General features: G+C 39.9%; 1 long non-coding RNA gene across 1 annotated transcript; it reads left to right on the top strand.

The window, feature by feature from the left end:
- The first annotated feature begins 9,137 nt into the window (after positions 1 to 9,137).
- LOC124613166 lies at positions 9,138 to 41,602 on the top strand. Its single transcript, XR_006979615.1, has 7 exons — positions 9,138 to 9,294; positions 33,639 to 33,787; positions 33,874 to 34,030; positions 38,710 to 38,852; positions 38,937 to 39,106; positions 39,193 to 39,318; positions 39,412 to 41,602. It is a non-coding gene; the product is annotated as an uncharacterized LOC124613166 (long non-coding RNA).
- Positions 41,603 to 72,089: the final 30,487 nt, after the last annotated feature.

The following is a 72,089-nucleotide window of genomic DNA, read 5'->3' on the forward strand; positions in this document are numbered from 1 at the left end:
ATCGTCGACCGGAGACGAAATATGAGGGGAAGTAGATTTCTCAATGTAATCTTAACCAAAGGTTAGTGTCTTGACGCATCGAAAGATTTTGGCTGCTGAGTGCTTCTTCTCACCGAGTACGAACAACCGACGCACTTCAGTTGGGTCAGAAGTACATCAATTCCTGCTTGAGATTCACAATAACCACGCAATTGCCCATCGTCATCGATGCTGAACTCTTTCAGATTTTCTCTCATTAGTCTCTCGAATGCTGAACACATAATTAGAGACGAGCAAACGAAAAACAACGCACAGGACACAGACACAGTACAATACACGATTTAAACGCAAGGAACGCAAAACACATTTAAACGAGTGGCGCAGAGCACAGCGCTACCCTGTCACTACCTCTCGAAAGTTCACAAAAGTCGAATAGTCGATATACGGTTTCTATCGTTTTCGATGTAGCGTGTATGCGTCATAATGACGTCACATCGTATCCAAGTCCGGTGAACTTAGCATCCTTCTGTTATACACTAGACAGACTCTAGTGACAGCGAAACAGGGGAAGTAACATAGAAGCGTCTCGCGGGCCCCGAGGAATCATGACGTCACATCATGATATGACGTCATCTCTCACGCTAGCCAATATGGCTGGTAGTTTTCGAGGCACTTATGCAGTTTAGCAGGTACGGAAAAAAATTTTCATTCCAAATGTATCTGGCTTGGAGAGCTTTGTGGGTGAATACGTAAAGTTTGTTGGTGATTGTACTTTGTATTTTCATAAATAAAGTGATCTGTAGCGTAGCCCACTTGAGGTTAGGTTGGGAGTTTTTTTTTTTTTTTTTGGAATGCGGCCGCGGATATTCTTTGAACATGACATGCTAATGCATTGTGAGTGTGTGTGTGTATAATGGCGGGTTTTGTGATTTGTATGCGTTAAAGCTTTTCAATCACGGAAAAAAATTGATAATACTTGCTGCAAAAGCAGATGTTTGCAGAGGAGAAAGGATAGTTTATATTCCAGATAATGGACGGTAAGTAACTTCCGTTAGTAATCTTATAATGCTCAAGAAAAGTAAAGTGTATGGTAAATCTACAGAAATTTCATTCTTTGTGCTTATAGTATTCTTATGCATTATGTTACCCAGTAAAGTTTCTTTAAATGCATCTATGTGGATTATTTGTGGTAATGGCGTATTCTCATAACAAATGGCTTCGGTATTTAAGTTGCAATCATCGTAACTTTTTCCTGATCAAAAAGTGTGTAGTAACTGTATTCTAACGTCAGTAACCTGCACATTTGAAAACTTTTGAATGTTCAAAATTACATCATTCATCATAGTCAGTATTTTTTTACAGTAAAATAGGTATGAATTGCAATGACTGAATCCAGATTTGTGAGTGATGTAATCTGTTTTTGTAATGGATGTTTCAGTTTCTGAAGTGAAGTGAAAATCCAAAGAAGAGAAGGCAGCGAGAAGTAGCTTTTTGTCTGTTTCATGGTTTATAGGCCTACTGGGGAAACTCGCCATGTAAAGAAACGAGTAACGCATCAAGCTTGGTACCTCTATGGTGATGTGGAAATCCGAGCGTTGTTAGTAAAGAAATTAATTCAGTGTGTGTGTGTGTGTTTGTTTCTTCTGATTCCTTTATCATGTTGCTTATAGTAGACCAAGTTTAATTAAAATACCCAGGTGATAATTTCAACATAAATTGGACTATGTGCATAGCTGTTTCTAATGGCTTTGCTGCTTGTCAGAGGCAAAGTATGAATATTTACCATCCTCTGGCATGTGCGTTCACTAGTCATTTATGGCAAAAGAAATCACTGACTGAAAGCATAATTTGCTTGGTAGACATAATTGGAAATGACCTTTTTAGTTATAATTTTACGTTTTTAGATTATAATACTCCCTGAGAGATTATCTTCTGCATTTCTTGACCCTGACATGACTAGTAATGGATGTTTCACCACCAGGTTAGGCATACAGCATTAAGTGTCCTGCTCTGCTGTGAGCAGCATGGTAGTCAATGTGTTAAGCAGGCATTTAGGAACTTTGAATGTGAAGTATATGCATCTGTACAGTTGTGGCTAAAAAGAACAGCTAGAATGCTAATTACTGTTTCAGGAATTATCCTTTACACAGTTAAATATGTATCTAAAAATGAATTCATGAATAACTGTGTAGTCATTTAATTGTTTGGTTTTGTAAGACATTTAAATAAAAATACTGCACACCCAAAAATAGTCTGGAAATGGCAAGGAATATCAAATATAAGTAAATATTTTTCCTCAGTAAGATAAAAGTGTAAAATTGCTGATACCTGGTTGTTACCATATCACTGCTGGCCCCAGCAGAGCAGTCTGCTGTGACCACCGGCACATTCATGCCAGCCAATGGGTTAATACACAAAACAGGGCAGTGCAAGACTTGGTCCATAATTCTCATTGGTTGAAGCAACTAAAATTAAATTTCTGAGGTATGCTGGAACTGTGTTATTGGTATATTCCCCAGCATGATTTAAAATTTTTGCATTGAAATGGCACTGACAGTGCGTAATATATTTTGCAACTGAGAATAGATACTAAAAAATTTATGTGGGAATATATTTCAAGAAACCCTTTCATACAAAACCTGACAATTATATTGACACACAAGTAAACCACCTGAATGGCACACTGTGTTATACAAGCATTAGCTGTACGTGTAGGTGTAGAATAGGTAATTTACACAGAAAACTTTTCATACAAATTTTGTAAAGCAAACTAAAGTTAAGGGAAAGGTGCAATGCTTAGATGAGATAAACTTGGACACGCAAGAACTGGTTTTGCTCAGATATATGGAAAATTAACTGTGGTATTATATGACATACAACACATCTGAGGTGCAAATTTGTGGAGAGGAGAGATTGCATTTAACTTGTTGTGTATGGTGCACATTTTGTTACAGTGCTGGGATGATGTCATCCAGATTTCAAAATTAGTGGTCTAGTAATGAAACTCTCATCAGTTTTAATATTTAAAAATAAACATGCCTGAAAAAGGAAGCTGAATTAGGACTTTCAATTAAATTGCAAAAATTTTCTTCTTTTGCACATTCACTGTGGATGACACTTAAAAGCACGGTGTTAGTAGCTCTTATTGACCTTTGTGGCAGCCACAGTGAACATGTTGAAGGTTTTAAAGTAACAAAGTAGTTGTTGACATTGAGGTATTAATGGATGACAGCAGGAAACAGCAATGAAATAATGTGAATTACTTAAACCAGGAATTAAACAAGTCTACATAGCTTTGAACACAGCCAAAAAATGGTTGGTTCAAATGGCTCTGAGCACTACGGGATTTAACTTCTGAGGTCATTAGTCCTTAGAACTACGCAAACCTAACTAACCGAAGGACATCACACACACCCATGCCCAAGGCGGGATTCGAACCTGCGACCGTAGTGGTCGCGCAGTTCCAGACTGTAGCGCCTAGAACCGCTCGGCCACCGCGGCCGGCGAACAGTCATTTTACACTTCTTATTCACTGCATATTTGTGTGCTATAACTAATACAGCAACCTTTCATTTTCTCATCTTTGATCTGGAACACGTGTCACATCTTACTTGTTTGCCTAGAGCAACTCTAGATTTACAAGATCCACATTTCAGAATTCTGGTAATTGCTAGTCCTACCTCATGGTGAAAGGGTGGGTTGATAGCTGTCTCTTCAGATATGATCTCATCAACTGCCATTTCAGAAACATGAAGCAAAAATGTGATTATTCAGTTTTCTGTCAGTGATGAATATATCACTAATGTATAGGTATATTCATGATGGTATAGAACAGTGCAGGGCCATCTTCTGCTGGGTCGACTAAACTGTGCACTTCACATCCAGTGCATCAATTTCTTCATAGGTAGTATCATAGTACACTACTATATCAGACTTGATTGTTGCGATGCTCAATGAAACAACATTATGCCTTGAAGACACTAAACTAACAGCCTTCTTAAGTTTTTGAATGAAGGATATAAGAAGTAATGTATCCAAAAACAATTAAGTTTTACATTTTGCTGTCAGGAACTCTTTTGGAATATTTCCTTTTATTATTATTTTGTACATGTGTGGTCTTTTTGTTTCCTCTTCCCAGTTTGACAAGAACATCTGATTTGCTTAATGGGGATATTTAAGGTTACAAAAAATAAATAAATATGTGGATACAATGCAACCTGCAAACCAAGATCATCCTCCAAAACTTTACGAGCCTAGGAAATAAGCACAATGATTTGGACATAGTAGCATGTTTTAATAAACCAGATGTTTCAGTTATTACTGAGCATTGGTATACCAAAAAAGAATCTTATTATGCACCCATTAACAAAGAATTTCTGCTCATCTTTCGGTAGGGATATCAAACCTTATGGTGATGTTGCAGAAAGTGGCAATAATTGGTGCTCAAAGATGTAATTCCTACGTGTTGAAGGTGTTACTCAACATTCTGCGATAAGCTATAGATGGGAAAGGAAACATAATTTTAGATATAGACAGACCTCCATCTGAAACTACATATTTGTTTTAGCTAATCTCTATCAGTTGCTTGTAGAGAGAGATAGTAAATACTAAGGGAAAACGGCTGGTAATTATGCTGATAATTGTTCACAGTTTAATAAAACCTTATCTAACACAAATCAGTTTTCACTCTTAAGAATGGCGAGTGGCACACACAGATCTAACATTACTGATATGTAATACAGAGTACCCAGGACTTAGTACTGGGATACTTTCGTCTGTCGATTTATGAAAATGACAAAATACTGCTCCCCAAATTCAAGGATAGTTCTGTATGCTGATGCTACATCCATTGCATGCAAGTGTAAAGGTCATGAGCAACTACAAAAACTATGAAACTGTATTACAAATGAAATAATTCAGTATTTCTATGAAAGTCACCTCATTGTCAGCACAAGATAGCAGCAGTAATAGATTTTCACCCCACAAGACAGATTTTGAAATTCAGTTGTGCACTGGAACTGATATTGTCATCAAAGAAAACTACTGCTTGGTTACAGTTAAACTTTCTATATTTAACATGTTATAACATGGAAACTAGTTACAGTACAAGAACACAACTTGGTAGCATTAATGTCAAGGACATGAGGAAGAGAAATAATGCAGAATCAATTCAATTGAAACACTTTTAATGTTTCCAGAATGAGAAACATCCCGCAGGCTGTGGCTAAGCCATGTGTCTGCTATATCCTTTCTTTCAGGAGTGCTAGTTCTGCAAGGTTCGCAGGAGAGCTTCTGTAAAGTTTGGAAGGTAGGAGACGAGATACTGGCAGACGTAAAGCTGTGAGTACCGAGCGTGAGTCGTGCTTCGATAGCTCAGATGGTAGAGCACTTGCTCGCGAAAGGCAAAGGCCCCGAGTTCGAGTCTCGGTCGGGCACACAGTTTTAATCTGCCAGGAAGTTTCACTTTTAATGTGCTGCTACAGTACACCACACCAGTACCATTACTGGTGACGGTGATGGATGCTGCTATGAAAAGCTTGCGATTTTATTAAAATCTGATGTGGCAAGTTAACAAAACTTTTTATCCATGTGAGTAAAATTATTGTGTAAAATTGATAGCGCAGCTTCTTACAGAAGTCTTTTCAGGGCCCTTTGGATTCTTTCACTTACATATCAACATATTTACTCCCTAATAGTATTTGTTGTTCATAATAGGGGTAATTTTACTCTGTTCAGTGAAATGAACTTGCAAAATACTGGAAGTAAAAACAATGTCCATGTAGACTATACATCCCTGCCTATGATTCAGAATGGAATATCACATTCTGATCGAAAGTCTTTAACAGGTTGCTGCTAGACATCAGGCAGAAAACTGAAAATCCTCAGGTAATAAAAAAATACAAAGTAAAAAAAAATATTTTATTAGCTTCTCCTTCTATAATTATAATTAAACACAATGTTTCGACTCACGAATGCAATTGCTAGTTAATGTTAACACTACGGTTCAAATTAACAGGATGTTAATGTTACCATTATATGTACAGCTGACAGTAGTCATTGTAAAATTATGAAATGACTTATACAAAGTATGAGAGAAAAACAGCACTTAAAAAAAAAAAAAATAAAACCAACCTTTCTAGCTTTCAGGGTTGTTACTTCCTTCCTCTGGGAAGATGAATATAGTTTGTGACTGGAAATGAGGGGAAGATCACTTACACCACCCGTATAGAACAATTATGTGACACATTCATGAGTACTGCTCCAATGTTTGAGATCCAGGTCAGATTTAAGCAACACATTGAAGCAACTCAGAGTCTGGATGCTATATAGGTTACCAGTAGTTTCAAACTGTGTGTGAGTATAATGAAGATGCTTGGCAAACATACGTGAGAATCCCTGGAGGGAAAATAATGTTCTTTTTGTACAACACTATTGAGAAAATTTAGAAGGCATGAGAAATCTGGGCTCGGATGGTAGATAGCCTTTCTTCCCTCTCTCTGTTTGCGAGTGGAACAGGAAAGAAAATGATTTGTAGTGGTACAAGGTACCCTCCACCAGGTACCATTTGGTTGCTTGTGTAGTATGTATGTACATCAAAATACCGAAGAAAATTGTGACTGCCTACTACATTAAGAAGTAATAGTTTAACTAACCTAAGCTTTGTGATTTACTTCAAATGTTTTGTCCCACTGATACACTCTGACAATCAGTAACTTCCATCTATAGCAGTCTTACAATTTGGAGATGTCAGTAGGCTTACTGCTTGGATCTATTAATATTCCCTCATTGAGCTCTTTTTGACTTAAGATCACATAAACTGGATTTTTGAGAAACTACATACAGGGAGATGTGATTGGCATATAGCTGTTTGTTTACAGAAAAACAGCGATCAAAATTTAAGCATATCGGTAACACACACTGGGCAAGAGCACATACCTGGGCTAGAGCACTATACTGGATTTCGCCCCCTTCCCCCTTTTTTCCTAGAAACCTTGGCTGGAGTAATAACTTTATTTGTAGCATAGTCTGAGGTCTACATTAGGTTGAAAAGCGATAATTTCGTCGACAGTTGTGGAACACAGCGAATGAGAAATAACTGTTGTGATAACTGACAGACGTGCGGCTTTGCCTAATATTTGTTTGCGGCGTATTTAAATGCACTTTCCCACATTTAATGCATTTCTCATAATAAAAAAATAAAACTACTGGGTCATCCCCAAAAAACATATATTAGAAAATGAACAATCATCCGACGTGTTTTGATGCATATTACTTACAGATATCGTACACAAACTGGAAAAATGCAATGGGCGTTCCACTACGTATCCTTTACCATATTTGATTTGTTTTTCCGCATTTGCTACTGCTGGTATGGGTTCAAAGACAAATTTTCGTGCTGCAAACGTCTCAGTGGTAGTTAGCCTACATTGGTAAGCTGCAGTTAATGCGTTAAAAACATTTATACACATTGTCCTCAATGCGTAATATGTGTTATGCTATAAATCACTCTGCCTTTCGACCAATAATTTGTTATCAGTTGGCTTCAATCAATCACGTAAGACTCTAATGTGTAACTTTGACTACGCTGCGGATTATTATGTCACCATAATCCAGATTATTCGCATTCAAACCTTCTTTCTACATTTAAATCTGTTAATGGAAGCTTCATTCAAACAATCTGGATTGATTTGACGTTCCAAAACAATAGCTGATGGCAAGTCTGTACAAACGCTCAAACCATGGAGGTAAAAATAAGAGGAGTTGTCATGACGTCACAAACTTGAAGCCGACCTAAGAGAAGGTCCGCCATGTTAGCTACCCCAAAACATTCGCTTCTGGTGGTTTGATTCCGTGTAGTCGTGAAGTGTTTTGATAAAAAATGCCGGGCTTGCGTCGCTCACGGGTGTACTAATCGTTCTGATTGTAGTCTAAAGTTTAAACAAATCACATTTCATTCGTAAGTGGACTTATTTAAGCGCTATTTTCTTAAATATACTTGAAATTCGGATGCACTGTAAAGTTTTACAGTATGGTTTTATTTCTGTGATTTAACTTTAGATTTCTATCAATCCAAGGCGAAGAGCTGTCTGGAAGTGAGCATTACACTTGGTTTTCACTGTGTGGTTATTCTGGAGTAACTGAAAAGTCCTGGCAAGAAATATCCTGGAAATGGGGACTAATGTTTTAAAATGCAATAATTTAATATAAAACTAATGTAACTACATGTAGTTAATTAAATCTTCAGTAAAATGTGTGGAACACCTGTTACAGTGGTTAAATTATAAGTACTTAAATGATTACATATTTGTTAAAGCAAAGTTCCCTATCGAAGTACAGGCTTAGATCATTACATTAATCACTGTGTTGTCGTGTTACCCTGTAAATTTCTGTTCTTTGCCACGCTGAATGTCATTTGGTAGGTACAATTTAAAAAGAAAGCAGATGTGGAAATTGCAATGGGCCTGACAATCTTAAATTCAGTTCTGTTCCTTCGTAATTTAACGTATTTTTCACTTTGTTGACACGACAGCTGGCTTGTTTATATCATCCCTGCATACATCTATGGGACACCAAAGGAAATAAGGTAAGTTTCTTGCAAACGTGAACATTTAAATTTTGCATTTGACTTGAAAATGCAACGAATACAAATCGGTGCCTCTAAACTATCAATCATTGTTTTTGGAGTTATGGCTTTATCAATTATCGACACAAACACAATGAAAGTGAATAGAAATGGATTACAAAAGCACGCTTTTCATAGCACATACGTCTCTTCTCGGTTATTCTAAGTGTATAAACAAAAAGGAATTACAGTACTGAGGCAAGAAGCGTAATATTTTTACGTATTACTATATCGAATACGCATTTAAGACCAGAAAAACGTTTGAAGTTGCGTTCCTTATGCTGTGTTGTTCACTAAAACCGAGTAACATTTACTATATAAAACAAATATCACGTGCACACGACATAAATAACGAACAAGAAGCAATTGTAAACACTCGTCTGCTAATGTTTTGGGGGATCCAAGATGACGGCAAGCCCCGCCCACTGGCTTCAAAACAACGTACAGCGCAAGTCTGTAGCGCCATCTCCCCTTATTCTACCTCCATGACTAAAACGCTGTGGCCAACATGTGACGTCACTTACGTCAACATAGTTCTTTACATGTCTAGTCACCAGGCAGCGCTGTCACGCTTTCAGCCTTACTGATGACGTCATGAAGCGATTCCTCGGGGCCCGCGAGACCAACACCTTCTAACATACAGAAGGTGTTGGCGAGACGCACGTATATCCACTTATCCAGTTGAAGGGGTTGTGAGTATTATCTATGAAGACGACATTTTTTGGCTGGCAGAAAGATCTGTGTTTGTTACTGTTTTCGTCAACGTGCTAGATGCCGCGTGGAACTTTCGTAGTAACTAACGTAATAGGCTTTTTGGTATTGTGATTTCTAAGAGACGAAAAGCGAAATGCAAAATTGTTGGACAGGAAACAGGAAACGTAATATACATTCGCATTCTGGGAGGCAAACAAGCTGATCGGTTACAATGATTGTGGTTAGAATATCGTATTTTCCCATCGAATATAAATGTATAGGATTTATTTAATACTGTGGCGTATGTACTCAAGCTGCACGTTTAGTGTTGTACTCATGAACATTATAAACTGCAGATTTAGTTTCATAGCTGCGTTGTATGCAACTTAGTACTGTTGTGGTGGTTGTTGGAAGGCTTCTTCAAATGTAACTCTCGTTTAAACATGTTGAGATGTTAATTAATGGAATTGTTGGACTTTATTTTTAGTCACTGAAGTATACAGCGCTGAAACTCGCCAAAAACAGGAAGAGAAATGCAGCAAAACTGGAGATACTGTGGGAAATTCGCATTTGCAAAATAAGATGCTGAAGTAGCAGGCAAGGGTTCATATGCATGTCTCGCCTGACATTCAGAAAATTCGTAGATCAAATTAGTGTCCAGTAATTCACTCTTCATTATTAATCATTAGGACCATTAGTGAGTAAATGGTTTAGGATGTAGGTATTATAATTTCAATGTTAGAATGGACAATTTTTAGATATAGCTGCACTGCTTAGAAAGAAAGTACTGTAGGACAGATTGAATAAAAGAATTCTATATGTGAGCCAGTACAGTGAGAAACATCTCCTAAGTGCAAAGCAGGCAGTACTGGCCTGTTTGGGTTGTACCAAAAAGATGCAAACTCTGAACAAATGTTCCAACAGTAATTAAGTTTCATTCTTGATAATTTAGGCCTGTTTTCTTGTCAATTGGCAGTCATTACCTCATCACTATTTCCTACCTGAGGCTAACTTGAGGTTATTCGCACAAGGTCAGGTGCTGATGCTACACCCATCTGCTTTGACCCATAATGTCATGGTGTGCCTTGACGTTTTTGAGTCTTTGTATTTGTAGATTGTGTGTTGTAGTATTTGGTGGCTCCTGTTGTGCTGTATGTTTTTTAGTAAGTAGTTTGACATGAATTGAATGTTTCATGTTGGTATTGAAAGAATTAGTGCTGGCTTTCTGGTGAGCTACTTTGAATTTGCATATTTTGGCTGATGGATTCATTTTTATGTCTGGAAATATTAGTGTGGTGTGTTTCTTGTGGTCGGAGATCTAATATTTTTCTTTTTTATTCTGAGTTGAAGAAGATATAGCTATTTATGAGTAGCTCATTGCTTGTTCCAATGGGTCAAGTTGTTTGTGTATATTGAGATTGATGGTGGTGAAAGTTTTCATGAATTTTCGGGATTTCCTTGTTAATGTTCGGTAACTGTTGGAGTGTTATTGGTAGGTATCGTGGGTACTAATGTACCATCGTTGTTTAGGATACATTTCTGATATTAGTCATATGAGCATGGTTCGGTTTGTTGTACTGAGAACTTTGGTTTAGATAGAGTAAGTGAAAGTGTTGTATCTATGGCTTTGTTTGAGCTATGTGGGTGAAGTGAAATTTGCAACACCATGTTTTAGAGTAGTTGGTTCTTGGTATCGAGGGCTTTGTTGGAGCTGTGTAGCTCAAGTGAAAATTGTGGTGAGCTTTTGAATTCTGTGTGGGTTACTGGTATTGAGGTCTTCATTTGACATATATAGGTCAAGTGAAATTACAACACCAATAGTTTTCATTTTTGTAATTTTTTTTTTTTTTTTAATGTTGAGTATTTTGTGTGGTTGATGTTTAGGTGAATACTTGTTTAGCAGTGATGACATATTGCCGGTGAGTGGAAGAAATCGCTATTCTTTTGACATTGTGACTGTTTATTTATGTCGTGCCACATTAGTAAATTTATATATTGAGAAGGTGCTGTGTGAATGCTTAATGTCTTGAAGATGCACCCACAAAATGACAGTTGTTAAACATTAGTGTCTATCTCAAGCTTCTCACTTACAATTTGATGCAATATGTGATCAGATTAGCTGGATATGTGCTTCAGCATTTGACAACTTAATATTTGATCAGGTGTAGAAGATTTTACTCATAGGTACTTCATTGGATGTTGATTTGTATGTCATTGGTGACAGTGGTGTACTCTACATACAAAATTCATGGGAAGTACGGAAGTGTCCTATCCCGCCCGGCTGCTTTGACCCATGACGTCACAAATATGGCAGAAACGACCATAAACCATGATTCCAATGTGGCGCATATAAAATCGTTACGTACACATTATGAGGACGAAAATACATTGAAAAACAAAGACACACACATTCCACAAAAAGCCTAATGACACTAACGGGCAAGCGTGTGAAATAGGCGGTTTTTGGGTGGGGACAAACTAAATATAAACAAATTTAGACACCCACCCCCATACAAAACCATGCAAAATGACGAAAAAAAATCACAAAACTCCCCAAATACCACTGAACACAATATCATCTGGAATCGGACACTTCACTTGACCTATATAGCTCAACAGCAGCTCCCGATCCCATAAATTGGGATCGAACACTTCCCTTGACCTATATAGCTCAATAGCAGCTCCTGATCCCATAAATTAGGTCCTTACACTTCCCTTGACCTGTTGTTGTTGTTGTTGTTGTTGTTGTTGTGGTCTTCAGTCCTGAGACTGGTTTGATGCAGCTCTCCATGCTACCCTATCCTGTGCAAGTTTCTTCATCTCCCAGTACTTACTGCAACCTACATCCTTCTGAATCTGCTTAGTGTATTCATCTCTTGGCCTCCCTCTACGATTTTTACCCTCCACGCTGCCCTTCAATTCTAAATTTGTGATCCTTTGATGCCTCAGAACATGGCCTACCAACCGGTCCCTTCTTCTTGTCAAGTTGTGCCAAAAACTCCTCTTCTCCCCAATTCTGTTCAATACCTCCTCATTAGTTATGTGATCTACCCATCTTCCCTTGACCTAAATAGCTCAAAAACATCTCCAGATACCAATATCAACAGCCACACATTGGGATCGAACACTTCCCTTGACCTGTTATCCTTACAACATTTCCACATACAGCTGTCCCTGGTCCGAGACACCGAAACTTTAAGTAAGCCACATTTCTTCATGACATACTGAACACTTCATAACTTCATCAAAAAATCCGAATAGTTGAAAAGATTTTATTAGAGACAACGCACTATCCCCCATCATAGCTGACAACCGAAAACTGTTGACCCTGTCATCATATCCATACCTACCAAAGAAATAAAAAAAAAGCAATGTCCCAAAGCCGATGGGTGGGATTGGATGCATCGGTCGACCCAATTCATGTTACTAATAAGTACATACTTAATACTTTCCTAATTTGACATGTAGTGATGATATGTTTGATCTTTTCTATGCTGCCAGGTTCTATCAAAAATTATTTGATAATCCATTCAGTATGCCTTTGATTTATTTTCAGAAACACATCACAAATATAGTACCACGCCAGACCTACAGGATTGTACAACCAAACGTTCTCTGCCACCACCCTATATTTTTTGGGATGGTTACTGAGGATAGGCCACGGTGTATATCGAAGATCATTATTTTATATTTTACCATCTGTGCCAAATTAATGTTTCTGTTAATATATTAATGTTATGGCACTGTCAATGGTAGTATCACAGATACACTTTAAGAAAATGAAACTGTTTACATTGCACTGCGTAAACCCACTGTCATATAATGTTTATCGAAATGGATGACAATTGTATATCTTGTGTTGGAGTTAGTGTTGCAATGAATGTGATTTTTTTGGATGACATGTTAAAAACAACTGCAATAAAATAATTTTGTTTATTGCAAAAGAAGTTATGTCTTTTACATATGCATTTTGTATGTGTGTTGTTCACAATCCCTGCTCCCATCCCCACCCAGAGAAAGTAATTATAGAATCATTGCATAATGTTACATCATGTGTGTATATGTCTTGGAAGTGGGGGAGGGTGCACACACTTTTGAGAAGAGTTTATTGATTCATCCAATAATGATTGTAGGTCCAAGGATAATATTTTTTGACTGAGTTGCTTACATTTCTTCAAAAGTAAAGCTGTGAAAAGTATGAAATTAAAAAATTTTGTGATTGGCTCTACATGGAATGTTAAATGTTTTGTTATAATATATTCAATTACTCAACATTTATTTGCTTACTGTGAACTGTTAGACATCAGCAGTATTAGGCACAAATGTAATACCTATTAGTGACATGAAAATTTATGCCAGACTGCGACTTGAACCTACATTTCTCTCTTGTTGTGAGGAAATATTCCATGAATTTCTGGGTTTGCAGTAAGGTGTTACTGAACCAGTCTTTTGACTGCATAACTTCCAGCAATGTGAATGGGATGCAGAAATACTGAATATTCATCTGTCCTAGAAACCTCATCAAAGATTCACATTCACTGTGCATATGTTTAGAATAAGGTATGATCAGCCAATTGTAACACATTCAGCCAGTGATACAGAACTTCTTATTTGGCGTTTTCAGTTCTTTCCCTCTGATTCTTTCCACACATCACCCCTCCTCTGCCTGTAACTTCAGATTGATCAGCCTGTGAGAGTACATAATGGGCTCTGAAAATGAACACTTAGTTCTTCTGGATATGTTATTTGGTTTGTTATTTTGGATATGACATGATCTTGAAGAAATAGAACAAGGAGAAGTAGCAACCATTATGACCAGTGCTTGATTTGTAAAAAAAGTAGTAGTACCAGTACTGTGATGTACCATGGACTGTTTTTTTTATTAATGTCTTAAAACATTATTTTAATGGTTTTGTATCAGAGGAATCAGTCAAGCACTGGTTATAACAAAAAAAGCAATTGTCTGGTTTAAAATAGTCACACTGATTGTACATGGATTGCTTTGTCATCTCACAGCAATAAGAAAAGGAAAATTGTTTGACAATATTATAAAAGGGATAGGTGCTACTCATTATATAGTGGAGATGCTGATTCACAGTTAGGCACAACAGAAAGATTGTCAAACAAATCTTTCAGCCAAACAGGCATTCATCACAATTAGACAACATATATTCAGTATCTCCGCTATGTGGTGAGTAGAAACTACCCTTTTCATAACATTGTCATTATTACATAATGGATTTTCCATTGTGTGAAGATTAGTATTTAATGTACCATTGACCAAAGTAGTAAGGACATACTATCAGGTTTCTACCAACAGACACAGCTTATCTCTCACTATGTGGTCTCCATCAAGATGGACACAATCTTCCTCAAGGCTTTTCGCATCAGTTCTGTGGCAAAGTATCAGCCAACTGAATGTTGCGTCAAACTGAAATAATGATAAGTAAAGAAAATAAACAGAGAGAAAATTTGTTCAGTGTATAAACTTGAAACTGATATTAAATTGACAGATTCTTTGACCAAAAGTTGGCTTACACTACACAAAGTGTTTTCGCAGTAGAAGTTTTCTTCTTAATTGAAACTCATGACAGTTTGTGTTCATCAGTGTGTTTGAGAATTATTCCCAAACTAAATGTATACAAAAAAGATTTTAGTGGCAACTGAAGTATAGTAAGTTTGATTTCATGGCTATTATTTATTTCCATTTATCTGCTTTCCTTTCCTCATTTTCTTCAGCTGCCATATGTGACACAGCTGTTTCTGCCAGAATGATGGATTTTCATTTCCTTACAATGCAAATGAAGGGGGAAAATATACTGCTTAAGTCAAACAAGGTAAAAAAATGGAAATTCCATGTAACTGCAGAAGAATGAAATACTGCGTAACTGGAGCTTCAGTAGTTATTTGTCTGTATGGAGGCTGAGAAGCTGGAAGACTGCAACAAAGTGCAGGAAGGCTTGCAGAGAATCAACAATTGGTGGAGTGTCTTGCACTGTGAATAACTGTCATAATGTCACTAGGGCTTTATCTCTCTTCCTGCCCTGAAAGAGGGACACCCTATCAAAGATCCTTCACACTCATCCTAAAGTGGTGTTCCATTGCCCATCCAACCTACACTCATCCTAGTGAATCTCTGTGCCACTCCCACTCATCTGCTTATTACAGAGTCATATACATGATACATGTGGCAGACCAAAGTACAAGATCTGCCTAATCCATACACCCAGCATCTACTACTCTTGTCATATCACTGGCTTATCCTACCCCATCAGAGGCTGGGCCACCTGTGAAAGCAGCCATCATACACCAGCTCTGGTGCACTCACTGCACTGCTTTCTGTATTGTATAACTATCAACCAGCTGTCCACCAGGATGAATGGCCACCCCCAAACTATGGCTGAAAGGAAAGTAGACTGTACTTGTGGCACAACATGCAGCTGAACATAAAATGATCGATTTTAATGGCTGGCTCACAACCCAGATTATATAGATCCTCCCCTCCACCACTAGCTCTTCTGAACCACACAGACCAGAGTTATCCTTACAACATATTCTCTATTTCTGAAATTATCCCAGCCTCAACCGAACAATTTCTGTCCCCTCCATCCTGTCATCCCTCCCAAGTTAAATTGCTTTCAGCATGTGCCCCTTCCCACTGGCCGCTACAATTGTGCTAGCTCATATACCTGCCACCCCTCCCTCCCACATTTCTAGCTGGCAAACTGGCCATCTCCATCTGAGGTACTAGCTACCCATTACCAGCTCATCTCCCTACCCTCCCACCTTTCCCTCTGCCCACACTGCTTGACACTACCGCACCACAATCAGCCCACCTGCCACAAAATCAGATACAAAATAATCTTTAATCATTATGGTCTCCAAATTAATTTTCAGGTTGTGTAAACACCTACTTCATCACCCTAAATGAGCACTGACATAACAAGACTGAATAGGCATTTTGTTGTGATGACTGATCTGTAGTGCAACCAGAGGATTAGGTTAGGGTGGCTGGGTGACAGTTCGGTTACTTGTGGCCAAGCTGAATGTGAAAGCAGAGTGTTAAGAGTAAAGTATTGTCCCATACCTGTGCAGATAGTATTGTATGGGTGGGTACAGTGGAAGTTGTGGGGGTTTCGTTGTGTGTGAGCACTATCTGATAGGGGGGATTCAGTTCAATGAATGAGGCTTACTCAAAAGCAGAACTCCTAAGCTACAGTCAGTGAGTATGCAAAAGATCATAAGGACAGCTCATCCCAGTATGACTAATAATATAACTAACTGAAGTGGACAATAGGAAAATCACCCCATTAACACTCAATGCAACTGCTGATAGTGTACTAAGCACACTGCCCTGCAGATTACTGCATACTAAGATGGTCACTCCTTCGTAACAAAAAGGTAGACACACCTGGGGCTGTGTGGCTGCCAAGCTATTTGGAGCTAGATGTAACATATTGATCTGTAGAGCAGCATGATATCTATGTTCATGTCATATTTAGTGCACTTTCTGTTATAAAAATGAACCGTACGGTAAATTCAGAAAGCACATATGGGATAAGAAACAAGTATCTCATGAGTGCAGAACATTCATTGTACGTAATCTAAAAAAAAAAAAAAAAAAAAAAAAAATATGCAGTGGGGGAATGTCATACTGTCTTTTAACCACATACAATAAATAGTTCTAGTTTATTTGATGATAAATAGTTGAGAAGATCTAACTGGTATTATTACATGACTTCAGTATATCACTGTTTGTTTATATTCCATGGAGTGACTAAAAATTTAAATATTACATTCTTTGGTCATGTTTTCATATTTACTGTTACTGCTACAAATGCATAGACGAATCCATGAAAAAGGAAGCAATTACATTTCTTTCATAGGACAGTATTACAAATGTTCAATTATATTAGTAGGACATTGCAAAAAACAAATACACAGAATTTGAATGAAAACAAAGAAGTCATTTTATGAGAGTCTGCCAGAACAAGAAAGGAACAGTGATTTTTTTTTATGGGTGGTTCTGAACATTACTTTGCTGGGAGCATCTGAACAATGCAATCAAGGAGCTATCTGCTATTGTATGTACGCACTGTCTTTATAACAGAAGACTATGTATAAAGTGAAGACAATGATGTGCTGCTGCCTAAGAATCCACCTTTACCCCTTTGTGGTGATGACTCACGATTACTCTTATATATAAATGTCAGGTCATTAAAAAATGAAATTGGTATTCTTAGTATTCTGTTAGGTGTAAACAAGAAGACTACATTATGTGTTAATAAACACTGGCTGAGTGAAGCTAAGCTACAACTGTACATATCATGTGGGATGGTCCTGGCATACTGCTGCATATCGAGCTGGCATCCATCACCTGCTCTAATTACACTCCAACTACTACCAATAATTTTTTCTCTCTTTTCTGTCTCTGAGTGTCTTTTGGTTCTGATTTTCAGTAATATTTGTATGTGATGTAGGCATAAATCTGCCCATTTGTTATTTAGTTCAGGTTTCATTGTTACAGTTGTAGTCTCAGTATCCGACAGCAAAAATATGATTAGTTAATTAAAAGTTATGTCTGATTAAAAATTTTGCTATAGTAAATAGCAGTGAAAATATTTTGAGCTAAAATAGATTTGGTATTTATTTTATTTATTTAGCGTGTGGGTCATAACATCACAGTAAAAATTACAGAAACAACACGATTTAAAAAATAATCACATATGTATAAACAGAGCAATAAATAAATAGTAAACTGCCACAGTATGCCATGCATCTTTAGTAAACCAAAAGGATTTGATTGCCCTCGCAAAGTTTGGTCAACTCTTAATCGCATCAGAACCAACTGTGGTAGATGCGCCGACTCCTTACACAGATGGGGTAAACTTCCTTCGGCCGCTTGCGACTGTGGCGCTGAGAGACAGACGGTCAAACACATCGTGCAGGAATGCCCACTAAGGGCATACGAGGGTGACCCACAGGATTTCCTAATGGTGACCCGAGAGGCAATCGACTATTTATTATCTAAGCTGGACGTCTGGTTGTGATTGCTCTTCTGTGAATGTAAATTTACAATTGGCGGTGTCCTTATATAGATTTGGTAAGGATGACACCACTCACTGTAAAGACTAGCATTTCTAATTTTCATTAACATAGTTAAAATTTTGTAGAAAAAATTAACGTACAAGGTAGTTATCATTAAAGTTCAGATGTAGACACATTTTACATTGCAAATTTTGACTCTGTGCTTATTAGATTTCACCTCTGAGTGCTGTACTTCTATTACTCCAATTTTTATGCACATGGTGGCTTACTTCATTAACTGATTGAGCCATTAGTTGTGAAAATTGTGTAATCTCCCATCATGTTCAGTATTGCACTTCCACCCATAAACGGATTAGTGCCAATGCAGATGCGTAAAATGATTCCATATACTATCACAAAGTCCTATATCACTACCCTTTTTACTAACCAAATTATTATTAATAATTATAGTCTATACTGAGTAGTTTTTTTTTCATATGACATTAAGAAATTGGTCATCACCCAACAACGGGACCTTGAAGACAATATATGAAAACGTGAAACCAAAATTGTGGTGGTGTGTGCATTTTACAGCAAACACCATCCTGATCTCATTAAAGATTTTCCACTTTATGACTTCAGAATGATGTGCTACTGAAGAGGCATCATAGAAGAGACTACATAAATCAGGTTGGTGGGCTTACAGTACTTGTGCAACACAGTGTCCTTAGTGTGGATGATACAAGCCTAAAAAATGCAATGGAAGCAGCTGCACTGTTATAGCCCATGTCAAAAATCATAACTACCGTATTTACTCAAATCTAAGCCGCACTCGAATCTAAGCCACACCTGAAAAATGAGACTCGAATTAAAGGGAAAAAAAATTTCCCGAATCTAAGCCGCACCTGAAATTTGCGACTCGAAATTCAAGGGGAGAGAAAAGTTTTAGGCCCCACCTCCAAATCGAAACAAAGTTGGTCCATTGTAATATGAGACACAATTTAGGTCAAATGAACGACGATACAGCTACAGTAGTTTGGTTCGAGACGTAAGCGTAGCAGTTAAGCTTTACCACGTAGCCATTGCTATGTGTCAGGTGCTCTGTCCGTTTTTATACGGGTACCCTTCCTTTTTCACGTGCTTCGTCTGGTTTGAATCGATTGCTTATTTTGCTTTGATCTGATAAGTGCCGTTTTCTTTGTTATAGGTGTTTGCGTCACTCTTAAGCTGAAAATGCATTACTGCACTGTGTCATGCATTGTTTGTCGCATTCTGATAGTGCGTGTTTACGGCCTGTCGCGGCTCGCGGCATGGCTTGCTTTTGTGCGCACTACCTAAGCGTGCAATTTAAAAAAAAAAAAAAGAAAAAGAGAGGAATCGTCTCATTAGCGAAACAATGGCAAGAGACTGCTATTTGTTGTTACTTACACTGCTGCTTTCTTTGATAATGATCAACAAGAATCAAATAATAGACTGCGTATGATAGAACTTGTTCTGTACGAGAGTTAGGCGAAAATTTTTCTCCGTTTGAAAATCTTTGCGGCCGCTTCTTTATTACATCAAATTCTGCACAGAAATTAGAGTCATCTTAGATTTAAAAATCTAGTCACTTGCCGTGCTTCATTTCTGACTGTATCACTATTAGGCATAAGAATAATACGAATATAAACATGACACGATACGTATATTCTTCCGCGTTTGCTGTTGTCTCACTCTAGTTTCGTAGTTTATTAGGCAGACAGGATTTAAATGAGATAGCAGCAAACACGAAAGAATACATGGCAAAATGTTTATATTCATATTATTCTTATGGTGAAGAGAATACTGTATGTGATTTAAATTTCAGCAGGTTCCTATTAGCAACCATCTCTTCTCACAGATAGGAAAAAATTCAGAATGTAGAGTTGGCCATATTGACAAACATCCCATCCCATGAAAGGCAAGGGCAAATGTGAAAGCAGTCATGTGATCTACCAAGTTATCTGCATCCACTTTCTGTCATATTACATGGTCATGACCACTGCCAAGTTGTGTGTCCACATGAATTGCCAGTGCCAAACTGGCCAAGAGACAGCTGGATCACCCATTTGCTGAGCATGACACCCAATATGATATGCTTGAATTCAATGACTAGATTCTTTCCACCCACAACCACACCCTGATCTCAACCTTCCCTGCTCCCACCCCAGCCCTAAACAATCTTCTACCCCACCGGCACCCTGTCAGAATCCTTTTCCCTTCTCTACTTTCCCCACAGCCCCAGCATAGCCTGCAGATGCTGCAACTAGCAGCTCATTATCTTGTCTCTACTATGTCCCAGCATGCTTCCACCCCCCCCCCCCCCTCTCTCACCTGCTCAGTTTCCTTTTTCCATTTTCTAAATTCGCCAATGACTCTAAATATTGTTGTTCACATTTCACAAGTGGGATTTCAACAAAATGTTTCCGCAAACAATTTTTGTCAGTCTACATGAGTATATAAAATGTACATAATTTCAAAATATCCACGGGTGTGCTGCCAGTCTATAGTGTCCAACGGGCACAATATTTCGGCGATCATACATGTCGCCATCATCAGGTGAACTGACGGACTGAGCTCCTGTGAAGGTGCCGGCACAGAGATCCGTACGCTATGGCTGCTCAGAGGGAACTGGGTTCGGTCGCGGCGGCAGCCAATTTAAATACCCTCCGCCCGCGGCGCGCTACCTCCGTCGTCCGCGCCCCGCGCCACGGTCGCGCGGTGGAACAGATTGCGACGGCGTCTGAGATGACGTCGGTGTCATGGCTCTGCCCGCCGTGGTCGTCACAACTATACGTTTGCTTGATTTACTCTTGATTAACCCAATCGCTGGTTCCCAAGCCTTGCTAAGATTATAGCCACAGTCACGGTTTATGAGGTCTTCATTGGTGCGAATTTAGATGGCCTCTCTAACAACGCTTTCCCAGTATCTCGACGTCTGTACCAGAATCCTCGTGCGGTCATACTCCATGGCGTGATTTTTCGACAAACAATGTTCAGCGACTGCTGACTTGCTCGTATACATCAGTCGAGTGTGCCTCTGGTGTTCACGGCATCGATCCTCGACGGTACGTATCGTCTGACCAATATGCGACTTGCCACATTGACACGGAATCTGGTACACGCCGGCCTTCCTCAAACCGAGGTCATCTTTGGCACTCTCCACCAGGGCACGAGTTTTATTTGGAGGACAAAACACAGTTCCGACCCGGTGTTTCTTCAGAATGCGGGTGATTTTCCCCGAGAGTGCGCCTGTGTATGGAATAAATGCAGTGCCTACCTCCTCCCTCGTGACTTCATCCATCTCAACAGGTTGTGCTGCAGTGGTTGGGCGGAGAGCATGTTGAATCTGCCACTCTGAGTACCCATTTTTTCGAAATACAGTTCTCAGATGTGGGTAAATGCCCTCATCACATCCGTAATTCCGTGGATTTTGTTAAACGCCTTGATAGCTTCAGGTTGGATGAGTCAGATATCACAGTGAGTTTTGACATCGTTTCCTTGTTTACGAGGGTACCCCTGCGAGTGTCACTAGAATTGATTAGTCAGAAGTTTGACGAGAAGACCACTGAACTTTTTAGGCATGTCTTGACTTCCACGTATTTTCTTTTTAATGGAGAATACTACGGACAAATGGAGGGAGTCGCCATGGGTAGCCCACTCTCACCGGTGGTAGCGGATTTGTACATGGAGAACTTCGAGGAGGAAGCCCTGTCGTCATCCGTATGGAAACCTACTTGCTTTTTCCGTTACGTGGACGTTACGTTCGTCATCTGGCCACATGGTATGGATAAACTCCTTGACTTCCTTACACATCTAAACTCCATACACCCCAACATCAAATTCACTATGGAGACTGAAATGGAGGGTAAATTACCTTTCCTTGACGTCTTGGTCAAGAGAAGGGCTGACGGCACCCTAGGTCATGGGGTGTATCGGAAGACAACGCACACTGATCTGTATTAGCACGCAGACAGCTGCCACCACCCTTCACAGAGGAATGGGGTACTTAAAACTCTAGTACATAGGGCGCGCACTATCTCTGACGCAGAGAGTCTACCCCAGGAATTGGAACATCTGAGAACTGTATTTCGAAAAAATGGGTACCCAGAGTGGCAGATTCAACATGCTCTCCGCCCAACCACTGCAGCACAACCTGTTGAGATGGATGAAGTCACGAGGGAGGAGGTAGGCACTGCATTTATTCCATACACAGGCGCACTCTCGGGGAAAATCACCCGCATTCTGAAGAAACACCGGGTCGAAACTGCGTTTTGTCCTCTAAATAAAACTCGTGCCCTGGTGGGGAGCGCCAAAGATGACCTCGGTTTGAGGAAGGCCGGCGTGTACCAGATTCCGTGTCAATGTGGAAGGTCGTATATTGGTCAGACGATGCGTATCATCGAGGATCGATGCCGTGAACACCAGAGGCACACTCGACTGATGTATCCAAGCAAGACGGCGGTCGCTGAACATTGTTTGTCGGAAAATCACGCCATGGAGTATGACCGCACGAGGATTCTGGTACAGACGTCGAGATACTGGGACAGCATTGTTAGAGAGGCCATCGAAATTTGCACCAATGAAGACCTCATAAACCGTGACTGTGGCTATAATCTTAGCAAGGCTTGGGAACCAGCGATTGGGTTAATCAAGAGTAAATCAAGCAAACGTATAGTTGTGATGACCACAGCGGGCAGAGCCATCACACCGACGTCATCTCAGACGCCGTCGCAATCTGTTCCACCACGCGACCGTGGCGCGGGGAGCGGATGACGGAGGGGGCGCGCCGCGGGCGGAGGGTATTTAAATCGGCTGCCGCCGCAACCAAACCCAGTTCCCTCTGAGCAGCCATAGCGTACGGATCTCTGTGCCGGCACGTTCACAGGAGCTCAGTCCGTCAGTTCACCTGATGATGGCGACATGTATGATCGCCGAAATATTGTGCCCGTTGGACACTATAGACTGGCAGCACACCCGTGGATATTTTGATTATCAAATACGCCGCGAGAAACTCAAGAATCACATCATACACCTTTACGGGGAGGAGATGTATTGCAGCATGAAGAAATTTGAAAAGTTGCGCCACCGTAGATGTCGTTTGCTAAGTACTCTTGCCTTCCTAAAGAGATGTCGTTCCGAGAATGTTGTTCCAAATTTTGCTAAGGTTATGCATCACATCGATTCTGCAGCAGCTAAGAGAATCAAGAAACGAGCCAGCCTCGCATTGGTATGTGATAGAGTGCAATTCACCCGCCGGAGCCTTGAGTTTATCTCACAGGAATTACTCAAACTACATTTGCAACTGGCTAGTAAGTTCACTTCTTGTTCCTGGGATTGGATTGATGGTGTCACCTGGGTGTCAGCTGATTCCGCCCGTAAGAAGGCTAAGGGACGTCAAACAGCTAAGTTCTCACGTCTCCTTGACAAACCATCTCTGCAGGTTCCGTGCAAGACTGTCAACAATTTGAGTGGCATGGTGTTGAGTGATGATGCGGTCTCGGTTTTGCAGAAAGGTCTCAACTTCGCTCCCACCCCCAAGTTCACTCCGGTCGCAGAAATTGTTAGTGCTGTTGAACAGGTTGCAGCTCGACTTCCGCCAGAATCAGCTGAGGAAATACGTCGTGAAACTTGTCGTGCGTTGACGAAATCCAAGCCGATGAAGTCAAATATCAGCAGTAAAGAGAGGGCGGCCATTCGGGAGAAACTGAAGAATGTACATAATTTGATTTTCATTGTAAGTGTCAATCACTCGTATGTGAAACTGAGATCATGATTTAATGTATAGTTTACTGCAATAGGTGTGCAACTGGTGCCACTTGCAGAATTGTAAGATTCAGTTTTTGGATTCTGCTATTTCTCAATTGTACAATCACAGTTCTTTTATTTTGGACTATGCCATAAAGTACTGAGAAGTTCACGATCCATGTTACTTATTCACTACCTGTATAAATTCAAGTTATTGCTCATGTTGGCAGGCTGTTCTACCACTTGTGTTTATTCATAAATTTTTGTTTGTCTTTAGTAATAGTATTGTGATCAGGTATCTTATTACACACATTTGATTAATCTTAATGGTACATGGAAAACAAAAAGTAACTGTGAAAGTAAATACCTTTTTTATGTGTTTTCTTGTATCATGTCCTGACATGAGGTCCTTCCTACACAAGATTATACCTACTTAACCCAGAATCCTTTTCTGTAGCTATTTGTCTTAGGTACATATCACAAAATATTTATGCTGGATAGCACCTTCATAGATATAGGTCTGGTGCAAGTGTTACTGCTCTCATTTACAACAGCAATGTCCTGTTAATGTGTGTACTAACACAAAGAAATACTATTATTAGAACATGTTACCATTTTGTCTCAAGGAAGGAATTATTTTTGATCCAAGAGCTATAATGCTTATCCCTGAATTAATTAAAATTTTGGTGATTAACACAAACTGAATTCAGTATCATTCATCTGTGAAAGATAATTTTAATCCAGAAAGTTATGCAAATGCGGTGAAAGGTTTCATGTACTTTTTTATTTATTCTACCTAGCCTTCAGCAGTATAACACTATTTAGCCAAGGTTTCCTGTACTTGGAATGTGTTTATTGTTTATGGATTCATCACCTCAACAAACTCATTGCACTAGTATGTAGACAACTCCATAATTTCATTTGTATAGGTATCTAGCCCCCATTTGTAATTTTAGTTTCCCTAAAGTTGCCTGATGAACTTATAATTGACTTAACAGTAACTCTTACAGGCATATCTTGTATATGGAGAATAGAAATCTTTACAAAATGGTATTGAAGTTTTGGGCAACCTGTTTTTCTAGTTGGAAAAGAAGTTGCTCACAAAATGCTTTTTATAATATGCACTCCTCTCATACTTAGTTGTATGGGTAGCCACATTTTATGATTAGTGCATAATTAGGGAGCTTTTCATCATCATTAGGGATTCTACAGTTGCCCAGTGAAAAGCTAACCACACTATGTAACATTACTGACCTGGTTATATTGCTGATATTCTTTCGTAATGCTAAACTTTTGAAGTCTCATTCTCCGAAATTGGTTGAAGATGCAGTCTAGTTCAGTGATGGACATGACATCACTGATTTAAACTTGAGATTACTTCACATTTCTTAGTGCCAAAACACACAATGATGAAGATTAAGTTCAGCAATAACTATTTTTATAGTTCAAGTAGACCAAGTCAGCTACTACACTTGATGAACTCTTAAACAGTGGCAGGTTCTTTCCATGGCGAAATCATCATCCACGTCTACAAAAAAGCAAATCTTCAGAAAATAGCATTTGAAAGCATTTGAAGCTTTACTAACACTTTAACACAGAGAAGTTATGTAGTTGACTACAGACACATTTTCCAAACAAGTTCATTAAATAATTACACTGAATGACTGTAACGGTAAGATCTACTCATATTAGTGACTTTGACATTAAAATGTGGAATGGATGAGTGCACTCTATGGTTTTTTACATTGAGATATTAAGATGAAAATATCTAATCATGACTCTGCTGTGGAGAAGTTACTGGAACAATTACTAGGACCTAAATTCCTATTTGCTATATAAAGAGAACAATTTTGAAATTAGGGGCAATGGCATTATGGGGAAGCAACTAATAACTTGGTTTATCTATGTGATAGATGATTAGGAAATAAAAAAGTTGGGTGGATTATTTTATTCATACCATGCAAACTGCCGTGGAAATTTACCAAGCCTCTTGCAAATTTAACAGGATAGTTGTTGTCTCCATTTCTTAATTGTCAAATTACTCTGATAACCAAAGCTATTTTCTAGTTCAGAAAAACTACAGAAAGAAAATTATAACTCGCCTATGATTTTATAAACATACTTAAAGGTCCAAACAATAATATTACTTTCTGGACATGGAAACTTTAACAATGAATACCATTTTAGTTAATGACTTTTCATAAATAAAAAATGCTTACTGATAGAGTGAAATGAGGGCTTTCAAATAATTTATGTCATTCTGGAAATAAACAATTGCAAGCTCACAATATGTTCCTGAGCATATGGCTTCTGAATAAAGCAAATTACATATTTCTCTTAAAAGAACACATACAGTGTTGGCATTAGCAGAACTCAGTTGAACTGATAGATAATGAGTTTTACTGAAACATCACCTAACTAGGAATTTTGGTGCTTTATGTAAATGTGGTGCATCTACCACCAGCAAAATATAAAAATGAAATAAGAAAGTTATCTAAGGAGTAGACCTATAGCAAATGGAGTTACTCCAACTTGCTAAGTTTCAAGTTCCTCATCTGTACAAATAGAAGTATGTATTCTACAGTCCCCACCTTAAAAAAGTGAGTGTACACTTCTCAAATCCAAAATGGTGCATGTCAATCAGTGTTTATGAAGCTACTGTTGATTGCTTTAGCACTGCAGATAATGTAGCTGGATTACAAAAAACTACCAAATTTGGGATATCTTTAACCCAGCACACAGCTGCAAGTTTCTGAGGGGAACATGGTATTAAAAAAATAAAATAAAATGCTCTAAAGTAATAATAGAGCACTTGTGTACATAGTACACAGATCTACAAAAGCAAACTTAAGAGAGTGGCATACAAGGGCAGTCAAATTAATATGAAAAAGGTGCAAAAAAGTAAGTAAACTATTCATTAATACTGAGGTACTTGTCATAGTTCTTAACACATTTATTCCACTGTAATTGCCTTAAAATGGTCAAGGCCTTTGTGGAAAAATGTTGACAGGCACACACCTCTTTATCTGAAGGAAAGGGACAGCCATGAATGTCTTTCTTCAGCGCTTTAAAAATATGGAAATCACATGGGGAGAGATTGGGACTTTATGGAGAATATGTTTCCCAGCAACGTACTCTATACAGCCTTGGCAGGCATTTTATTGGCAGGTTGCTTAAACTATGTTGCAGAGTTTTGTCTGGGAAGCCTCACACAACCTCCATACAGTCCCAATCTCTCCTCATGTGATTTCCATATTTCTAGAGCCCTAAAGAAACATTCTTGGCCATTCATTTGGTTCACACCAAGAGGCGCACACATGGGTAGAACACTGCAAACATTTTTCCATGAAGCGATTGACCATTTTGTCTCACAGGGGTATAAATGTATTCACAGCTACGGTGATTACTTTTGAAATACTAAACAGTTAACCTACTTTTTCCATTAGTCTTGTTTTCATGGAGCTTCCATCTTGTGTACTCTTTCCAAAGTTTTGCATTAGTGTAACCAAATATATTACAACGAGGTTCAGATCCCATGCAGAGCCAATCACAAAATATTTTGATTTGATTCATCATTTTCAAATTATTTTTTAATTCTGCTATGTTGGTTCAATGATAAATCTACAATGGCAGATCCATGATTAGGTTGGGATTTATTAATTAACACATACTAAGATAGATTTTTCCATGCTAGCAGTGCAAACCTTCCCCTCTGCCTCCAACACCCCCCCTCCCCCCACACACACAAATTCATAAGATCAATTTTGTTTATTAGTTTCTTTGGGTGGCAGTGGCAGTGTGCGTAAACACAACTCAAATACACATACCTCACCACAGTCTCTGGCTGCCAAGTCCAGAATGTTAGCAGCGGTGCAAGATGCTTAAAGTCTTGCCTTGGCAGCCAGAGACTGTGGCCAAGTCTGCGCATGTTGTGTTTGTGTGTTGTGTTGTGTGCTGTCTAAATCTGCTGAAGACCTGTTTAGCCAAAAGCTGTGTTTGACAGTCTTTTTGTTGTGGCTATCTGCGAATTAGTGACTCCACTATATGGTGGGTAGCAACTATCCTTTTCATAATACTGCCAAACATAAATATTCCTTTTTCATTGCTGTGAGAAGACAAGGCAATCCAGGTCCAGTTACTGGCATCACTATTTTAAACCAAACAACTGCTTTTGTTGTTATAACCAGTGCTCACTTTGTGATGGTATGCCATACCGTTACCTCTGACAAGTCACAGTACTGGTACCTCCTCTTTTTTATAAATCAAGCACTGGACATAACTGTTACTACTTCTACTTTTTTATTTCTTCAAGATCATGTCACATTCAAAAGGTCAAACCAAACTGAACATATCTAGAAGAAACTGTTGTAAATAAGTGTTCATTTTCATAGCCCATTATGTACTCTCACAGACTGGTCAATCTGAAGTTACAAGCAGAGGAGAGGTGATGTGGGGAAAGAACAATAATAATAATAAAGAACTGAACACATGCCAAATAATAAGCTGTGTATCACTGGCTGAATGTGCTACAATTGGCTCATTATACCTTATTCTAAACATATACACAGTGAATCTTTGATGAGGCTCAAGTTGCAGTCTGGCAGAAATTTTCAGATGTCATTAAAATACATAATACAGCTGATGTCTTAATAGTTCACAGTAAGCGAATAAATTTTGAATAATTGAATATATTATAACAAAACATTCAACATTCCATGCAGAACCAATCACAAAATATTTTAATTTCATACTTTTCACAGTTTTACTTTTGAAGAAATGTAAGCAACTCTGCCAAAAAATATTATCCTTGGACCTACAATCATTAAAGGATGGACCATTGAACTCTTCTCAAAAGTGCATGCTTCCCCCCCCTCCCCCCCCCCCCCCCCCCTTTCCAAGACACACACGCACACATTACGCAAAGATTCTTGAGTCTGTAATTACTTTCTCTGGGTGGGGATGGGAGCAGGGATTGTGAACAACACACATATAAAATGGGAAAATACAACATATGTAAAAGACATAACTCCTTTCGCAATAAACAAATTTATTTTACTGCAGTTGTTTTTAACATGTCATACCAAAAAATCACATTCATTGCAACAGAAACTCCAACACAAGAGATACAAGTGTCATCCACATCAATAAACATTTTATGACAGTGGGTTTTCACAGTGGAATGTAAATCATTTCATTTTCTTAATGTGTATCGATGATACTACTACAGACAGTGACATAACATTAATATATTACCAGACACATTAATTTGGTACAGGTGGTAAAATAAAAATAATGATCTTGGGTACTGGCTGTTGCCTATCCCTAGTAACCATCCCAGAAAATATAGGGTGGTGGCAGAGAATGTTTGGTTACGCAATCTTGTAGTCAATCTGTTGTGGTACTGGATTTGCAATGTGCTTCTGAAAATAAATCAAAGATATATTGAATGAATTATTGAATTTTTTTGATAGAACCTAGCAGTAATGGAAAGAACAAACATAAATAGAATAACATCACTAGATGTCAAATTAGAATAATATCATTACATGTCAAATAAGAAAAGAATTAAGTATGTACTGATCAGTAACAAAAATTTTGTATGTAGAATACACCACTCTGTCACCAATGAGGTGCAAATCAATCTCAAATGAAGTACCTAGGAGTAAAAACTCCTACATTTGAGCACATATTAAGTTGTTAAATGGTGGAACATATAATCAGCTAATCTAATTGTGTATTGCATTCACACTGCAACTTGGCAGCTGAAGATAGTGATGCTATGGATTTACAGTCATTATGTAGGTGTGTGTTCAGGGCATTAAGCATTCTAATAGCACCTTCACATTATACACATTTACTAACGTGGCTTGACATAAATAAACCATCACAATTTCAAAAGAATGGAAATTTATTCTACTCATTCATCATATTCTGTACATCCCACCAAGAAGGTGAACAAGAATGGAAATTTCTTCTACTCTACTACCAAGAAGGTGAACCAATAGGGAGCAAGTGAAGGTAAAAATTAACAAAAGACAACCAAACATTGCTTAAGCTGTACACTATATTAACAAGAAACTTACTGCTTAATGCTAGTTCTGTTTATGCCAGTTAAATGTGTTATAGTGAATTAGAAAGAAAGCTGCTGCTGCTTCAATTATATTAGGTAGCTGCAGGATGTCTTATAAGAAAATTAATATTTACTTCATTAATCAAGTATTTTTTCAAAGAAAACAGTAACCTAAATATGTAATTACATAGGACAGTCTACAACACACTACCTCCCATCCATCTAAAGAAGGAGTCAAATCCTTGCACTAAGATAATCAGCGGAAGGAGTCACTAATGATATATGTTTTAAATTTTCCTTTGAATTTGCTGAGATAACTAATTACTTGTTGTATGTTAGATGGGAGCTTCTCAAATATCTTCATACCATAGTACATAACTTTGTTAAATCCTAGATAAGGATCCAAAGTTTACAGAAAAGTTATATTTCTGCCTTGTATTGATAGTGCAGATCAAATTTCAGCTTGATCTGATTTTTTTCACGATCACACTACACCTTGATTAAAATAACTGTGATTGTGGCAGTGACTAAGAGTCAGCCAACGGCCGTTCTTTCTTGACACCTATGTGCCCGCTATAATGACTGAATTTTTAGGCACCACACAGCTTATTCAGCTGTAGTACGATGCATAGGAAGCCGAGAGCCAACTGTTGCCCTATCCACCATCTCCACTGATGTACTTCCCACTGCTGCTGGCAACGACAACAATAAAAGTAATCTGAATGTATGTTTTGCTCTATTTGCATTGTATGTGCAGCTCTTGCTTGTTCTAAGTATGTGGAATGATGTATACAAGGTGTTACAAAAAGGTCCGGCCAAACGTTCAGGAAACATTCCTCACACGCAAAGAAAGAAAATATGTTATGTGGACATGTGTCCGGAAATGCAAGCTTTCCATGTTAGAGCTCATTTTATTACTTCTCTTCAAATCACATTAATCATTGAATGGAAACACACAGCAACAGAACATACCAGCGTGACTTCAAACACTTTGTTACAGGAAATGTTCAAAATGTCCTCCGTTAGCGAGGATACATGCATCCACCCTCCATCGCATGGAATCCCTGATGCGGTGATGCAGCCCTGGAGAATGGCGTATTGTATCACAGCCATCCACAATTGGTACCGGGTTGCATAGACAAGAGCTTTCAAAGGGTTGAGGTCAGGAGAGCGTGGAGGCCATGGAATTGGTCCGCCTCTACCAATCCATCGGTCACCGAATCTGTTGTTGAGAAGCGTACGAACACTTCGACTGAAATGTGCAGGAGCTCCATCGTGCATGAACCACATGTTGTGTCGTACTTGTAAAGGCACATGTTCTAGCAGCACAGGTAGAGTTTCCCATATGAAATCATGGCGGTGAATCGAGGAAGTACAGTACATACTGACGAAACTAAAATTAGCTCTAGCATGGAAATTAAGCGTTTCCGGTCACGTGCCCACATAATATCTTTCAGGAAACATTCCTCACACGCAAAGAAAGAAAATATGTTATGTGGACATGTGTCCGGAAATGCAAACTTTCCATGTTAGAGCTCATTTTATTACTTCTCTTCAAATCACATTAATCATGGAATGGAAACACACAGCAACAGAACATACCAGCATGACTTCAAACACTTTGTTACAGGAAATGTTCAAAATGTCCTCCGTTAGCGAGGATACATGCATCCACCCTCCGTCGCATGGAATCCCTGATGCGGTGATGCAGCCCTGGAGAATGGCGTATTGTATCACAGCCGTCCACATTTGGTACCGGGTTGCATAGACAAGAGCTTTCAAAGGGTTGAGGTCAGGAGAGCGTGGAGGCCATGGAATTGGTCCGCCTCTACCAATCCATCGGTTACCGAATCTGTTGTTGAGAAGCGTACGAACACTTCGACTGAAATGTGCAGGAGCTCCATCGTGCATGAACCACATGTTGTGTCGTACTTGTAAAGGCACATGTTCTAGCAGCACAGGTAGAGTTTCCCATATGAAATCATGGGGGTGAATCGAGGAAGTACAGTACATACTGACGAAACTAAAATTAGCTCTAGCATGGAAATTAAGCATTTCCGGACACGTGCCCACATAATATCTTTTCTTTATTTGTGTGTGAGGAATGTTTCCTGAAAGTTTGGCCGTACCTTTTTGTAACACCCTGTATAATGAACGACCCTGCGCCACCATAGCTGTCTGTCAACCAAGAGGTTATTTTAATCAAAATTTAGAAGAAAACATAATAATTGTTTATCACTAAGTCTGCCAAAGGTTCACAAAAGCGTTCAACAATAGCTACAAAAGCTTTTTATTACTGGGAAATACGGAAGCGTCCGATCCCGCCCGTCTGCTTTGACCCATGACGTCACAAATATGGCGGAAACAAAAACAAACACACACACTTTCCACAAGAAGCCTAATGACACTAACGGGACAAGCGCAGAAAATGGGGTGTTTTGGGTGGGGGGGTAAACTAAATATAAACAAATTTATACGCCTTGCGTAGCTACAACGTGTAAGTGAAGACAGCCATGCATGAATACCCACCCACCTCCCCAGGGGTCGTAACCCCTGCAACCCATAGAAGATAAAGATGCTTCAGTAGCTGATTAGTGTTTTTTGTGTTTTTAAAAAAAAAATCTCACGGGATAGAACGAACAGATCAGAAAGATAAATATAATAAACTAAAACAGAAATTGGAGGAAACAGATAATTAAAATAAGTAAAAAGTGTTTTTAAATTTAAAAAAATCTCACGAGATAGAACGAACAGATCAGAAAAGTAAATAAAGTAAGATAAAACAGAACTGGAGACAGCCACACTCAAACCAAACTCCGCGCCGTCATGACGTCACACACGACAACACCCTTACGTCACGGGTCAAAGCCGACGCGTTGGATCGGACGCTTCTGTCGACTCGTTTTCTCCATATACATCAGAAAAAAACATTTAAGGCATGCAGGGATTAAAATGTAACTCAAGTGTAGGTACTGATACTTTTTTTCAATTGAGCATTTGTAGCAGCATCAACGCACGAAATGCCAATCTTCCTGACTCTACTCTGGCAAGATTTTTTACAGTGTATCCTAAACCTCACTGACCACAGGCGACTCTGTATTGTATATCTATTGATCATTTGAGTCATTGTTCCTGTACAGTTAAAACAGCTTAATTTACAAAACTATCTACCCATTAGTGAGTGAAAATACGGCAACTAAGTACTGACATCACTTCCATGCTGTTTGCTTCAGTGGTCAAAGACAACTACTTGTATCCAGTAGTGAACTATATCCATTCATGTATGAATAAACTGATGTTGATTGTACTAGTTCATGACAAAGTAATTGGTTTTTGCACTAAATTCTGTTGGTTTTTCGTGATGCTATCATACATATTTTACATAGGCCTGCTACATAAGTTTCCATGTACATCAGTGGCCTACCCCATATATGTGCAGTGACATGATTGTAGATTTAATTAAAATTCTGTTTTTACCAGACGAGACAGGCGTCTTCTACAGCCACACAAAAGGCAACATACCAATACAGTTTTTTGGCCCTGTTTTCTGCGTTGAAACCTTAGTGAAAAGAGAATGTACTCTTGGCCCGTTAGATCATAAAAAGGAGACTCCTCTTGCAGATCATCTGGTAAGTAAAATAAAGATCTGAGTAGCAATTATATATATTTTCAATCAAAAATGAATAGTTACAGGGACTTATTAAATTTTGTTTAGTTTATACATAAAGGTGGACCATGTTAACCCAAAGAAGAAGAGAAAAGTTCTCATGGACACACAAAAGAAAGGTTGTCCAGCAACATTGGATGTTAAGTGTGTCAGGGTATTCCCCGATTATGCGATAAACTCCGCAACAGACAGTTCAAAAAAAAGAGTGAGTATCCAACTGAGTAATGTGTGTAGATATATTAGCCTGATAAGTGACATGTATGTCATTTGGCTAGCTCTTGTATATAAATATTTGTATTCATTGATAAATTTGTATTGTTTTAAAGGTTACTGAGAAACTGAAACGAGACTTCGAGTCGACACAGGTACAAAAAAGTTATCTGCGATATTATGTGGCTGCCTCCCACGCAAGCCGCCATAATCATGGCATTGAATGAGTGAAAACGGTTGGACACATACACCCTTTGCTTTCAAAAGAGATCAGGGATATAGTTACAAAGGGGACGAACTCAGTTCGAATAATTAAGTTAGAACTGGAAAGATTTGTGGAAAAAAATTTCACTGGGGAAAACAGACCAAATCGGATGAACATAATGTTTTACCCAACAGATAGTACAATTTATAGCCATATGTATCGGGCTCTGTTTGATTTGAAGAAAACTGTTATTGACCAAGATGCATTAAGGAATCAAATTAATGGGTGGGAAAAGGAATCGAAGGCTGAGAGATTTTTTTTCAGACCGTTTACAGATGACGATGGAAAAGTGCAGCCATTGCTTTTTTGTTACCAGCACAAGTGGCAAAGGGAACTTTTGAAAAAGTATGGTAGGGTATGTTTGCTTGATGCAACATACAAGACAACGAAGTATGACATTCCATTATTTTTCTAGGTAGTGAAAGCTAATGTATGCTATTTGGTAGTTGGGATATTCTTCATTCACTTATAAAACACTGCTTCAATTAAGGAGGCTCTAGAAATTTTCAAGGCATGGAACCCAGACTGGAATCCAGTTTCATGGGTTACAGATTTCTCTGAGCCTGAGATACGGGCAATTGAAGGAACATTTCCAATGTCAAGGGTTTATATTTGTTTATTTCATCGAAAGCAAGCCTGGCAACGGTGGCTTAGCAAAAAGAACAATTTAGACATACCGGGTGATAGTGAGCAAATTCTGAAGCTGTGGGAAGGAATTGCTGAGTCACCATCTGAAGAATAATTCTTAACTGCAAAACAAAACCTTCAATCTCATGAATTGTTAACTAGAAATTCTTGTGCACTTGATTATTTTAATAAGCAATGGCTTTCAGTATCTGAAAGGTGGGTGAAGGCCTATGAGGACAAGGAGAATTTCTTCGCCAATATAACTACTACTAATGGTGTTGAATCACTAAATAAAAGAGTGAAACATTTTTTTCGTAGACATTCAGCAGATAAAACATTGACAGGTGTTGTTAAAGTTTTAATAAATGATTTCCTCCCTAGCCTGTTTAAAAAATATTGTCTGAAGAATTCAGCTGTGAAATCTTACAGCAGAGAGATTCCTCACTTCTTGCATAACAAGTCACACGAATTTGTGAATCACGTAATGAAAAGATATTCTTCAGCGAAAACTGAACTTACCGAAAGCTCAGTGAGAGAAATGGGTGAGGGATTATTTTGTGTAGAAAGTGCCGAGGCCGAGGATTGTTACTATGTGGTGAATTTTGCAAAGCCTAATTGCACATGTGAAGACTTCCAAAGGTGGAAATATCCATGCAAACATTTCTGCGCAATTTTCATTTATTACCCTGGCTGGGACTTTCATAAGTTGAACGACAGTTACAAGAACAGCCCTTTAATTTGTCTCGATGAGACCTTTGGGTTTGGCTCAAGCAGCAGTTGGTCTGAACCTGCCAGCCCTGTATTACAAAGTTCAGAGGATACCAGCAGTGAGGAGGCAGTAAACCAAGGCAGTGACAATCCCAGAACCTCAACTTCATCAGAGGAGCAAGATGCACGGGAATTAGCAAGGCAGGTCATAAACCTGACCTACAACTGTAAAAACAGGAAAGCAGTTGCTAGAACGCTGAAGAGGCTTCGAGAATGTGTGGACGATTTAACATCGTCAAACCCACAAGCTGGTGGTCTTCCATTATCAGGATCATAAAAGCTGTGTGTGGTGTGTGTGTGTGTGTGTATGTGTGTGTGTGTATGTGTGTGTGTGTGTGTGTGTGTGCCAATATACTTCTAGCGCTGAAATTGTAAAGCATTGTTATGTTTTCTGTTTTTCATTGTATTCATGAGTTTTGAGAAATATTCTGTGATAAGGGGCGCAAGCTATAAATTACTGATTTCAGTGATTGTTCTGCATGATGATGTCATCTGCTTGTGTATATCTCATGGATTAATTGCAGAGACATGAAAATGTCAGATGTGATGGTGAAATGACTCTTAAAGAGTAAGTGGGTGGAATCGTCTGTAAGTGCAGCATAAGCCTCCACTTTGAGTAACAAGATCGATGTTTTTTTTTTTTAATTCCATTGTGGAAGAAGGTAGGTGGGTCAGTATTCATTGATAGTTGCACATGTGCTATATTAAAAAGCACCATTCTATCTGCCTTCTTCCATGATTTAAGTAAAAAACATTGATCCACTTACTCATTGTTCTTGTGTATATTGATTGCATACCAACTCAAGAGGAGAAAAATATTTCACTGCTTTCTCGAATGCACCTTGGGTTGTGACACTGAACTCAGTTTTCAGATGCCAGCACAGTTTAAATAGCTGTGACTCAAACAGGGAGCAGTTAAATATATGATTCTTGTTTACAACAATGTTTCATCCTTTCTTTCAAAAGTATTCCATTGAAACATATAGTCTGCCTACTGCTATCTCATTGGCTGTATAACACAGTTGACACACCCTCTTTTGTTCCATTATACTTCACAAGAAGTGCTGAAAACATTCCTGCGCGAAAGGTGTAAGTACGCCACTGGCCCTGTTCTAGATTTTTCACAATAGTCGGTTCAAAACTTGGGCTGCTTCCACATAACATCCATTGTCTAGTCTGCACAAGTGCCAGCTGCCCCTTCCTCCTCTCATAGTTTGTCCTACCTTACCAAAAACTTTTCCTGTTCTAATAATATATGCCTTATAAATCTTCCTGTAAGCAAATTCTTTCTCTCTCTGCCCCCATTCCCTCCACCTTATCTCTCGTACAGTTTTTTTTCCCCCCTTTCACTACATATTACTATAATTACTGAAAGGTAGAGGCAGCTGGGATGACTCAATCTACATGGTTCTTGTACTGTACTATGGGGTACAATTTTCGATCTTTTCGCTTAAAAGTTTTATTGTTCCATTGTTGTGGAATTTGCTGTATACAGTCTGGTGGTGGTCAGACGAAAGGAGCTCTTGTCTTAAGTAGATAATGCCTCATCACGTGCATGAATGGACTAAATGTTGTTGTACAGTTACTCTGACACACAATTGGCTGTTATATACAATTCCAAAAGATTATTCAATTATTCTACCTATATGTGTATACATATACGAATTTGTCTGAGGCTCTGGTCTGTAGATCCATTAATCACTAAAGTATTGCTATTTTCATCGGTAGTATCATTCCAGTAGCTACTTATCCCCCTGCTTGCCAATCTTCTTGAGAGATCAACACACACTCCTTGAGCTGCCCTCATTTGTTATCCTGCACCTTTAATTTCTAACAGTGAAATGGTATAGAGCACCTATTTGGAAAGATTTACCTCAGTAGCTCTGACATTTTCATTGACCTATGAAGTGCAGGGATAGGTACATAAAAAATGGAGACATTAATGTGTTGCATGATACCACTCATTCTATGTGTGCAACTCCTAATACTTTATCAACTCATTGTATAGAGTATATGGGTGCTTGGTAAAAGTCATGTCACACACAGTGTTCGATTTTTTCCACACTGAAATTTTAATGACATGTGTTACATCTGCAATTACTTCTGTAAAACAACTTGTTAAGACTGCCAACCATGAGGTGAAAGCAACCTTGCAGATACAGTAAACAATTTAGACAGTGTTGCAAGAGGATCTTTGATGGTTGATAATTAAAGACAATGGGCTTAGCCCTTAGTCACTGCTGATAAATGTATCCTGTAAATTGTAATTTACTACAATGAAATTTGTATGTCATGGCAGGCAGTGTTCTACACTTTGCTAAAACGAACTGACATGTTGCTGCTAATTCCAAATTCACACAGTATGTTTGACATTCACTATCCAAAAAGTAGAAATTGTCTGTTGAAGATCAGCTTTAATTGAGGACTTCCCAATTGTGGCAGACTTAATGAAGTAGAATATTAACATTACATAAAGGATACAAAATGTTCTCACAAATTGGTACAATGAAAAGATTGATAACTCTTAGCTTTCAGCCCAAAGGCCTTCATCTGAAATAGAAAAATACACACCCATGACCAATGTCTCTCACTACTGTGGCCAGAATGTGTGTCTAATTTGTATTTCAGATGAAGGAGCTTTGGCTGAAAGCCAAGATGGATAACAGTGTAAAATTGTAATTCCATCCTGGGCTTTGCGTTGTTATATTACCATTCTCATACATGTTATGTGTACTCTGCATCAAGTAGAATGAATTTGTACTATTTACCACAGTTACTCAGTGTACATACAGATTATTATATTGCAAAGGAAATTTTTTCTCGACACCTTGTCAGTCATATATAGATTGCAGTAGTGATAGGTAAGAATTGCAATCTTTTATTTTAAAGCTGTGGGTGATGTGGGAGTTATCCCCTTTTGCAGTTAAACGTGTTACATATGCTTCATCATTAAATATGTTAAATATGTATTGTTTACCCTTTTTTTGCTTACTACATTATTTCACGGTTCACAGGTACTCTGTGTTCTTGTGCCACATTTAAAAGCAGCATTCAGATCAGCTTTTTTGGTTCTTTTGTATTGCATGGGAGCAATGGACAAGCCACAAGCAAAATTTACAAAAGAGTTGCAGTTGCAGATCACCTTGGCAACATCAAGGTATGTCAGTATCTGCATTGATTTTTGATTAAAATCACTTGCAGACCAAGTTATTTTAAAGTTAATCATTGTATTCCCATTCAGGTGACACAGTTGTCTTCTCCCAGCAGCGAGAGGCAATGTTGTGATCATTCCTCTGAACCTCCTTCTCTCGTGGAAAGTGTAATTGACACACAATGCATACCCAGGTGCGGTAGTCCCTACTGTTACAAATAAGGTTGCTGTGGCACATTACCTGGTTGTGTATCATCAAGGTGCGTAATGTGATAACATTTATTTACATGAATTCTTATTACAAGGCAATTTTTTTCAATTAATTTTGCTCTCTGCACTTAATCAGGACCGTATCAGTCCAAGGGAAAATATAATGAACACAAATGAGTGAGTGCTCAGCTACAGTTTCAGACAAATGGCTGAATTTTCCGGGTTTTCTGTACAGTGAACAAATTACCACATGGAGACAGAAGTGAGTATAGTATCTGATTCTGAATTATATTTCTAGGAGCATTTTATTTTACCACTTCACTGTACATGATTTGACAACTTTGTATTGTTACAGGTTGCTGCAGAAGTGGCCTTGGTGTTCAAGTAAGACAGAAAGGCAAATTTCTGACTTTTTTTTTTTTTTTTTTAAGATCATGATGCTATTACATCATCCTCAGGATAAGATGTAGCTAGTGCACACATTCTCAAAGTCTGTTAATGTTTATAGTGCTGTAAGTCAGGTTTATAACCAGCCTAGCTAACTGCCTTTCATCTTGTTCCTCTGATGAAGTTGAGCTTCTGGGATTGTCACTGCCTTGGTTTACTGCCTCCTCACTGCTGGTATCCTCTGAACTTTGTAATACAGGACTGGCAGATTCAGACCAACTGCTGCTTGAGCCAAACCCAAAGGTCCCATCGAGACAAATTAAAGGGCTGTTCTTGTAACTGTCATTCAACTTATGAAAGTCCCAGCCAGGGTAATAAATGAAAATTGTGCAGAAATGTTTGCATGGAAGTATTCACATGTGCAATTAGGCTTTGCAGAATTCACCACATAGTAACAATCCTTGGCCTCAGCACATTCTACACAAAATAATCCCTCACCCATTTCTCTCACTGAGCTTTCGGTAAGTCCAGTTTGCGCTGAAGAATATCTTTTCATTACGTGATTCACAAATTTGTGTGACTTGTTATGCAAGAAGTGAGGGATCTCTCTGCTGTAAGATTTCACAGCTGAATTCTTCAGACAATATTTTTTAAACAGGCTAGGGAGGAAATCATTTATTAAAACTTTAACAACACCTGTCAATGTTTTATCTGCTGAATGTCTAAGAAAAAAATGTTTCACTCTTTTATTTAGTGATTCAACACCATTAGTAGTAGTTATATTGGCGAAGAAATTCTCCTTGTCCTCATAGGCCTTCACCCACCTTTCAGATACTGAAAGCCATTGCTTATTAAAATAATCATGTGCACCAGAATTTCTAGTTAATAATTCATGAGATTGAAGTTTTGTTTTGCAGTTAAGAATTGTTCTTCAGATGGTGACTCTGGAACTTCTTCCCACAGCTTCAGAATTTGCTCACTATCTCCCGGTATGTCTAAATTGTTCTTTTTGCTAAGCCACCATTGCCAGGCTTGCTTTCGATGAAATAAACAAAGATAAACCCTTGACATTGAAAATGTTCCTTTAATTGCCCGTATCTCAGGCTCAGAGAAATCTGTAACCCATAAAACTGGATTCCAATCTGGGTTCCGTGCCTTGAAAATTTCTAGAGCCTCTTTAATTGATGCAGTATTTTCTGCTTGAATGAAGAATATCCCAACTACTAAATAGCATACATTAGCTCTCACTACCAAGAAAAATAATGAAATGTGATACTTCGTTGTCTTGTATGTTGCATCAAGCAAACATACCCTAAACCCTACCATACCTTTTCAAAAGTTCCCTTTGCCACTTGTGCTGGTAACAAAAAGCAATGGTTGCACTTTTTCATTGTCATCTGTAAATGGTCTGGAAAAAATCTCTCAGCCTTTGATTCCTTTTCCCACCCATTAATTTGATTCCTTAATGCATCTTGGTCAATAATAGTTTTCTGCAAATCAAACAGAGCCCGATACATATGGCTAGAAATTGTACTATCTGTTGAGTAAAACATTATGTTCATCCGATCTGGTCTGTACCAGCAACACTAAAGTGCACAAACCCCGAAAGTGTTAACGAACAAACTTTAGTTACGTTTTATTTGCAGCAAGTGTGTTTCTGTATTGCATCCTGGTCGCTCACTGATTTCCTTACAACAAATAAGCTCTGAGCACATGGATGTAAGTTGTTTAATTTGTGTGGTAAAACAATATTTGAGAAAAGGTTTTTCATTTATAAAACAGTATCAACTCAAAAAACTTATGTACATTGCTCATAATTTGTTGTGTAGTCAGAATACATATGTTGCAATGAATAAATTCAATTATGTAATTATCATTTCCTTTGGCAATGAATCATATGAGCTAAACATGACATTAGAGGGAATAGCAATTTTCAAATCATATTTTTCAGTGCATACTCTTATGTGTGCATTGTTCCTTTAAGCTTACACACAATCTGTTGTTCAAAATGACTAGTTGTTAGTGTTTTTAAAATGTTTATACTATTGTACATGTCCATGTATTTTATGTTTTGCATTTATGTAAGCATGCATGGATTATGTATGTGAATTGGACATATGAAGAAATGTCATTGTGTAATTATCCTTTTTGAGTGAAAACTAAACTCCATGTATTTCCTATTACAGTTAATAAAACAATGTGGTATCAATAATTATGTTTCCTTAATCATTTGCAATTACCCACTAGAATCCACAGATATGAAAGTAAAGTAGTTTGATTGTGGTGCCTGAAAAATGTAATCAACCTAACAAACTTACGGTTTTTAGGTTTATTTACTTCATAAGAGGATTAGAACTTTAAAAATGGCATATACAGAGCCTACTACAGGGAAATTTCTACACTTGGTATTGTCCTCCTGATTGTCATTTGCCCTTTCCTTTTGTATTTCTGGAGACTCTTGCTCACCTTACCATTCTTCTTTGGTACCACCATATGGGCACCAGGTAGACAGTAATTCAGTATCCCCCCTGCGGGTCCGGGGATTAGAACAGGCCCGAGGTATTCCTGCCTGTTGTAAGAGGCGACTAAAAGGAGTCCCTCCCCCTCACGGGGGTAGTTAGCGCCTGCGTCCGGAGACGGATGGTTGCATGACCTCTATTTGCGGTCATTTTGCTTTTTCACTTCTCGTTTCTTCCTACCTTTGGTTGGTTCCTTTCTTTGCTCTTCTCCACCTCACTGTCTTCCTTACTCTTGCCCCTGCAAAATCTCCTTGCCTTCTTATTGCCTTCTTCTCCTTGCCTTCTCATTGCCTTCTTCTCCTTGCCTTCTCATTGCCTTCTTCTCCTTGCCTTCTCATTGCCTTCTCTGGTCTCCGCCTCGGCGTTTGAGACAGTCTGTCCTCTCTCTCTCTCTCTCTCTCTCTCTCTCTCTCTCTCTCTCTCCTCTCTCTCTCCTTTTTCCTCTTCTTCCTTCCTCCCTGTGCACGCCTGAAGGCCGAACCACGCGTTCGCACGCGTAGCCGGTGACGGGGTAACGCGTAATTCCCCGCCCTGGGTAGACATGTAAGGCACGCGTGTACCCCCTGGTAAAGGCCAGGCCCCGGGAGGGGTGATTGCCTGAGCTGATACCTTCTGACCATGCCGACTGGTCCCTCCGTCTGTTTCTCGGGAGGTGTGACCTGAGGTGTAAACATTCACCTAAGGCGGAAGTGCCCTCTGAGAGGGTCCCCACAAGGAAGGAGCGCGCCATCGGAGACGCTGGCAATCATGGGGGATTCCTCCGCAATGGATTTCACTCCATCTCTCTCGACTTCTGCCCAAAAACGGAAACATGACCAGCCACCAGTGACAAAAGTACTACTGCCTGCCCCACAGTTCCTTGTCGTTTCTCGATCTGAGGACGGAAAGGATTTTTCCTCTGTCAACCCTTTCGTTATCCAGAAGGGCGTAGATGCCATAGCCGGATCTGTCAAATCTTGTACCAGGTTGCGTAACGGTACCTTATTACTAGAAACTGAGAGCGCCTTTCAGGCACAGAAACTGCTTCGGGCCACACTCCTGTACACGTTCCCTGTCCGGGTGGAGTCTCACCGAACTTTGAATTCGTCTCGTGGGGTAGTCTATACTAGCTCCCTCGACGGATTGACTGACGAGGAGATTCAATCTTTCCTCGCTGAGCAGGGCGTGACGGCTGTCCATAGGGTCATGAAAAAGGTCAACAATGACCTTGTACCGACCCGGACACTTTTCTTGACCTTCGACAGTGTTAAGCTGCCATCGCGCATCAAGGCGGGCTACGAGGTTATTTCTGTTCGCCCCTATGTCCCGACACCTACGCGCTGCTACCAGTGTCAGCGTTTCAATCACACTCGACAGTCTTGTTCCAATGCGGCTAAATGTGTCACTTGTGGCAGGGATGCCCATGAGAGTGACTGTCCACCTCCGTCTCCTCGTTGTGTGAACTGTCAGGGTGACCATGCTGCATCCTCCCGCGACTGTCCTGTCTATAAGAAAGAACGCTGTATCCAAGAAGTTCGGGTCAAAGAGAAAGTGTCCACCTCGGCTGCTCGCAAGCTATTGGCTAGTAGGAAGCCCACGCTGCTCCCAGCGGGGAAATACAGGACTGTCCTCGCCTCTCCTTGGACTACCAGGGAGGTGGCAACCCAGACATGCGATCTGACCTTCAGCACCACGGTCGTCCGTTCGGCCAGTGCTAAGGTCGCGCGGTCGACGTCTCCTCTTCCTCCCATCACCTCACAGACACCAGCCCCTTCATCAGCTTCTGCTAACACGAAGACCCAGAAGTCAGATGCACGGGCCTTCAAGAAGGAACCGTCCCGTGCAGACTTCCTACATACCTCGACCTCCCAGCCTTCGACCGGTACTTCCACCAAACGTCCTTCCAAGAAGGCTCATAAGAAGCACAGTTCTCCTTCTCCGCCACGGCGCATTTCTTCTCCTGCGCCACCCAGCGGTTGCCGCCCCAGGCCGTCATCCGTTTCGCCTGGCCGCACCGCTGGTAGCCGAACATCTGGCCGTTCACCGGTGGAGGAAGCTCCCCTCCCCGGCCATCTTCCCAAGATGGCCGATGAACCTATAGACCCAATGGACGATGACTGTCCGCCTACTGATAGCGGTGGCAGTGCTCGCTCGAAGCCAGGCCCTCAGCGGCCTTCGAGGTGACCCCTTCTTTCATCTTCCTTTTCTTCTTACGATAGCACTTATTCACTGGAATATTCGCAGCATTCGCTCCAACCGAGAGGACTTGAAGTTGCTCCGCTTGCACCGTCCGCTCGTCGTAGCCCTCCAGGAAACGAAGCTACGCCCATGCGATCAAATTGCCTTGGCACACTACACCTCTGTGCGTTTTGACCTACCCCCTGTGGTAGGTATCCCGGCTCATGGAGGGGTTATGTTGCTGGTCCGGGATGATATTTACTATGATCCCATCACGTTGCACACCGGCCTGCAGGCAGTTGCCATCCGCATTACTCTCCCCACTTTTACATTTTCCATTTGTACCGTTTACACTCCATCGTCATCTGCCGTTACCAGGGCAGACATGATGCAACTTATTGCTCAGCTACCTGCACCATTTTTGTTAACTGGAGACTTCAATGCCCACCATCCCCTTTGGGGCTCTCCAGCTTCCTGCCCAAGGGGCTCCCTGTTAGCAGACCTTTTCAACCAGCTCAATCTTGTCTGCCTCAATACTGGCGCCCCTACTTTTCTTTCGGACACATCTCACACCTATTCCATTTAGACCTCTCTATATGTACTCCCCAACTTGCACGCCGGTTTGAGTGCTATGCACTTTCTGATACATATTCGAGCGACCACTTCCCGTGTGTTATCCATCTCCTGCAGCATACCCCCTCTCCGTGCTCCTCTAGTTGGACCATCTCCAAGGCAGACTGGGGGCTCTTCTCCTCCAGGGCGACCTTTCAGGATCAAACCTTCACAAGCTGCGATCGTCAGGTCGCACACCTCACGGAAGTCATTCTCGCTGCTGCTGAATATTCCATCCCTCACCCTACTTCTTCTCCACGTCGCGTACCGGTCCCCTGGTGGACCGCAGCATGTAGAGACGCTTCACGTGCTCGTCGACGTGCTTTACGCACCTTTAAACGCCACCCTACAGTGGCAAATTGTATCAATTATAAACGATTACGTGCTCAGTGTCGTCGTATTATTAAAGAAAGCAAGAAAGCTAGCTGGGCTGCTTTCACAAGCACCTTCAACAGTTTTACTCCTTCTGTTGTCTGGGGTAGCCTGCGCCGGCTATCTGGCACTAAGGTCCACTCACCAGTTTCTGGCTTGACGGTCGCGAATGATGTCCTTGTGGCCCCTGAGGATGTCTCGAATGCCTTCGGCCGCTTTTTCGCCGAGGTTTCGAGCTCCGCTCATTACCACCCTGCCTTCCTCCCCCGCAAACAGGCAGAGGAGCCTAGGCCACCTAACTTCCGCTCCTCAAATTGTGAAAGTTATAATGCCCCATTCACCATGCGGGAACTCGAAAACACACTTGGCCGATCACGGTCCTCCGCTCCAGGGCCTGATTCTATTCATATTCAGATGCTGAAGAACCTTTCTCCTGTGGGTAAAGGTTTTCTTCTTCGTACTTACAATCGCATCTGGATTGAGGGCCATGTTCCCGCATGCTGGCGCGAGTCTATTGTTGTTCCGATTCCTAAGCCGGGGAAGGACAAGCACTTGCCTTCCAGTTATCGCCCCATCTCGCTTACCAGCTGTGTCTGTAAAGTGATGGAGCGAATGGTTAACTCTCGATTGGTTTGGCTGCTCGAGTCTCGACGCCTACTTACCAATGTACAATGTGGATTTCGTAGGCGCCGCTCTGCTGTTGACCATCTGGTTACCTTGTCGACCTTCATTATGAATAACTTCTTGCGGAAGCGCCCGACCGCGGCTGTGTTCTATGATTTGGAGAAGGCTTACGACACCTGTTGGAGGGCGGGCATTCTCCGCACCATGCATACATGGGGCCTTCGCGGTTGCCTCCCTCTTTTTATTCGTTCCTTTTTAATGGATCGACAGTTCAGGGTACGTGTGGGTTCTGTCCTGTCAGACACCTTTCGCCAGGAGAATGGGGTGCCACAGGGCTCAGTTTTGAGCGTCGCTCTCTTCGCCATCGCGATCAATCCAATAATGGATTGCCTCCCAGCTGATGTATCAGGCTCCCTTTTCGTGGACGATTTTACCATCTATTGCAGCGTGCAGTGTACACGTGTCCTGGAGCGCTGTCTTCAGCGTTCTCTTGACCATCTTTACTCCTGGAGTGTCGCCAATGGCTTCCGTTTTTCTGCCGAGAAGACGGTCTGTATTAACTTCTGGCACTACAAAGAGTTTCTCCCACCGTCCTTATGACTCGGTCCCGTTGCTCTCCCAATCGTGGAGACAACAAAATTTTTAGGTCTTACATTTGACAGGAAACTTAGCTGGTCTCCACATGTGTCATATTTGGCTGCCCGTTGTACCCGTTCTTTAAATCTCCTCCGTGTTCTCAGTGGTATGTCGTGGGGAGCGGATCGAACCGTCCTGCTTCGTCTATATCGGTCGATCGTCCGCTCCAAGCTGGATTATGGGAGCTTCGTATACTCCTCTGCACGGCCATCCATCTTACGCCGCCTCAACTCCATACAACATCGGGGTTTACGACTTGCGATCGGAGCGTTTTATACTAGTCCCGTAGAGAGTCTTCATGCTGATGCTGGCGAATTGCCACTCACCTACCGGCGCGATATACTGCTTTGTCGGTATGCCTGTCAGTTACTGTCAATGCCCGACCACTCGTCTTATCATTCCTTTTTTGACGACTCTCTCGACCGTCAATACGGGTTGTATGTCTCTGCCCTGCTACCCCCTGGAGTTCGCTTTCGTCGCCTCCTTCAACACCTTAATTTTTCACTCCCTGCAACCTTTCGAGTGGGCGAGAGCCACACGCCACCTTGGCTCCAGGCTCAGGTCCGCGTTCACCTTGACCTCAGCTCGCTCCCAAAAGAGGTTACCCCCATTTCGGTCTACCACTCCCGTTTTGTTGAACTTCGTTCGAAGTTCATCAATATGACCTTCATTTATACAGATGGCTCCAAGACCAATGACGGGGTTGGGTGTTCTTTTATTGTCGGGGCAGAAAGTTTCAAATACCGGCTCCATGGCCATTGTTCGGTCTTCACAGCTGAGCTCTTTGCCCTCTACCAGGCTGTTCTTTACATCTGCTTATGTCATCTGCTCCGATTCCCTGAGCGCCATCCAGAGCCTCAGTGATCCGTATCCGGTTCACCCTTTCATGCACCGGATCCAACGCTCTCTTCAGCAGCTGGTGGACGTCGGTTCTCCGGTTAGCTTTATGTGGGTCCCTGGCCATGTCGGTATCCCTGGGAACGAAGCTGCAGATGCCGCGGCCAAGGCTGCGGTCCTCCAGCCTCGGACAGCTTCTTGTTGTGTCCCTTCATCAGATTGTAGCAGGGTTATTTGTCGGTGCATTTTATCGCTGTGGCATGCCGATTGGGCTGCACTTACAGACAACAAGCTTCGGCCCTTGAAACCTCTTCCCGCGGCTTGGACGTCCTCCTCCCGCCCTTCTCAGCAGGAGGAGGTCGTTTTGGCCCAGTTACGCATTGGACACTGCCGGTTCAGCCATCGCCATCTGCTGACGGCTGCGCCGGCGCCGTTCTGCCCATGTGGGCAATTGCTGACGGTCCGCCACATTTTAATGTCCTGTCCGGATTTTAACACACTGCGTCTAGATCTTCACCTGCCATGTACTTTAGATGCCATTTTAGCGGATGACCCACGAGCAGCTGCTCGTGTTCTTCGTTTTATCAATTTGACAAACCACTCTAAGGACATTTGATGATGCTGTTTTTTAATCCTATGCCTGTCAGTCTGTCTTTTATCGTGTTTTCCCTTTTAGTTGTTGTTTTAAACTTGTGCCTCGCGGTGCATTCTTAACGTAGTCAGGGCGCTAATGACCATTGAAGTTGTGCGCCCTAAAACCACAAAAAATAAAAAAAAAAAAAAAAAAAAAGTAATTCAGTATGGTGTTTTTTGGGGACAATAACTTAAGGCTACTAATTCTGAATGTTATTAGAAATGTTGTTAGCCCGGCAAAACTTGCTACCATTCTATCAAATAATTCATGGTTGTGAGTTTGTTGTAAATCTATGATAGGTATGTTTCAAGTTGTAAATAAACTGTCCTGAGTATCACTGTTACAACTTAAGAAATAATGGTTCTAAAATTCATCTATTTTACTTTTGTAGTTCACGATCTTTTATATCCAATTTGCCATTTTTTACAACAAATCGCGATCTGTCTTGTATGTTATGAGATATATTACATTTCAAATTGTTGATACCACAAGCACTTCAGTTTCATCATTGGCCACTAATGTTTTCCTGTGTAACATAGTGGCACCAATGTGGTAAGGGTTATAAAAAATATTGTCTGCAACGTTTTGATTGTGGTACTTCATATTATTTTAAATAATATTTTCCTTCACTATTCAAGCCAGAACATAAAGTAAACAAAAATCTATATAAATGGGCCTGCTTGGCTTCGTGTCTCATTACCTGAAAGAACCAAAATGGAAATTCTTTAACACAAGACGGTGTTAACAGAATTCTCACTGTAAATGTTGTATTTCACCCTCAGGAAGTACTATGGTGGGTTATTGGTCTGAGAGATGATATAAATGTTGCTCTAGCACTATTACAAGCAGAAAGCACTCCATAGATTTAATAAGCCTCCACTACACACAATGTGCAATGGAACAAGTGGTTTGCGTACCTGAATGTAATGGAACATGCTCCCATTCAACCCGAGTTAAACTTTATCACTTATCTCTCTGTACTGACTAGGTAATTACTGTACAAAATTTCACAAACTGAAGATATATTACATTTTTTAAACAATGTAACACAATTGCAACTGGTTAAAACACTGAAGTTTAACACACAGACTGGCACACATTTACCGATGGATATTTCACTGCCAGGCACACAGTGCTAGGTGCTAGGCTCTGCTGTGGCCTCAAGTGGCTACGTAGTGTCAGGCATCTAGTTCTGCTGTGGCTGCCTGCAGCCACATGGCAGACAGTGTGTTCAAGAAATAAAAAAGTATTTCTTATTGAAGTTATAATGGAAAATCTCATTTAAAAATGTGTCCAGTAATAGAGCTGGGCCATCCCCTTGCTGAAAAGCACAACACAAACCTATTCATTGGGTGCTTCAGCAACACAATGGAGTGTGCAGACAATGGTCATTTGCTGTGCTTCTCATAATACACCATGGGATGCTACATGGACACAATCATGTAGCCCATTATTGTAGCCTGGATGTGCAATTATTCTGTGCAAACATGTATAGATGTAAAAAAAAATTAACAAATGATGGCACTCTAGCAATTTTAGGCCTGTACACAGATGAAAATCGATGGTATGCTGGTAAGAGTTGGCAGTTTATGAATCACACATATATCTGTACAGTACATGTATGGTTAAGAAACATACCTGCTACACCTAGTACTAAAAGAGAAATAATGTTGTGGGGAGTTTTTAATGTATGTTATTTGACTGAAAGTGCTAAGAAAGACCTTAGTTGTTCAGTGTTTTTGCAGTTTAGAACCAGTTAGAGGTACAGTGAAAAATCTGCAACCATAAACTCTAGCTTATGACAGTCTCCTGTATATATAGTACTGACAGTTTAAAATTAAACATGCATAGATGAGTTTTCATCACAATTTCAAGAGGTATTTCCACAATCACCAAAAAATTGCCAATCTTCATAGATGATGGATTAAGGAAAACAATCATTAATGCAAAAAAGGAGCTTAATATTACTATTTCAGTATCTAAGATGACAAAATTAGTTGCTTCAAATTGTAGCAACGGTTAGTACTTCAAAAGGAAACTGATGCCTCAAAAATAATGAAAACTCCTTTGGAAACACAGCAGAGAAGCCCAGCCCCATGAAAGTCTGTCCTCCCCTACCCTGGCCATTGCTGTCTTGATCTGCATCCCTTCCTCCATGCCATTCTGTAAAAGTGTAGCTAGGAGCTTTGTCCATACGGGCTTTTGGTTCCCTCATCTCCATGAACATGCAAATATGGTCAAAGGCTTAGGATGAAGAGTATTCTGTGCACCCACTGTTTACTGTTACCCTTAATCTTGGTACAGTGCTTGCCAGTGTCTCATGCTAACAGTTATCAAACATAATTTTAATCACAATAAAGAAAACAGAGAATGATTGACACCAGACTGAATTGAACATTTGATATTCTACTACATTTTTAGAGGAAACCAAGCTCTGTGACTTTTGCTATCATGCCATGAAGTTGACTATGGTTTTATGCCATCGAAGAATAAAGGTCCTCAGTGTCCTAGCACAAAATACTCCGTCACAAGTGTGGCTAAAACGACTGCAGATAACCTTTCTAAGACTGAGGGAACGGCAATGAACAACATGTACTAAATTCTGTGGGGGTGCACAGAAAAAACAATACTAAAACAATGTTGTCACTCTATTAAAAGAGTCTCCAATATCAGTATCTGGATGCAAACAAATGAATCATACTTGTATGGGCTACCAAGCTATTTTCCAAATAAGCTAACTACTTTCCATTTAGTATTAGTATATGAGGATACATTCCAAATAGAGATGAGCAATTTATAAATGATACAGTACACAAAAAGAAATTCAGTGATGTACTTTTTTTAAACAATACAAATTGTTGCTGTTTACAAAATCCACCCTGCCCCTCAGGGTAAAAAAGGTTCAGAAGCTGCATATATTATGCCAACCAAATCACACAGTTACCTCAATATTTAGTTTGTGAATTATGTTTAATCTCCTACAACCACTCAGGTAGCCATATATTATTTTCACTTTTTATTAACACATTATTGCACACTATTGGTACAGTTCTGTATGTATGCAGCCGTGATTGAGTGTGGCTGGAGACAGTACACTGCTCGTAATGAAAACAGTAGAACAATACATACATTTTCAGAAAAATAGCATTCACATGAGAGTACCAGTAATTGTTTCATAATTTATTTACATTTCTTTTTAATTAGTCCTTTTTTTTTAAAAAATAGTCGTCTGAACATCCATGTTCAATTCTGAAACTGCGGATACGGCGTGGGAATGAATGTTCTAAATGATGTGCTGACACGAGTCATTTCATATACTCAGCAGCAAATATAGAGAAAGAACTCTTTGAGTCTGTGACAACTTTAGTTTTTTAATCAGACTTTGGTGAATATGTTGCAACAAACCAATTAACGCGTTTTTCGATTCTATGTGCAATTTTCTAGAGTACTCTGTTACTATGGCACATCATTAATCAACTAGGGAAAGCACGTAAAATTTGGCAAATATAACTGGAAGACATATGGTACGCATATTTTGCCACGGATGAATGAACAGACACAGTATAGTTTATTAGAATACAAGAGAAAACACTCTTATCCACATGTTAACTACATAGTTTTATTGGGTGGTTAACACACAGTCCTCCTCCTCGGAGACTCCATTTGAGACTGCACAGTGCACCCGAACGGCCGTGGCTGGCCTAAACTTTCACGTCAACTCGATTTGTACTCGGCGATCGACGTATCGATATACTTCGCGAACGCTGGGCTACGTCATTTTGACGTCACTTCCTTAGCTGGTTCGGGTGAAACGAAGCTTTCCCTCTTTCTGCCTGCCAAAAATTTCGTCTTCAAAGATAATAATTGCAACTCCTTCAACTGGATATGGTAACTTCTGTGAACTACGTCACTTCCCGTGTTTTGCTGTCGCTAGGGTCTAGTCTCTGTTACCACCACAGTCTAACATAACTGTGGTTACCACTAATGTCGCGGCGAGTTGTCTATTGCAGTGCGTGCTACCGTGCGTTTCACAAGTTCGTTTATTCATTTACAGCTGGGCTACGTGCAAGGCGAAGCGTTGTGTTCAAAGTATCGTCATCTCTAGATATGTAAAGTAAAATTCTTCCTTGTTAGATCCACTCATTTTATCGTTTATGCATTTGACATACAGGGAAAAAATAAAATAAAAATTTTCCTTACCAGCTAACAACATAAATTCTGGAATGTGATTTTCCAGCATCCTAAATCTAATATTATTATACATATGTACAACTTATGGGGTATACATACCTTGATCTTATCTAATAAAGCATGTTTCGATCTAGCTCATGCCGCCACTCCCCTCCGAGGTCACAGGACGGGGGCCTACCATGGGGCCTACCGTGACTGGTTCAAGTGTTCTGGCATCTCGGTGGGATCGATCTCTGGGTTAGGCATAACTTTCACTATGTTGACCATTAGTGGTTGGTTACATCAATTTCACAGGAGGCTCTCGACTGAAATTCTCTTTGCCTCTGCGCGTTATTCGTCATATATGTGTTACTTTTCTGGCCAAATTCTGCTGTCTGTGGATTATTCTGTTGTCTGTTACTGATTGGTGTTTGCCAAACGATCAGCTGATTATTACCGGTAGCTTGTGTCTGCACATATTGTACAGGCTGGCCATATCCTACTCATCCATTGTAATTGTTTTTGCTAAATCTTTGCCGATTTCTTTTATATCCATCTTTGTATTTACGGCTTTCTCCATTGCTGTTGTGATTACCATTACCATAGGTCTGTGTGGGGTAAGGTGCGTATTAAGAAAGTGTTGTTTACTTATTGGTCCGCAGATCTATGTGTCGCTATCGGCATATTAACGGGCTTTGGTTGTACTGGTCTCTCTTTGTATATTAAATCTACTGAGTCCAGTATAGATAGAAAGTATTCGGTGTCCTGTTCCAGGGAGGTACCGAGTTTTTCCCTAATGTGATCAGGAAGATGGCTCTTTAAAATTTTCAGCACATCTACTTGAGATACTGGGTTCGCCCAGTATCTGGTTTTATTCAAATATTTTTCAAGATAGCCCTTAAGCTTCCCTACTTGCTATTAAACGGAGCTGGGTTGAATACTTCACGTCTAAGCCTCTGTTGTACGGCCTCAGACCAATACTTATCCATAAACGCTCTCTCAAACTGTTCATAATAGTGGCAGCGTTCTGCCGAGTCTGTAACCCATAGCAGAACGTCGCCCTGTGTGTATTTAACAACAAACATAATTTTCTGGGCTTCACTCCAGGTACGAGGTAAAACATTTCGAAATTCTCTGGTAAAGACCACAGGGTGTGTTCTTTTCCTTGAGAAGTAAATATCGGAAATTGTTGATGCCTTAGTAATTCTTCATCTGCAAGTAATGTTGAGAAACACACCGAGCTGTCAGTGTTAGGCGTGTTTATGTTCGCTCTAGGGGTAGCGCATGGCAACTGCGCTTGATCGACAGGTACAACTGCGGGCAAGTGTTGGTGCATTGTGCGACGTTCGCTATTTTCCTTCGACAGGCTAACCTCGTATTGTGGGTAACCTGTGAAGGCATCTAACTTCTCTAAAAGTGTACATTTGTTTTCTGTCACATGTTGCTTTGGAATGTCAGCTGTTTTGGCAACACTGAATCGTAACCTTTCCTCTGCTTCCTCTAAACCCGAGTCTATTTTAGCTAGAAGTTGACTTTCCTTCTCTTTTAGAGATGCTTCTACAGTATCTACATAAATTCTGCATTCTGACACTACCTTTTCAGCAAGGGTGCTGCCCTTATCCAGCATCCCAGCTTCAGCTTTTTCAGTTATTTCCTTTACATCTGTACATAACTTATTGTTCTGTCTTTTTGCAAATTCTGACTCTCAGTTTAACTGGTCTACTCTTAGACTCAACTTGTGTATTTCTGTAGGTAGGTTTTTACATACGTCTTTCAGCTTGCTGACTGTGTTCGTGACTTTTTTCCGACACATCCACTTGAGATTGCGTCTCCTGAATTTCAGAATATGCTTCACAAAGATTTTATAGCTCACCTGCAAGTTGTTCCTGTTTATAGTCTACGGATGTTACTTTTTCCGTTAATGTATTTATACTGTGGGACATGTCGCTAATTATTTCTTGTTGTAGTTTTTTACTGAGCTCTGTGAACTTACCGGATAATTCGTCATATAATTCAGTGTGTATAGTTTTGCTCACCTCAATGAACTGCTGACTAATACTACTCTTGAAATCGTTAAATGCCCGATTTTGCTGTGCAAACAGTTGTCCTATATTTTCCTGAAATTCCTGTTGTTTTGTAAGCTGTTGTGTTATTAGTTTCGTGGGTTGTGTCAAATTGTGAGTGTCACTAGTACTTACACTGCTTTTTTGAACCGTTTCCAGCTCTTGCATTCGCGACGTAGTGAGCAAATAGACTGAGGAAGTTTCGTTGTTGCACGCTTCAGTTTCACTATTTGGAAAAATGTTTCCCGGTGAGAACTGGGAAATTGTCTCATCGAGTGTCATGAAACTGACATCATGTTTAGTTATATCACCAGTGTCATAAATTCTTCATTGTGTGACGCCAACCTGGTTATTTTGGAAGCCATAGGACAGTTCACGATTTGGCGTCTTACTTTCAACTCTTGCCAAGCTCGGATATCCGTCATCTTGGCATACTGCAGTTTTTAATGAATTTTCAACAATGGCCATTTCCTTCGACTGCATTGTGAACAGTGTTCAACCCTATGTTACTCGCACGGAAAATTTGTGACATAGTCATTCGCGCGGATGACAGGTGTCATCCACAAAGAAAGTGGTCTATTTGTATACTTTAAACGGTCTTTATGAGTGATTTTATAATTTTTTTTATTAAATCTAATACATTTAATATTCGTACACAGTATAATACATCCTAAGGTTTGAAACAGTTTGTGCAATAATTTAATAAGGCTACATTTCAGAATAACCGATTTACATCTGTTTTCCATGTAAGCATTGAGGAGTGTGTAACAATGCAATCACTTACCAAAAGAACATGGAAATGTTTATTTTAAAACACCGACCAAACTAATAAGCGTATACAAACAGTAATTTAGTGACAAAGTGCAAACAAAATTGAAATACAGAATATGTTATCTGAAAACACAGTTTACACATATATCTTTCAGATGATCTACACATGTCCAATTGTTGCATGTAGTGCACCAAGTATAAGTTGTTTTATTTCGTGCTCTTCCATATATATAACACCTTCCACATGATCCTGTTGATTTTACTGGTCATTCTACAATTTCTTGAGTGCCTAACAATAATTTAGCCCTCCTCCGAATTTCACATGGAAGGCTTTCAATAAGGGAACGTCGCTCTATTTGAGGCTTTATTAGTTCCCAGCTGATTTTTTTCTACAAAATCAACCCTTTTACAACCTGATTTGAAGCCATGCGGTGGTGTTTATATATGCATAAAGCTTTTATGGCTGCAATGTTCAAAATATTGTAAAACAGTACCATAGGCCACCTTCCTGTATTACGTACGCGACACATTGTTCTTCTGACAAAACTGATCTAAAAGACCTACCCCCACTTTTGACATGTTATAGAAAGTAATCATTACAGATTTATTTTGTTCCCCTGTTGAACGATATATAGTGTCATCGAAATGCATGCTTGACAACACCAATACTGTTCTATTTTTCTTTGGACAGTATGACACCAATGTACAATCCTGCTGAAATTCAAAAACAGATGATTTTGGCTCCCTTTCTCTTTTTGGTAGAAATTCTTTTGGCACTTCTCTCTTGTTTTTTCGTACTGTTCTGACGTATGTCAGTTTCTTCACCTGAATATTCTTGACTAAAGACAAACTGGTAAACCAGTTGTCACCAGTAGTATTTCTGCTTGTGCCTTGTACCAGTTCGACCATTCAGAGAACGATATCTTCAGCTGAATTACTGGCATCATATAGTCCCTCTGGTTGATTACCGATGTACGGTTCTAAATTCAAAGTGTAAGCTGTTTTTACATCAATCAAAGCAAACACTTTGAATCCATACTTTGCAGGTTTTCTATGAATATATTGCCTGAATAAACAGTTTCCTCTAAATTTCAAAAGCTGTTCATCAACAGTAAGATATTCACTAGGTGAAAAATATTTTTGGCAATTGTTTGTGAATAGTTCAAGTACCTCTCTGACAGCAGCCAACTTGTCAATCACTCTGCGAACACCTCTATCACAGATATCATCAAACCTCAGATGTCTCATCAGAAACCTGAATCGGTTTTCACTCATGCATAAATAACATGACTCAAGTCCGTTTCCCTTCGAGTTATCCCACAATTTCGATATACTCTTTCCTAGAACATCTCAAAGATCCACACAGATATAACAAACCAATGAAAGCTCTGATCTCTATCGCATCTGTTTCTTTAGCATCCCTTTCCCTAGAGAAGTTACCATGAACTTCATTGATGTATGTATTAGTGCATATTGCGATAATGCTTATTATGTTTTCCATGTTTTCATCCAAGAACAAATTCAGAATTTCTATTTCTGTCTTTTTTATACGAGCTTGAGTTAATGGTCCAGGCAAATGCGTAATAATATTACAGGATCTGCTTCTAACATTGGTAGGCAATTTATTTTTCCTCCATTTAGTTATTCCATCTTTCCCTAAAAAAAAAAATACATCCTCTTGAGTTGCGTCTTCTTGTGACTCATATTCATTATTTTCTGACACTTCCTGTTCTATTGCTGTATCATGACCACTTTCATGAAGAGAATCCTCAGTCTCTGAGTCAGCGCTATTACTGTGAGCATCTTCATCACTCAGCTCATTGAACCATTCCAACCATGCATTAGGATCTCTACAAAACTCTGCCCGAGGTTTTTTTGCCTTTGACATTTCTTCCACAATCTAAAAATAAAGAGAATACTAGGTAACACAGATGGCAACTGCAATCAGTTTCAGTACCGCTACATTTATGCACAAAAGAGATGGAATGAATCTAGGAAAGCAATAAAGTAATATAGACTTACTTTGTTTCAGATTGTGCCACAGAGCTCGCGCGGATGACCAGTGTCCTCCAGACTATAATAATGTTTCATAAACAATGTATATTTCCTAACTGAAAGCCAACAATGACTGTAGCAAACAGCCTGAGAGTTAACAGAAACGTACTGAAAATGGCGCAAACTCAGTCCTGCCCTACCAGACAAAACTGAGCGAGAAAGTCATGTGGATGACGAATGCCATCCGCGAGAGCAACGGAGGGTTAAGAAAATTATAAGAAAATGATTTTCAAAAACGAAATTTCGTTTGTATCGTTATTTTTCAATTAAAACAGATTTAGATGCATAGTCGTTAATGATCCATTATCTGACAGTCTTATAGGATCTGAATGACTTATCTTGCACTTTAATGATGACTGTACAAATCTTCGTCTTTTCTGTAGAAATGCAATTTTTCCATAAAGGATACCAATTGGAAGGAAAATAGATTATTTACTGTGAGGGAGACGGTGCGAAGCACGCCATATAAGCATACAGCGTAGGAGCTTCCTACCTTAACCACTGAAATCCGTATTCCCGAATTTAATTTTATATATCATGGACATGTAACAATGCAACAAATGTGTCATTAGTTTCTTGTAACGATAAAATAGATCATTTATCTAAAAAAAAAGTTTTATCTCAACAATTGAAAACTCTGTTCATATTCCGCTCGCCACAGCCCTTTGAATGGTCGCCATTGAATAGTGTTGGGGGAATAAAAATGTATTATATAATGGAAACTGATTAAAATTACTCTTAAATAATTAAAAGCGAAATATTGAAAGAAATTGGAAGGTACACGTATCCTGAGTGAACTTTAACTGCCATTAATATCAACAGATCCTCAATATTCAATACATATATTCAGCATTTAACTTCACATACTTCTTTCTCTAGTTACTGCCATTATGCATAGAGCTTGGAATGACTGGTTCCGGATCGCCTCTCTTCTACTAACACATATTATTCTTGTCTGGTTCGATCCTCTTCATGCAGGATTCTCGGCGCATCACGGAGAGATGAACAGACGGGTATGGCCGTTGCGAATGTACAAATAAACTTTGCTATCTCGATAACTTTCTGTGAGATCTTTTAATGTACACTTGGAACAAACATTTTTTAACAATATTAACTCGATTTAACTCGTCATGTATCGACCCGCTACCACTTATAAGAGACAGACAACTTTTTTTTTTTTTAACAATATTAGCCTAGCGGAATTCAAAGTACGTTCGTCCGGTTTCACTTATAGAGACGAACAGCTTTTTTGACAATATTAACTCAGTGGAGCCCACAGTACGTCCGCCTGCTTTCACTTATAGAGACGAAAAGCTGAATGTATATCTTACACGTATAAAAAGAAAAGAACGAGAGGAAGAAAGAATAATAATAATAATGGGGCAATAATAATAATAATAATAATAATACATAAGTACTCCCAAGCGAGACTGAAACAAAAGTTGCAAAAAATAATAATAATAATATGATTCTTCACAATGTTTAGCTACGACTTCGTCCAGGAAAATCGGTCACCAGTTGTGTTAGTCTGTTGGTCATTGTTTTGGAATGACTATGTTGGGAGGAAGCCCAGCGGTTAACACAAAGAGTATGAATCGGCATGAAATTTATGTAATGAGAGATAATTACTACTTGCAGTACTGAAATTAAAGCATGAATTCTTGTTGAAACAAAATTGGTGCCATGAATAGTCTTCCTCATAGAGTGAGAAAAATTACAATGCAACATACAAATACTGAAGTCACAAAAATGAATAATGTATTAAGAATAATTTTTCTTACCATGTCCATGGAGATTTTTAGGATGTCTGATTTTGCAGCAAACTTGGTGCTTAACAAAAAGTCAACTGTTCGATTATTACACATATATATTTAAAAGAAATCACTATTAGGTTGCACTGATATTAATTTACCTCTAATTTTCTGTGGTTGCCGGTCATACAGTCCATCCACTAAATCTTGATGATTAGCAAGTATATATAATAAGATGTCTTGCACGATGGAAGAAATTACTGCCTCTTCTTATGATTACAGGCAAAATTCATACTTATGAACGAATAAATATATGTATTTTCTTGCATTTTTATACGCACATAGCATTTACTACACACTTTGTTGATGCATGAGTAAAAATTACACGTTTTTTATGTGAGCTCTTAAACATAAGTACTCCCAAGCGAGACTGAAACAAAAGTTGCAAAAAAATTGAATATTCTCTGGACGTTGCTCTTATGCTACAAAGATAATTTAAAAAGCCTATCCTTGCTGTCTCCTGCGGCAATGTACAAATTTCTTATTACTAATGAGAAAAAGAAAACATTCATAAAATTAATAACCAAAAAATAAAACTGTTTGGCATTGGGAGCTAGTTGTTTAAGTAGTATGCAAACCCCAAAAGAACCTTGAGAGTGCCCAGAAAAGTATGTTCAGCCTACTTCATCAGAATAACAGAGAATTGAGTAATAAGGTAGAAGAGCTTGTTGCTGTTGTAAAATTTCGAAATTTATGGAAAGATAGACATCCTGTGTCTATTTGAGCACCTCATAACCACAGCATTAGAGAAGTTACACATAAATGATTTCTCCCTAGTGTTTTGCTCATGTAGAATTAATATGGGAAAAGGAGGATTTGTTACATATATTGAGACAGAACACCACTATAAAAACATTTAGACACAGCATTTTGTAGTGAACATGATGAGTTTCACTTCAGTAACTGCTTCACAGCCTGTGCCATCTCGACTGTTCCTACCAAAAGTAGCTTTTCTGAATCATGTGGGTGGGAACTACATAGCCTTCATTCTCGGAACCCCCCTGGGCTCAGCCTTCACCAGTCCCTGTCCGCCACCCTCTTGCCTGCTTCCACTCTAGCGTGACACATGCCTTCTATTCCATGAATGCGCCTACTAGTATTTTCCTCTTCTCTGCATCTCTCCTCTCTCATCTCCCTTTCCCTCTCTTCCAGCACAGCCTCCCGACTTTGCCCCAGCAGCCCTATCCTGTCCCCACCATGTCCCTGCTCACTTCCACGGCACCATAGCACCTTCTGCTACCCCTCCTGTGGTATCCCTCCCCCTCCCATCCTCTTGGCTCCTCCTTGTTGTTAATTGAGGCTCCACATTTTGTCATGATGATGTTTGCTGTTTCAGCTGTAGCTGCTTTATGTATAGGTTTGTTTCTACACTATGTATCTCTGTCTTATCCTAGGGTTCATTCAACCAATCTAGGCCTGATCCCTTCAAAGCCAGTGTACATACATATGTATGCAGACAGCCACGAGAGAAATATTTCATGAGTGACGAGAGAAGAGCGTCTCCAAGACTTTACTTGTCCAATTTTGCCAAATGCTTGTTCCCATGATGTGTCAGCAAACTCTGAGATGGATGATCTTGGCCTTGACTATGTTACAGTGTTCTTGGCCAGTGCAAAAAAGTGTGGCTAGAAATAAAATGAGAAAACTTGCAATCTCGTAGTGCCTCTCCAGCATGACCAATGTAGTCCTGTATCTATAAAGAAGTAAGGAAAGCAAATGAAGCTATGTTTAATACTTGTAAGAAATACAAATGAATTATTTTTGGATGTAATTAGATTAGGCAGTAGATTCCACTCAGCACATGGACTTCATCTGAATATTTACACCTATGCAAGCCACTATTTAGTGCACAGTGCAGCGTACAGTGTACCACTAATAGGCGTTTCCTTTCCTGTTTCCACTCATAAACAGAGTGAGGGAAAAGGGACTGACTGTCCATATGCCTCTGCACAAGCCCTAATTTCTCTTATCTTATTTTTGTGGTCCTGACATGAAATATACATTGGTGACAGTCCAGTCAATCTGCAGTTAGCTTTAAATGCTAGTGTTTCTCAATAGTGTTTTATGAAAAGAATTTTTTTTCCCTCCTGGAATTCCCATTGGAGTTCATCAAATATCTCTGTAATACTCACATGTTGATTGCACCTACTGGTAACAAATTTAGCACCTTACCCTGAATTGCTTTGATGTCTTTCCTTCATTTGACCTGGTGAGGATCCAAAACACTCAAGTAGTACTCAAGAATAGGTTACACTAGTGTTCTATGAGCAGTCTACTATATAGATGGGCTACACTTTTCTAAAAGTCTCCCAATAAACCAAAGTTGAGCGTTCACCTACCCAACTACCAATCTTATGTGATCATTGTGTTTCAAATCGTTTTGCAATTTTATGCCTAAATATTTAATAGATTGAGTCTGTCAGGCAACAAACTACCAATGCTGAATTCGAACATTTGGGATTGTTTTTCCAATGAATCTGCATTAACTTACATTTTTTTACATTTAGAGCAAGCTGCCATTCATAAATACCAACTACAAATGTTGTTTACAGCATCTTGTATGCACCTACAATCACTCACTGACAATATCTTATCATCAACCAAAGTGTCATCAGCAGTCACATATTACTTCTTACCCTGTCCTTTAGCAGGTACTAAATCTGAGCTTAGTAACATTATGCATAATAATTTTGCAAAGATCATGTCACTTAACATTCAGGGCTTATTAGATGAATTGGTCACATCACACAGAAATTGGTAATGGTACTTGCGTCATCATCTGACGTCATGGTGGCCATCTTGGATTACATCACCGATGAGAGTGCCCTCTGGTGGTGGTTCTGTGTACTAGGCCAGTTGGAGTCCAGACCCCATGGTGACAACACTGTTACCCATCATTTCCCCACACCACCTTGGATTATGGGATGACAGCACCCTCTGGCAGCAGTACTGTGTACTACGCCAGTTAGAGTACAGACCTTGTGGCGAATTCACTGGATGGTGGTACTGCCTGTAATTGTTTAAATAAAGACTGATGTATGCAAAATAATAAAGACTTATGTAAAGCACAGGTTGAGTCCTATGCCCACCAATCCATAGGAGCAGGTGGCGGTCAGTTGACTTAGGTTAGTGGAATTGCCCTTTCTTTCCCATCATTTTCTTAGCTTAGTAGAAATAACAGTCGTGTATTGCATTATCCTGATGGAATTTGAACTTCCCGCCATTTTCTGGGGGAGGGGGTGTGTGCAGTTTTGAACTAATATCTACATAAATTAATAATGTTAACCTACTACACATAGATATGTATAGGTGTTTACGGAAAGCGAACTACAGGATGTGAAGGTACATTTAAGGATATGAACAATGACAGCTAAGATGAAAGCAAGATACAGTGATGAGGAGCACAAGTATCTCACACTTGATGGAATTTTGTAGATACTTCTCTTTAGAGGGTAAAAGTAAGTGAAGCTGGTGATGTACTGGACAGAACAGGCAAATAAAACGGCTGCATACTGATGTAAAAGAATGACTGAATCAGTGGCCACTGAGCCACTAAACATTTAGTTTTAAGTCAGTTTTAAGTTTTTTCTTTTCAGCGACCAGTGTGTTGAAACGGCGTGAAAGAAGAAATGATAAGCTTTGAGAGTGGCATTGTACTATATAAGTTTAGTGGACCACACTTCAGGCAAATAGAATTTAGTTGTAAGAAACATTATTTTATATATATATATATATATATATATATATATATATATATATATATATATATATATATATATATATATTATTATTATTCACGTTTGGGCCCTACTGGACCACGCGAAGTACAATCACGGGGCATTCAGTTATTTTCTTTTAGACTTTCTCTCTGCCCAAATTGTTTTCATTCTCTCGGAATGAGCTCTTTTCCTTTCATCAGACCATGTGGTTCCAGTTTTCTTTGGTTTTTCAGCTTGACCAACTACCCAGTCATGAATTTTTTGCCTAAATAATTTTCTGTCTTGAATTTCATCTTGTTTTATATCTGCCTCTTTCATGTCCTCTTTTATAGCAGCAATCCATTTTATTGTCTCAAATTTAGCTTTACTTCGATTTTCGTAGAATTCCACTACTTGTTTAGTTAGTCTGGTAGCATCCATTCTTTTAATATGCCCATAAAATTTTAATCTGCGTTTTTTCATATCCGAATATATGCTGGCGTATTGTTGAATTTCACTATTTGCTCTTAGCCTGTATGTTCCTTCTTCAGTATATTTTGGACCTAGAATTTTTCTGATTACTTTTCTTTCTCTTTTTTTGGATTTCTTGAATGTCCTTTTTTCTGTTTAAAATTAGTGTTTCAGCCCCATAAAGGCACTCTGGTTTTATGACCGTGTTGTAATGTCTCAATTTAGAGTACCTCGAGAGACATTTTTTGTTGTAGATGTCTTTTGTAAGTCTAAAAGCTGTCTCCATCTTTTGACAACGAATTTCATATATATATATATATATATGATATGATATGAATGAACGATTCAAAGTATACACAGTAGCAGTCTGCTAACTGACATTGTAATGATATAGATTTGAAGCTACCGAACACGCAAAGGGCCGACCTAAACACAGGGTTCAGAAACTCGCAGCACCCATTTCTCTCTTTACAATGTGTATATGTATGTGAAAAGAAATAACTCCCACAATTTTTACATGTCAGATGACAATAACATTTATGGCAATTAAAACACATGTCATGAATACTTACACATTGTCTGGAGTAAATAATATCTATTTCATGTAATAGGAACATAACAAGAATCTACCTCAATCAATGCTGATTGAGAGTCTTCTTGAAACACAATATATGAGTTATATGACCTTTCCTTAACTATTAATAATAGTCAAATAGATTCCTTCGTTCATTCCTAGAGGAGATGCTTAGCGTAGCTAGGCAAGTAGCACATATTGTATTTGAAGTGGATGCTGATGTTTCCCACCTGCTCAATAAATAAATAACAAGCTCCCATGAATAATATGAAAGGAATTATGTATAATGTTTCTTACATAAAGATTTTTGATACTCAAATATACAGATTGTATATCTACATAAGGATTATAACTTACATTACGCATGTTTGTTCTATAATACAAGTGGAAACGAATCTATTATTTACAAACCAAACTGATATGATATGACTACTAACCACCAATAATACCAACACTTTGACAGCTGCCACACATTCCATACCAAGAAGTCCCTTCCATACAGCCTAGACAACTGTGGGCGCTGCATCTGCAGTGATGAGTGGTCCCTCTTGAAATATACTGAGAGTCTCAATGAAACCTTCACAAAGCGTAATTATACTCGCAACCTTGTACAAAAACAAATTTCCAGTCTCCCATCACCTCACAAAGTCCCTCTGTCCAGCCACAGAGGAGCATTCCCCTCATAACTCAGTACCATCCAGAACTGGAGCAACTGAATTACATTCTCCGCCAGAGTTTTGACTACCTCTTATCATGCCCTGAAATGAGAAATGCCCTGATAAATATCCTTCCCACCACTCCCACAGTGGTATTCCACCACCCACCGAACCTACACAATATATTTGTCCATCCCTACACAACCCCTGCTCCAACCCCTTATCCCATGGCTCATACTCCTATAACAGACAAAGATGCAAGACCTGTCCTATACATCCTCCCTCCACCACCTACTCCAGTCGTCACAAACATCACCTATCCCAAAGGCAGGGCTACTTGTGAAACCAGTCGTATTATCTACAGGCTAAGCTGCAACCACTGTGCTGTATTCTATGTGGGCATGACAACCAATAAGCTGTCTGTCTGCGTGAATGTCCACCGACAAACTGTGGCCAAGAAACAAGTGGACCACCCTGTTGCTGAGCATGCTGCCAAATGTGACATCCTTCATTTCAATGACTGCTTCACAGCCTGCGCCATATGGATCCTTCCCACCAACACCAGCTTTTATTAAATATCCAGGTGGGAACTTTCCCTGCAATATATCCTACATTCCCGAACCCTCCTGACCTCAACCCTCGTTAGTCATTGCCGTCGCCCATCCAGCTACTTCTCTGTTCCCATTCCAGAACTACACAGCCCTCATTCCCCTGTCGCATCCAGTCTTTTTTGTTCTCTCCTTTTCCACTGCCCCTCCCCCCTCCCCTCCTCTCTGCTCCTTCTTTCTAACTTCCCGACTGCACATAGTTGCCATACCCATATTCCACTTCGTCCCTCCACGCTCCCCAATGGTACGTCATGGTCCGGTACGCTTACCCTAATATCCCTCCCCCTCCCCACCCCAGCCTCCTCCTTACACCCACTCCGTCGCCACTCCCATCATGCACTGGTACTGCTACTCCCAAAGTGGCCTTATTTGCCTGAGACTGCAGTCATGTGACTCTGAGTTACATTTGCGTGAGTGTGTATGAGTGTGTTTGCCATCTAATTCTGATGATGGCCTTACTGGAACAAAGCTATTTTTTGTGGCAGTCTTTTTGTTGTGCCTACCTGCAAATCAGCATCTCCGCTATATGGTGAGTAATCACTTTCCTCTTCACGATATTGTTACATTTCATCCTGGATATCCCATTGCTTGATTTTTGCCAGACAGCTTTTCTTCGATCCTAGTCCAGTGCTGTTTTCCTTTGTTTCTATTTGCTAATGCATTACTATACTCAGTGTCTATCCCTCTTTCACTACTTTCCTGTGTTTCCTCCGCTGCACACTCTACTTATGAGCCACACTGTATCAACCATCTCGGCTGCTGTGAAAAAATTGATACCTCCCTCTCGCTCCACAGTTCTTACAACACTTCTGCCTATTGCATTCCGTTTCAAACAATACATTTAATAAAACTATTCGAAATATCATCAGAAAAAATCTAAGTCTTGACATGAGGAAAACATACTGAAAACAGCAAAGTAAACATAGTCACACTTCATGTTCTACACTATATAACCAAATGAAAAATATTATACGCCATCAGCAATATATCTGTAAAAGAAAGGAAAAAATGTATATATCGTTATTAGTCATGGCATCACACCATGTACTACAGACGGCTACGAGACAACGCTGATTGTTAGTGCTGCTTCTTATGACCCACATCACTTCCACTGATATCATTTATCCATACTGTCTAGTTTATCACTCTCCCAGGTTCACCCTCCTGCATTTTTGCTTGTCATTTCCCACTCCTTTTCGGTGCCACATGATCGTGTATATCATCCTATGAACCCCTCCTTACCCTCCCTCTCTTCTCTGTTCCATCCTTGTTCGTACCCACTAATTTGACCTCATCCAGTCACATCTGCCATCCCCCTTCTTCATACATATCCATCCTGCTACCTACAGTAGCATAGATCTGTGTATTATTTATATCTTTTCTTTGCTCTCTTGTGACTTCTCGCCAATTCTAGTGATTTTTCACATTTCGCTATCGACGACTCCCACTGATTTCATCTTGTTTCTCCATTTTGCCTCTGTTTCATCCTCCTCATGATTTTTCACACGTAATTGGGTGATTTTTGTGAATTTATCGGATGTAATTCTACATTATTCATGCAATTTTTCGCATTTTTTCCACCACGACGGACCCTTGCCCCTTCCACCTGCATCAGTTCAGAAAAGTTACCTTATCCCTAGCCAGAAGCCAGTCCCACATACTGTTCCTGCATCGTTACTTGGCTCATGCAACCCCCCAAAAGGCCATTCCATCAAATTACCCCTCTTCGGCTGCCATTCATTACAATGACCTACACCAGTTCAGATTTCGCTAATCCTTAGCCCTCACCAACATATCCCTGAAAACCATATCAACCAGCCCAAACCTGCTTATGGTAACTTGTCTCCATCCGCAAAATTCTCCTGCTATGCAATCCCAAATTCCTGGAACTCATACCACACATCGTAACACTTGCCCTCCAGGAACTAGAGCATCAAGCACAATGCCACCTCATAAAGCTCTCCACCCTGCTCACTTCCTACTCCTGTCTTGGAGTACCACTGACCACCACCTCTACAACAACCTCCAAACCTCCTCCACTTCCTCACCTGTATCAGTAGTGAAGAGTAGGACCACCCTCCGAAACTCCCTCCGACCACCACACAGAACACAGAACCCAAACAGACCCGAAAAGAGTCATGAAACTTTCTTCCAGAAAATATCAGTCTTTTCCAAAGGCCTAACTTTTTGCCCCACTCCCAAATTCAATCAAGCAGGACTTGTCAAAGACCTTTTCTCCTTCTCCCAGTCCCCACAGTGGAAACACTTTTTCGCCACCAATCCTTCCAATCAGACTCAGCCAAAGACCAATTTTGAACCCTGCCTAACTCAGTTCACTTCTCCGTCCAACTGTGATCCACCTCCACTGCCCCCAAGTCACCCCCTGTTAAGTTTCCAGAAATTTCTTAACCTCAAAGCTTGCCTCGCCAACATTCCCCAAATCCCTCACTATGCAAACTAACCTCACATCTGCAGAAAGAAGTGCAGTCCACCATCTTAAAACTGATCCTGATCTGATAATCCTACCTGTGGATTTATGTTCCACCACTGTTGCCTTGAACTGCAAGGATTACCTGACAGACTCCGTCAGCTGTCAGATACATCCACATACAAACCTCGCCATAGTGACCCTATTCCAGAAATCCAGCAGGATCTCCAGTCACTCTTCAAATTGTTACGCCCTTCCCAGAACCTCTCCTCAGAGACCATCTCTCTACTCACCCCTACCACTCTCCGCACTCCGACCTTCTACATGCTTCCTAAAACCCATAAACCCAACCACCCACGACGCCCCACTGTAGCCAGTTACCATGCTACCACTGAGAGAATCTCTGCTCTTGTAGACCAACACCTTCAACCTATTACCTGGAACCTAACCTCCTATACAAAAGATACCAACCATTTCCTCCACTGACTCACCACAGCTCCTGTCCCATTACCATATGGTGCCCTAGTCTTCACTACTGAATCAGCCTCCCTTTGTAATGCCGGAAATGCATATCCTTCTATTTCCATCTATTGTACTATAGATTTTTCCTTATTTTGTTACCTGAAGATATGACATTTCTGTGTCTTTATATATTGTAATTGTTTTATATATGCATTTATGTCGATGTATAATTGGTTTGTTTTGTAAATACTATTTGTACTTTTACGCTGGGTCTTGCCTACGGAAAACTATGCTATCGAACGAATACATCGGTAGGTCGTGTGGAGAACCAAAGTGTTTAGGATCTTTGGTAGTGTTAACTCTGCCGCGTGGAGTGCGGGCAGAGCAGAGAGAGTCTGGCTGGAGTAGGGGGGTGGAGCAGGTGTGTTGTGTGACGCTCCTGCGAGTTGCCACGCTTTTGGGGTTTGGCAGCATGTAATTGCGCTCAAGTTGCTATGATAGTTTCTGACATGGTGTCGCGGACGGGAAGCATTAGCTGGTGCACATCAAGAGCCCATTTTGCCTGGTGACCGTTTTGAGAAGAAGGCGCGCCAACATCCAGCTTCTGCAACAGCGACGGCCCACAATGAGTGACTGTCGCCACCTCCTCGATAGACGACTTCAAACCTTCAATCAACTAACAAGGAAGACTGGTAGCATGTAAAGTTTTAGAACTGTATGGCAGACCTCAGCTTTTCAAAGTGTTAAATTTTTCACTTTAAATTACAGCAACGTAGCATGAACCTTTGTTGCTCATTGTCACAATTGCATTACCAAGCAGGGTCCCTTCCTTTTCCAGAATGAACCCGAGTGTCCTTGAAATTCAAACGCCAGCATTAAAGTAATATCATTCGATTTCACTGCTTAAATTTCAAAGTTCAGTTAAGGTATTCATAGCTGGCTACAATATTTAGATTACACAAGCACAAATTAAGTGTGCGAGTTTTGTTACCATATTTTAGCTTACCTGTGACTGCAGCTCAGCTTGGTACGTACTAAATTTTACTATGGTGAATTGTTCATAGTCATTTAATTCAGGTTCAAAGTTAAATCTCTTATTTCTAAATTGCGTAGATTCAAGTAGCTTTTGAAATGATTGTTGAGGTAGCCCAAGACTAACTTTATTTTACTGAATTTTGTAGTGCTTCAGAAACAAAGCTCACTATTAATTCCAGTCACTAAATTAACTTTCAATTTTCCGGTTTTATTAATTCTTTTGCTAAATTAAGTCAGAGTATAGCGAAATTTATTACTTCTGACAAACATTCAGTTTTCACACAGCACTTGTCAACCTTCAGTTGCCACGCTTTTAGTGCTAATTATATGTGCATTAATCTTTCATTTTCAGTTATTATAGTAGTAGTCCATAGGACTGGCGACTGTAATTTTCCCCAAATCTCAAATATCTAATTAATGCCAATTAATTGTTAATGTAACGACCGCACATTTACTTTCTTTATTAATTTTACCCTTTTCTCAAAATTAATTTTCACCAATTTCATTTGCATTTTTCCTTTCATTTAGATGTAACCCTTTCCTCCCTCTTTACCGACAAATTAACTTCGGTGACGATTGCTTTTCCCAAATTTCCATTAGGTACACGCGGTTTAATTTTTCACTGTCATTGAGGTCGATAAGTGAGGGGGAGGTTACACCTTTACACTAACATCCCTAGAGCCCATGACCTTACCATTGTTGAACACTACCTTTCCCAATGCCCAACAGATTCCAAACCAACTACCTCCTTCCTAGTCACCGTGACCAACTATAGCCTCACCCACAATTACTTCTACTTTGAAGACATTACCTATAAACAAACTGCAGTACTTTGATGGGCACCCACATGACACCATCCTATGGCAACCCATTCATGGGTCATTTAAAGGAATCCTTCCTAAACACCCAGAATCCTAAACCTCTCACCTGGTTCAGATTAATTAATGACATCTAACTGATTTGGATCGAGAGTGAGGACACCCTATCACATTCCTCCAGAACCTCAACAACTTCTCTTCCATGTGCTTCAACTGGTCCTACTCAACCCAACAAGGTACCTTCCTAGATGTGGACCTCCACCTCAAAGAATGCTCCATCAGTACCTCCATCCATATTGACAGCTGCCACACATTCCATACCAAGAAGTCCCTTCCACACAGCCTAGCCACCTATGGACTCTGCATCTGCAGTAATGAGCAGTCCATCTCGAAATATACTGTCTCACTGAAGCTTTCACAAACCTCCCAACTTTGTACAAAAACAAATCTCCCGTGCCTTATCTTTCCAGTCTCCCACCACCTCACAAAGTCCCTCTGTCCAGCCACAGAGGAGTATTCCCTTCATAACTTAGTACCACCCAGAACTGAGCAACTGAATTAAATTCTCTGTCAGGGTTTTGACTACCTCTCATCATGCCCTGAAATGAGAAATGTCCTGATAACTAGCCTTCCCACCACTCCCACAATGGTACTCTACTATCCACAGAACCTACACAATATACTAGTCCATCCCTACACAACCCCTGCTCCCATCCCTTACCCCATGGCTCATGGACTTGTAATAGACTTAGGTGAAAGACCTGTCCTATACATCCTCCCACCATCACCTACTCCAGTCCAGTCACAAACATCACCTATCCCATCAAAGGCAGGGCTACCTGTGAAAACAGTCATGTGATCTACAAGCTAAGCTGCCTACACAACCCCTGCTCCCATCCCTTACCCCATGGCTCATGGACTTGTAATAGACTTAGGTGAAAGACCTGTCCTATACATCCTCCCACCATCACCTACTCCAGTCCAGTCACAAACATCACCTATCCCATCAAAGGCAGGGCTACCTGTGAAAACAGTCATGTGATCTACAAGCTAAGCTGCAACCACTGTGCTGTATTCTATGTGGGCATGACAACCAACAAGCTATCTGTCTGCATGAATGTCACCAACAAACTGTGGCCAAGAAACAAGTGGACCATCCTGTTGCTGAGCATGCTGCCAAACGTGGCATCCTTCATTTCAGTGAATGCTTCACATCCTGTGCCATATGGATTATTTCCACCAACATTAATTTTTATGAACTGCACAGGTGGGAATTTTCCCTGCAATATATCCTAAGTACCCATAACCCTCCTGTCCTCAACCTTCATTAGTCGTTGTCGTCTCCCATCCAGCTCCTTCTCTGTACCCATTCCAGCACTACACAACCCTCATTCCCCCATTGCACCCAGTCTTTTTACTTTTCTCCTCTTCCACTATCCCCTCCCTCCCTACCATTACGCTCCCTCTTTTGAACTTCCCGACTGCACATAGCTACCGTACCCTCTTTCCACCTTGTTCCTCCATGCTCCCCAACGGGACATCACTGTCTGCCACACCTATACTACTACTGCTCCCTCCCCCAACCCAGATTCTTTCTTACCCCCAAACAGTCGCCACCCCCTCATGCAATGGTGCTGCTGCTCACAGGGTGACCTCATTTGCCTGAGACTGTGGTCATGTGTGTGCGTTGCATTTGCGTGAGTGCGTATGATTGTGTTTGCCATCTAATTCTGATGAAGGTCTTACTGGCCGAAAGCTATTATTTGTGACATTCTTTTTGTTGTGCCCATCTGCGTCTCACCATCTCTGCTATATGGTAAGTAGCAACTTTCCTTTTAAAATATTGTTTATGAAAATAATCATAGGTAATGTGGTGTTTTGAATATTCCCAAAATGAAACTCAATATGAAGTAAGTGTGAGTTGAATGTCAGCAATAATATGTGATACATGAATGTATTAAAATTATAACTGTGCGGATAACGATTTTTTTAAAGAGTAATAGCATACAAAAGCAAACACTTTATGCAAAATAAGTGATTGATAGAATTGTGTGGCAGTAGGCAAGGAAATTGTGTAAAAGTGAGTTTTTTTTTTTGAAAGTGAAGTGTGTTGACATTTGGTATATGTGTGCAAATCTATAAAATTTTCACTGAACCACACTCAAGTCTTAATAAATGGAGAAGAGTTTCAAAAGGAACTTGATGTATCGGCGGTTGCTGATCGACAGATTTTCTCTCCACTGAATAACCACATTAAAATGGATAAACAATGGCTCTGGGACCATAAAATTGGAGGTCTTCTGTCACAGCATCGAAATTACCACAAGCACCCACACCGTTTCTCAGAAATGAACAAATATTTGAGGAGGAATCCACAGTGCAACACCAGACAAATTTGCTGTTTCACTCTGCGTGAAATGGACACGCATGAGTTAGAAGTATTCAATGAGGAAGTAACCTCTCAAATCCCATTGCCAGGCCAACTACCTGCCACATGCGTGGGCGCAGTAATGAAAGAGACTGAACTAAACCAAGTGTTGTTGAATATGCACAGTATTTGATCCCTTTTTTTATAACTTGTTTTCCTTTTAATTATTTGCAGTGGTATATGTAGATATAATAAGGTAAAACTGAT

Source organism: Schistocerca americana, chromosome 4, assembly GCF_021461395.2.
Source record: "Schistocerca americana isolate TAMUIC-IGC-003095 chromosome 4, iqSchAmer2.1, whole genome shotgun sequence".
NCBI classification, from domain to species: Eukaryota; Metazoa; Arthropoda; class Insecta; order Orthoptera; family Acrididae; genus Schistocerca; species Schistocerca americana.